The following is a 72,089-nucleotide window of genomic DNA, read 5'->3' as shown; positions in this document are numbered from 1 at the left end:
ACACAGAAGTATATTTTGGTTAAGTTCAGCATTTTCTTAGCAGCACAATAGGCAAAGTAAAAATACTACACCTAGAGGGAGTGATTGGTTGGAGGAAAGCCAGCTTGTACTCTGCTACTGGATTGAAATATGGCCCTGCGGTGTAACTGGGTGATGGGGAGAGAAGGCTCATATTAACATGTGTATTATCAGCTCTTCATGCCAGGCCATGTGGTTTTTAGATGGAAATGCTGGGCTCACCCCATGGAAATCAGGAGGCAAGGGCTGGGGCAGGAGGGACACTGGAGCAGGAAAACCTCATGGCTTCTCCTCAAAGTGCTTCATCGAACCCCACCGAGAGCAGAGGCACTTAAATGTCAATTATGGCTCCTTGGCCTTTTTGACAATACATTTGGCCGCTTTGACAGAGGCGTTCGAAAGAAAACAAAAGCCGTTAGCAAGTACATATTAAAAAAGCAGCGTGCTCTCCTAAACCAGGGCTGGGGGGGGAGAACAAGAGCTGGATAACCCAACTTTAGCAGCCAGCACCTTGGCTGTTGGCTTCGGGCACGGCTCCCCAGCCCGTTGGTGGAACAGGCTCCTTCTGCGATCGCTCCTACCTAGTGAACGATTTTCGGTAGCAACCATCACCATGGTATCACAGTGATGCTTCTGTTCAGCGATTTTGCCAATCCCCGTGGGTTTACTGAAACACCGGTGACATTTTAGGTGCAGTGAAGGGGCAGGTGGGTGGGAGAGATGCCTCTTAAAGCACGAGCTCCCGGAATCAAGGGAGGGCAAATGCAGCACTTCACCTTTATCCATACAAGAAGCATATAGCCCTCCTTGTTGCAGAGCAAAGCTCGAAAGCTCAGGAAACCCAGAACATCCTCATCTGAGGGGAGGCAGGAGGTTCTCACACTGTCCCCCTGATTTTGGGAAGGAAAAGGGCTGAGTCACAAGATATGTGCTCCTGGAATTGGCTGTAGTGAGATGGTTTCACTTCTTGCCTCCAGCTGTCGCAATGTCTGGGTTGCAAATAGCGAAAGCAAACATTTTTAACACCATTTCCCTGTTGATTTTTCAGCTGTGGCTTTCTTAACACCCGCCGCTCCTGGGCCTGTGTTCTGCTCCCTATGCCATTCCTGCTGCCCATTCCCGGGTGATGACAAACCACGAAGCATTTCCCAAGAGTGAGAAATCCTCACAAGAATCATCTGTTGTAAGTCCTGTCTGACAAAACCATGTCAGAGCTTTGGAGATTTTCTGTTTTTAATGAGTGTATCTTTCCCTGGCAATTCCCCTGCTGGCTCCCGCTTCCCCGCTATTCCGGCAGATATTGGAGGGGAAGCAGCGCTCATGCCGGGATGCAAAAAGGCTGCTGTTCCCACCTGAGCTGGGAGGATTGCTGGATAAAAGGTACAGACGGGGCATCACTGCTGCTGGAGCGCAGGGCTCCCTTCCTCTCTTTATTCCTCCCATGCAATCAGCATTTGTAGTTTAGTCCCTTCTTATCATGGCCTTGCAGTATCACATCTTGGCTTGGTATTTAGTCTTCCATAGGCTTGAAAGGGCAGCTTCTCCTTGAGTTTATCAGCTCTGATGGGGGACACTGCTTGATGGTGTGCCAGCGAGCTTCTGTACGATGCCTTTTATGTCTCGATCAAGTCAGCGTGTCTATTTAATTGAGGAGATGGGAATACAAAAGGTTCTTGGATAAAATCTGGGGGAGGAAAAGTGCTGCCTGACTTGAAGGGGAAGGGGGATGGATTCGCAAACCCAATGGAGCCCGATGAGAGCTGAGGGCATGGTAGCATGGGGCGGTTTAACAGAAGGGAAGGCAGCCGCTCTGCCAGCAGAAGCCCGTGAGCAGAGAACCATGGAGCACAAAATTAACACACTGGCTCATCAGGAAATGTTAATGTGGGCAAGATGGGGAATTGCTTCATATGGGCAAACAATCTGTGCAGAGCGGATAAGCGTGATCAAAACCTGGTACAAATCTGGGCACGTTTCTCCAAAATCTGCCCTCTACCCTCAGTTTGAGGTTTGAGACGGAAAACGCAAAAGCCCCGATTAAGGTGTTAAATCCTTATGGCAGAAAAACAACACGACATTTTGCTGAAATGAAACAAAGCAGAAGCATCCAATGGGGCTTTTCTAGAAACAACTAAGCCACGGCCACACAGATCCCAGGAGAGGAACCTTGCAGCTTGGAGTAAATGGCTTTGGGTTGGAGCTCCATGTCGATGCCCAGTCAAGGAGCTGCAAGAGCACAGAAGCTACAGCATTTCCCATTGGGTTTTTTGGTCATTAAATCCCCCAGCAACACTTTTCAAAGCAGGAACACTTGGCTGCCTGGACTTTGCCTAATCCTCACTTCGCCTTTCCCCCTGCTTAGTCTGATGCTGTCAAACCATTCCCTCCTCCAAAGGAAGCTGAGCTGTCTCCTTCAGCCATGTCACCATGCTGAGGACCGGAGAGCCTTGGGAAGGGACTGGTAGAGGGAGCCTTGGCTGGGGACAGAAGGGACGCAGCTCCACAGTGGCCCATCCAGGGCCAGGGCTGAAGCAGCAGATACTGTCTAATGGTAGGGCTGATATACTCACCATACTGCAGGGGCGAAGGCAACACTTGCCTTTTTCATGAAACGACAAACATCAGGGTTACATAATTTCCTAAAAACTGTGGGAAATTCCTCGTTTTCATGAGCTGAATATCCACCTCAAAATATTAAACATTTTAAAACTAAATAATTCAGTGTTTAAAGAACAACAGGCTCATTCTAACTTCATTCCCTTCAGTCCTCCTAAAACCAAACATTAACTGCTAATGAACTCATTTCCACTACAAATGCTGGCTCCACTTTCACCTGCCACCCTCTCCCAAAAAATCAACCAGGCGCTTGCTCCTCCACCGTTCCCCACAGCTCCCCAATGTTGTTGCTAACGGAGAACTGGGACCAGCTTCACCCAGCCACCCCCTCACCTCTTTACCCATCACAGCGCTAAGCAGGGGACACTCCCCCGCTTTGCAATGACAGTAAGAGACACCGACACCTGCAGCACAACCAGATGCTGAATTTGGTCCCCTTGCACTTATAGTCCCACCCGGGAGCAGCAGGAGGTCTGGCCTTACTGACATCTTACAGTCGGAGAGACTCTGAGTTCAACACCCCAGATGAGCTACCGCTTTATATCCTGCTCAAAGCCTGTCCGGATAGGGCCACGGGCAAGGTAATGTGCACAGCACTTTTCAGGAAGAAGGCCAGAAGAACATTTAAAAATAATCGAAAGGCCTGGGGGTTCAGGCAAAGACGACGACAAGCTCAAAGAAACCAAGGAAAAACCTGAGGCATGGCAGCGTGTGAGTGCATTTATCTGAGAAGACCTGAAGAAAAAGGTCAGTTTGAAGAAAACGAGCAAACTGTCTCTGAAAGGATTCTTTGAAATGGTAGCGGTGGCAGGGAGACAGTAAGTGGCAAGTTGCAAACCCGGCGCTGTTAAAAGGAGGGAGTTCAGGTGGAGGATGCGGCTGCGGATCTACCACAGCGTTGCCTCCCAAGTCAAGGCTGCACAAACCACTATAAGAAAAGGTTGAATTGACTTGTCGACGGTGCAAAAGTAACCTAAAAATATTAAGAGCACATCGCTCCTTGTATAGCACTTAGTTTATTAAACAAATCACAGAATCGACTGGGTTGGAAAAGACCTCAGACATCATCAAGTCCAACCCTTGGTCCAACTCCAGTCCATTGACTAGATCATGCTTCCTTTTCATCCAGAAAGACTCTAGAATTACACAGATGGTTAAAACATATTTATAGTAGTGGTAGCAATTTAGAAACCTCTCTGGGGGACAACAAGGTTTTAGCCCTTTTTTTTTCTTTCAAATGGTAGTGAGCTGGATTTAAGGTGGAGTGACTTTGTTTCTGTTGTGGCTGCCACAGAGAAATCTCCATCACCCACAGATGATGCCAGATGGTGAGTTGTGCCCAAATCCATCAGGCTGAGGCCTTGAGAAGAGGTTCAAAGCATAACTGAGGGTTCCATCTCTTGCGCAAGGGGCAGCCGAGGGAAACAAAGCCAGAGCACGTCGGATATAAACGTGGTAGCACAAATCCATGGCTGCTGCTGTGCTCCAAACAGCTCTGGAAGGACAGAGAAGACTCCAACCAGCCTACGGGACAAAAGACACCACAGAGCAAGGAAAACACATGCGTTCAGTGGCACAGCTGATTTAGGGCTAGTTTTATCGAAAACCGTTAACTCACTGGTACATCATTAAGGTGGACGAATGGTTACATGATTCAACAGAGCTGATAATACTTTGCCCGTGGTGCAGTTGTAGAGGGTATACAATTTTCTGGAGATGGTGGAGGGGGCTCTGGATGCACCATATGGTCTCTTGCAGCCCTTGCGCTGCGGCTCGTGCTCTCATGTGACGAACCATTAGCGAGTCACATGCAGCAGAAAGCAATTTTATGGCCAGATCCTGCTCTTAGAAGCTATAATGACTAAACTAGCTAATCAAATCAGCATAAATTTGCAAACACCGTTTTAGCAGCTGTGACCGTAAATATCATCAGCAGAATGTGAATAATCCCGAGCACAAGATGAGTTGAGTAATGGGTTCCCAATGGGCGTTGAAGCCATCAGTCTGCTGCCTGGCAACTCGGAGATGGGGGCGAGGGGGGAGGTTTGATTGTGATGAGCCTGAAACGGCAGATGCAGTTATCACGACAAAGCAGCTAGAGCACACGCACCAGAGAAAGGAAGAAAGCTAAATCCATGTACCGAGACAAATAATTGTGGTGGATGCCCTGTTCTCACCCTGCTGCCTCCCAAACGCAGGCACGTGTGCATGTTCTACGTGGAGGGATGCGTTTTAGCATCCCCAAAGCGACTCATTTGGCGTTTTCCAGGGACCTGCAATAGACTCCCCGCACACACATACCATTTTGTCAACAAGCCATAAAAATAATCAGCCGAGGTGAAATTCACTGAGAACACAGACACCAAGGCTAAATTTGTTTTTAATTTGTGGCAGCTTCTGCTAATGGGAGCCAGGGTGCAGGGCTCTCAGCACTAACAAAGGGGAGAGGGGGAAAAGCTGCCAAAATTAGCAGTACGCAGCAGTCTTCACCTCCCCTCCGGTGAGGAGCAGCCCCGCACGTGGTCCCGGAGCAGATGGAGAAGGCTGGAGTGGGCATGGCCAGAAATGAAGGACTATCCTGTGAACAGGGGCCCCGGAGAGAAGGTGGCTGCAAATACAACCAGCTTGTCCCCCAGCAAAGCGCTTGGCGAGCGAAGAGGCTTTTGCAGCTCAGGAAGATGAATTTACCTCCCTGCACCTGCCAGCCTGAATCTGGCTCCGCCATATACGCTGTTTCCCTGAAAATAAGACAGGGTCTTATATTAATTTTTGCTCCAAAACTTATTACTGTTTTATATGTATAGCTGCCTGAACACTATTTAAATTGACTTTTTTAATGAACCATAACTAGGGCTTACTTTTGGAGTAGGGCTTATATTCTGAGCATCCTCAAAAGTCCTGAAAATCATGCTAGGGCTTATTTTCAGGGTAGGTCTTATTTTTTGGGAAACAGGGTATATATGTTTGCAAAAAAAAAAGGGGGGGGGGTGGGGAAAGATCAACCATGATGTCTCAGTCCTGATGGCTTTTGGAAGGCTGGTAAAAATCTTTGGCTATCATGGACCATATCCTGGTCTGATGATGATAACGCCACCCTACTTCGAGGCAAAATCCAGAGTCCAGAGGGCAGGAGAAATAGTGTGTTGCATCTTGCATTGCATTGTGTAAAGGTAACCTGCGTTTGCTGGAGTCATCAAAATCTGGTGACAAAAAGGCCCGATAGAGGGTATATCTACATGACAGTCATTACAGCTCATGCTGATAATGCAACTTTTAGCTGAGCTTTAAAGCTGATCTGCAGCAGCATAGAAACCAAAATGAACAAGGAATATGAGCGTTTCCAAGGAGCTGGCAGCTCAGCCTAGGCTCTGCCTTGCTGCAATCAGGCTTATTGCTTGGAGTACCAAGTGTGTAGGTACCCCAGGTTGCTAGTTTAAAGCTTACATATACACTAATGCATGGTCACTGTGAATTTTTGGTTCGCTGTCTTCCCTTAGTTATGGAGTCATGGTGATTATTTAGCTCTCAAGCATTTCCAAACACTAAACTGTGCCCAAGACCCAGGGGCAAGCTTTCTGAGCTCACAAACCATGGGACTTGAAGACACAGTCTTTCCTAAGTAACTGGAAGCCCTGATGATGCACACAAGTGAACACGTCGGGTTCAGCGCTTTGAAAATGGAAATGAAAGTTGAAAGAAGGAACATAAACCCCTATCCTGGCCAAGAAGGAAAAGGGCAAGTGACAGAGCATCTTGACACGCTGATGGAGAACATCAAAGCCGGGGCGGTGCCGGGTGCTCGTTGCTCAGATCACGGCAGTCTTGGTTTATGCCAGGAAAGCTTGTACAAGCACTGGCACTGTGCAGAGGGAGCGTCTCGGGAAATATGTGGAAACACCCGTAACAAGAGCAGGAAAAAATGAGAAGCCAACGCAGGGGATCTAGCTGCCTCCCATACCAGCGCTTAAGGTGTGTCCCTCAGCAGCTTTCCCTAGAGAAGGTCTGTGGGTTTTGCATTTGTGTTTGTTTTTTTCGGTTTGTTTTCGCTTGTGTAGCATTTTAAATAACCTTCTTCCTAAAGGGAAGGTTCTTACAGCGATCTCGATCCGCTGAAGCTGCCCCAGCTGTTCGCTACCCACTGACCTGCAACACTTCTGCAAGACAACCACACGCTGCTGACACCAGATGTGGACAAGAGGACGGAGGGACAAGAGCTGCATCTCTGGGTGTGGAAAAGAACCGGAGGAGGTAAAAACTGGGAGAAAGCTGGGCTCAAGTGGCAAAACTGGCAACCGTATTTTTCCAGAGCATGGAGATAATTTGAAACAAAGGGGTGAGTTTAACACATTACACTCTGATGAGCCCAATCTGAAAATAGACACCAAGATCTCGGTCCAAGACAGCGTGCCCATCCTGAGCCAGACTTATCACTAGTAACCAGTTGCTCCTTAAAAAACACAGCCCAGCTGGAACTCCAGGTTACTAAAGCCAGGATGGAGAATTAATGGCAGAAGCAGTACAAAGTCTGGCACGCAGTTTACAGCCCTTTTTCCAAGGTCCAGAAAATTCCAGTTCGCTCTCTTCAGTGTTTTTCACTGCAGCATCAGCCTCCGCATGTCTGCATTGTGTCTGGGGCCAGGGCCAGGAGATGCCAGCTACTACAAAAAATTGTTCTTGCTCTATTCCTGGTTCGATCCAAAACAAAACGTACTAGAAATTTTGGAAGAACATCTGTTCCAGCCAAGCGTCCAGCGCAAGCCTCCCGGACCCACAAGTCTGGGTAATTCAATGAAAAAGCGAGGGAATGTGTCAATCTGTAGATGCAGAACTCTTGGCAGCGTTTGCTGCTTTCTGCTGCGCACACAGAAACTCTGTCCTTTGTGACCCTCTGCACACAACAAGCTCAGTCCGTGGGCTTTCAGGGGGAGTAGAAAAGAGCTGCCTTTCCCATACACATTTTTTTCCCTAAGAGATATAAAGACGAAGGACGCGTTCCCTGATTCTGAGAATAATTTTACTCTAATTTTAATTGATTAATCTGCTTGCTCAAGGGGGGACAATATGTTTTTTATTAACTTATGGTGCAACAGGACATCCCAACCATCTTCCACCCCAAGAGCTGCCACAGGGCCAACGTGATAGGATCCTACCCAGCCTCCAGCCATCGGATTCATGAGATAACAGAACTTTTCTTCGGGCATGACCTGGAGCAAGCCCACCCACAACCAGCAGCATGTCCATGAGGAATAATGTGGCTGTGGTGCCATGTGGTGCTTTCCCCCTCCAGGGGATTTCAGAAGAGCATCCTCGAGCCTCCACCGCAATGGGGAGGGTGGGTTCCCCGATGGCCAGAGAGCATGTGCCCAAGCAGCTCCCCCCGAGCCCTCCCCAGCCCAAGGCTGACATCCAGCTGAACTGTGCGGGGACAATTTTTCCTGGGATTACAGCAGCCCCAGACTGCACAGAATCAGGATATTGCCATGTTGCTGCAGGGACACGGCGTATAAAACAGTAATTTGTGGTAAGAGTTTAGAGCTGAAATAGATACGACAAACAAAGCAAGAGAAAAAGCTATTGCTGTTTCTACTGCAGCATGGAAGCACTGGAAAATATAGACAGTACCTCGGTTATAGTTACAGTTATACTGTTTGCCACACTCTAGTGCCTGTAAAGCCAGTGTCACAGCCAGTCCCATCTGGGTAGATGGGGAATGAGCAGAGTGAACCTGCATCCATCTACCCTCCCCTTGGGAGCTGCATCTGACGAGCAGTTTACAACCAGTGTCCAAAGATAAAGCTAAATTAGGTGACAGTTGACCTCAAAATGCCACAGACCCTGGCAGTTTGGGAAGTGGCGGCACAGACCTCGCGGTGGGATGGGGATCCCCAAGAGGGGACGGGAGCAGGAGCATCCTTGCCCAGGTCACGCTGGGACCAAGGGAAGGGGTTGGTGGGTCAGAGCCTCCCATTTCCCACATGGAACCTGCAGCTGGTGGAGCAGGACGGTTTCCTCTGCCTGTTGCTATCACTGGGGAGCACACAGCGAGGGGGGTTAATTCTGGATAAACCCCATTGCCAGAAAGAGGATGTGAAGTGTTCCTGCAACACCTCAATTAGAGAGAGGTGCACGCAGCAAAGTTATCTGCTTCACACCCCATATTTTTTTCTCCACAGCAGGAAAAAGGATTTCCTGCAGCCCACTAAATCATCCGTGTTTCTTGCCTGCCTGTTTCAAGTGCAGCTTTATTATCTTTACACTAACTTTTGGGGACACTGTTATTTTTTTGTAAGAGAAGACCAGAGTTTGAAGTTCCATGATTGTTTTTTTGTCATCCACTCTGGTTTTGTTTCATTTTATCTTCCTGAGAGGGGAATCAGTGACATTTCAAAGCAGCACATTTGCTGTATGCTTGCTCAGAAAAAATTAAGGTCCTGTCTATGCACTTTCCCTCAGAAAACGCCTCCCAAGCTTGCGGCATTAAAAATAAAAAATCTGATTTCACAGAAGCACAAAGACACAAATTATTTCAAAGCGAGGCCATGCAAAATAAAACCTACCATTAAACTCAAAAGGCTGGAATCAGAGATCTAATCTCTGATTATATTCATTCCCCAACAGAAGTTTTGCCCAAGTTAGAGCTGCCAGGTCACGTCCACTATTTTCTCACACATACCATTAAACCAAGCGGGCTCACCAAGGTGACATCTTGAGGACACATGCAAAAGGCTTTGACATCACATATGCTTAACCCTCATACACAGGGCCATCTCATAACAGGTATAACCGCACAAGGGGTGCGCTGGGGTCAGCTCTAACCATCTCAGAGCAGCGGTACAGAGACACTGCTGGTACCTGTCTGCCCCAGACACGTCTGAGGCTGAACACAGCCCACGCTCCCGTCTCACAGGCGCTGGGGTTTGGGTTTGGAGCCCAGCGTGCAGCCCCGCAGGGCTGGCAGCGTGTCACCAATACCAGCACCAGCGCTGCTGCGGTAGGGTCGGGACGCAGCCTGGGGAGCGGGACAGTTACGCTTCACTCAGGTTAGAAACAATACGAGTCAAACCAAGCTCCAGCACAAGCCGTCTCCACCCAAAGCGAAGCCATATGCAAACTCAGCTCAGGAATGAGAACTATGCAGCCAGAGGTTTCCTCTAGTTATTGTTTGGGGTTTGCGCTGCAGTGTGCGGGGAGGGGAGGGACAAAACACACAGAGGGTGCAGGAAAGGAGCTGTGAGGCACAGCCTCAGCCCAACCTCAGGCCCTGGCTTCAGGACGCAATGCAATGGGCCGTGATGCTCCCTGCAGCTCTTTCCTGTGCCCTCCGCTGCTCCTCCCTGTGCCTCAGCTGCACCAGTACAACAGTTTGGGAGACACCGATGTTTGCGTGCCAGGCACACGCAACATCAATTTGATTTGCACAGGCACCTATCAGTTTTGCACGTTCACTAGGCAGCAGAGCAGGCGTGGCAATGTCTAAACAGCAACTGTATTAAAAAGAACACACTTCAATATAACTATTTGGTTTTTTTTCCAGGGAAGATATGCCCAAGAAGACCCCAAATCTTCAGCTGGCCATTGCAATTTAAAAGACGCAACCTGAAGCATGTCGTGTGCTGGGTGAGAGATGCTACAGTTCTTCTTTCCCTCTTGTCCAGATTAAGCTTTACATTTTTTCAGCCCGATATACAGACATTCACCGCCACACTGGCTCCTTCCCAGACCTGCTGGGAATGCCAGGGCTGTGGAGCAATCAGTGGAGATTCATGGACATTGGCCTCTTAACTAATAAACTTCACACGAACTGTGCCTGAAATCAGACGTTGCACTGTCACTGGTCGCTTTCCTTTCCAGCATCACCATGGAGCTCCCAGCAAACACACCAATATTTCCCCAGGTGGAAAGTCAGCTCACTATGCTCCTCATCCCAGCTCCCGGCTTTTTTGATGCAAGCAGCAGAGACAGTAGTTTTGTAATTAAGCTGATTTCAGTTCAAAGTGCCAAGAAAGGAGGTATTTTCACTTTCACCCCACTCCTGTCCCTACCTTTGTCCTTCTGTTGGCATGAGCATCAGCCAAGCCAGTGAACCGATCCATCTGGAAACTCTCTGTTTGTCTTTTCCCTTTCTGCTGGGTTAGTTTTCAGAGGGATCGGATTCCTAATCTGGCAGATCACTCGAGAGCTGATTTTGGCACCAGGGAGAGCACATGCCCCAGCAGAACAGACTTAGATCAGCTGAAAACAAGCACAACCCGCAGAGAACACTCATGTCCCACCCTATAGCCACCCATGGAAAGACCCTCTGTCTGCAGAAGGAAAGAGGCTTTTTCCATGATACTATTCTGCTCCCAGAGGGAAACAGGCACATCTTGGGTAGCAGTGAGACACCACCTCCTGTCTCTACCTGCTCCACTTGCATTGCCCTTGGCACTGCTCTGCTGAACCCTCTCCAGGACTCCACTCCAGCCTTCCTCTCACATCACTTTAAACAGTACCATGCCATTTACCTGAGTACTTGCTGTCCTCATGGGCACTCGTGTATTTACCAGCAGCCACAGACACGTGTAACACATGCATGTGCGTGCCCAGAGCAGATGTGTGCAAGCACAGACCTCAAATATCACCAAAATATTCTGGTTCTCCCAGGCTGAAGAAGTGGGCTTGCATTGCTTTGAACCATCACTACCAAGCACAGTGTTTCTATGGCTACACCTTCCATGGCTTTCACTCCCGCATTCATCAACATGTTCACTTTGTCTGTCTGTCTGTCTGTCTGCCTCTCCTGCGCGCACACACGAAGTATTCGTCCCTTCTTTCCTCGCTCAGCCACCCCCTCTCTGCTCCACAAAACACCTCCGCTCTCCTCCCGCACACAGCCGAGAAACTCAGAGCAGCTGCTCCTTGAGACCCAGAGGGGGCAAAGACTTCTGATCCAAATGGATTTCAAATGCCAGCAATCCCACAGCCAAGTCTCCTCAGCCTCCAAGCCCACTTAGAGCAAAGGTGGGGCTGGTGGTGTTTACTGGGGATCTTTATTGTTATTTATGGTGGTGTAAAACCAAAGCAGCATGCAAAGAGCGGGCAGACCCCTCCATCCCTGAGCCGCTCACAAGAGGCTGGAGAGCTGGTGTGCTGAGTGATAATAAAGATGAAAATCTCTCCCAGGGCTGCTCTAACAAGAAGCCTCGTGCATAGGGGGTCAGCGGTACCTTGGCCTCAAGGTGACTTGCTTAGCAGTGTGAAATGAAGACATCAGTGGGATGTTGAGAAAATGCTAATGGCTGGGAGCAGCTCATGTCAAGCTGAATAAATCCCTTGCTCTCCATTCTGAAACACAATGGCACATGAATGACTAAGCAATTCTGATAACAATTCAATAGACAAATGCCAGCTTGCTTTGATTAAACATTACTTCTGGAGCTTTTTCAGGGCAGCTAAAGACACATCAGCCTGCCTCTCTCACCCCAGCCCTCCCAGCAACCCAGCCGTGGCAGAGAGACATTTATTACACAACAACTATAACTTATTATTTTCCAAAGCAATTGGAACTCCTGTAACGCCTGAACTAAGTCTAGATTTATGCAAGCACAGCTGGAGGGAAAAAAAACAGGCAAAATAGCCCCTCTCTATTTTAAGATCTCAGTTCCACTGTCACTTCTCCCTTGCTACATCACAGTTATCCCTTAGCACAGTAATAACACAGTCCAGTTTGGAGATATAGGTGGAACCGAGCCATATAATTACCACATTTCCACATATATTCTTGTGTATTCGCAGTACTGAAATAACACTCCTCTGGCACAGGGGTAGTCCAGGCAAACAGTTCAATTTAGGAATGTGGCTAAAACATGCAGCTAGGCATTTTTTTATTATGTCCATATCTGTGCTGTAGGTTGGGCCTTTAAAAATGACAATTAGTCCTTTTATTTTTGCAGCTTTTCCCAATTTGAACCTTCTACCTTGCCAAGCCCCGGATCAGTTTTGAACGATGAAAGGAATAACCTCGTACGCACACACGGGCTTTTACCCTTGTCTTCAGTCAGTTGTGAAATAAGCTGCTCAGCGCTGCATCCGTAATGGGGACTGCAGTGCAGATGGCAACGGCAGAGCCACAACTCGTGCTGTGCCTCGCCAATGGAGGTGGGTAACGCAAGCAGAGCTGTTCAAAGAAGCGTAACACGCCGGCGGTGAGGAGGGGAAGAGTGACTACTACTCCCGAAGCATTCTCACCTTTCTATCTATAGGAGATGCAGTAACAATAACATGGAATGATGTCCAGACGATCCTGAGTGAAATGCTGCCTGCACTGCAGTCTGTGGGAATGAGAATTTCACCCCACGATCAATTCTAGGCAGTGTTTTGGTGATGCTTATTGCTTTGTAGTTTAGAGAACAGAAGGAGGAAAAAAAGAAAGAGCAAGAATCTCCTACACTTCCACCCTATTTAGTTGATCACTAAGGAAAATCATCCCTTGCAAATATCTACCCGCACCACCAGTCCCAAGGGGCCTCATTGCTGCATTTTACCACAGTCTAGCACAGCAAGTAATAGTGTTATTTCTCTAATACCACTCTCAAGAAAGTCCCTTGGCTGCTTTCCTTTCTCCTGGGCAGAGAACGGGGATGTGGGAGCAATCTGCCCTTGTGTACACACAACCCATGTCTCCAAGAGTGAATCTGTGGTACCTGGGCTGTTTCCTTAGGCATGCCGATTGCCAGATGCTGTGTCCGACAGGCAGAGGTCTCAGAGGTAACATCTACCCTGAGTACACACACGAAAATTCATAGGGACAATGACTGCACGTTTGTGTATAGGTGTATATAGACATCCATGCACAGCGAGTAACTACAAGGTAGAAGAGCCCTGCTTGCCCTTAGCTGCAAAGGGGAAGTCTCAACTGGCCTTTGCAGCTCCCATTTGATAGCACAAAGCTGCTTTGCAAAATCAGCAGGTCGGCCCTTATAGCTTTGTTGTTTTCAATATTCTTTGAGAGTTTCCTCTGATGCCTGATTTGCTTTATTGGAGAAACCTACTCAAAGGGACTTGTGTGCATGCTCAGCTTGATTTGTGAACTCCAACAGGAGGGGCAGCCAGCAAAATTAATGAGGTTCTGGGCAAATGATTGCACATGCAGACCCACAGACATGAAGCATTAACTGACTGTCTAATTAACAAAGGCCACGTGCCCGATTAAGCATGCAAATGCTGCTGCTTATACATGCACATTGACAGACATTAATGTTTCGGTGAGGACACATTTGCAAGTGTCTGTTTGGAACGATGATAAAGCACGCAACCCGCTTCCATAAACACTTTTCAGCATGCAGAAAATAGACACATGAAATAATCTGCTGCCCGTTTATGTAATGAGCACGAATTCTTTCTGGAAAGCAACACAGCAGGTCTCTGGGCTCACGCAGGCACTGCTTGAAAACCACCTTCTAAAAGGGGGCAAACGAAGGACAAAGAGGCCTTGAAATAAAAGTTTTAAACTCTGTTTCAGTCATCTTGTCATTGCAAGCGAGGTGCTGCTTTCATGTTGCCACCTCGTTGTACTGGGTGGTGAGAGGCCAGCGGCACATGGTCCTGTTCCTAACTCTGCTCTGCTCTTACACATTAACACTCACCCCCTAGGTCGCAATCCCCTGCCTGATTAAAGTTCAGGTTTTTTAAATTCATGACCATAAAATTCAAAAGAAGAGAAAAAAAATAATATAAAACCTCCAACAAATGAGAGAGGAACAGTGAGTGTGGTGGTTACAGTACAGGATACCTGTTCTGTATCAGTACCCTTAACTCAATTAACCGCGCTGCCAGATCACATCGTTTTGGGATATGATCACTCAGCTGGGTCAGGCAAAATCCTGGAAAGCCAGAAGCAATCTTAGGGTGCCAGAGAAGCTTTTGGCACCCACGCTTGTCGCTCAGCAGGGTCAGCGCTGCCCAGGGCAGCAGCCAACCTGCAAAGGGTATTCCTGAGGGTGTATAAGACTCAGTAGGTAAAACAGAGCTACGAGGTATCCTGGTCTGCACGAAACACGGAGGCAATTTGAACTTCTCCTCCCCTCTGCGACTGGAATGACCAAATCCTGCCCCCTGCTCCTGGCTGTGCACCTCTGCGGTCCGCAGCGGGACCTGCACAGACGGTATCTCAGCCTTCACTTCGCATTTGCTCGTGGCTGGTGGGTTCACTGAACTGAAGCTCAGGGTTTCCCTCAAGCCCGTGACTCAGCCCTGCTCCCCCCTAAAATGCTCAGAAACTCAGTATCTCCAAGGAGACAAGGAGGCCAAGGGGGGTGTTAGAAAAACTAGTTATGTTTGTGGTATGATTCCTTGCTGCTGGAAGGTCTCCAAAGACATTTCGGGTGCTGATAAGACCTTCCAGCACATCCATTTAGAGTCTACAGTTTCCCTTCCTTCCTGCATTATTTACCACACAATCTTCAGGGGCTTAAAGGACTGTTGCAAGCTATTTTCTGAATCATCCTTTCCTCTCCGCCCTGTTTCATGTAATAATCTCCCCGAAATCTATTTTGGGAGTGATGTTTTGCAGCAGAGGGGTTTTTTTTGTTTGTTTTCTCCAGCTGTTTTGTTGCAGACAGAGAAAGTTGGTTCGTTAACATGAAGCTGCTGACAAGGACAGGGTTAGAGAGGCTGGACCGTCCTCTCAGGAGGAGGGATGCGGGATGCGGGATGCAGAGGATGCGGAGGCTCAGAACGACACAGGCCAGGCTGTGCCCATCAATTTGTGCTGCAGGATTGCTCCTGCTTATCAGAGCTGCAGGAAAGGCTTTGTTTTCAGAGTTGCTTGGGGATGGCAAGTCGTATTGATTTCTTAGAGCAAGGTCCCTGATAAAGGTTTGGATAGCTGAGTTATTTGTACACTCTGCAGAGCATCTTGGCAGGGTGACTATTAAAGGAAAAAGAGCGTGGAGTTTGCAAACAGCTGTGTTAGAGAACGGGAAACACAAAGACAACACCAAGGAGTATATTTTGAGCTGACCAAATTTGAAAATTCTTTTTTCAGAAACAACCAGAAATTCTGAGTCTTTATACCCCAGACTTTACCCTGGAACCGAAGACACATTTTGCATCAGAGAGCCTACGCTTAATTTGCTACCTGAACTCCAAAGTTTCTCAACCATCCAACATTCATATTAGCTTATTATTTCAAATTTAGCTGCCCTGCTTTTGCCCTGAGAACATCTGACTGGGAAGCAAATGCGCTTCCACGCCATGCGTTCAAAGCCAGAGCGCTTCGCTTGCTTCAGCTGTTTTTGGCAAAGCTCAGCGCAGTTCTCAGCTTTGAAGCATAATTGCCCAACTGCAGCAGTGACTCCGGTCTCCAAAGGCCAAAAGGAGAAAGAGAAAGAAGGGAGGTGGGAGGACAGCCGAGGATGGCGCATTTCAGATGTGGGATACAATTAATTCTTTTCTGGAGGCCTATTTCTGGATGCTGCCAGAGAACTAGACAGCTAAAACAAGAAAGCAAATATAAAACGCAAGATTGCATTAGAAAGCACACACACCCAGACACCATGGCAGGCAGGGGCTGGGGGACCTGTGTGATCAGAGCTATAATGATTCCATAATTTCACATCCAAACATAATTAGTTGAGGTACATTCTTTGACAGCTAGAGATTTGCAAAATTAGGGTCAAGTAGGTTCATTTTTTTAATTGCTCTCATTTCCCCCCTCTGTGTTGTTTCTTGTCGCTTTATAGCCTCCTCCCCGAGCCAAATTCACCCTTGGGGTAACCCCATTTAGAAAAAACTCCATGAATTTGATCCTTTGTACCTTGGAAGCTTGGAAACATGGCAGCAAATAACTTTCTGCCTGCGTGCCTGGCCTGTCACTTGTCTCAGCACATCCGAAGGACTGTGTGTCCAGCTTGCCAGCCACAAGAACCCCATTCCCTACAAAACAAATCAGACCATAGGCTGCTCACTGCTTCATGTATTATTACCATCAACTGCAGCAACAGTAGCTGGTAGGAAACCAGCCTTCCTAATTCCAGCGAGATCAGTGTCCACAGTTTCAGATGGCAGCAGAATGTGCAAGGGGCAATTTAAATATGCAGCCAGATTTCATTAACTAGTTTGATTCCACCAAACTGAATGCACCAGGATGAAAAGTCTTCCTTGTTTAGACATCCTGTGAAATGGTCCATGGCAAAGATGATGCTCTCTCAGTTTAGGCGCATCAGACATTTGAATTGTTTATATGTCTGCACACACTGTACTTTTTTGATGGCCCTCACTTATCTGAAACACAACTGTATCACGCACAGCCTATCAATAGATTTAAAGTTCCCGTGATTGCCCAGAATTGGCATCACTCAAACTTATTCTATCCCTGGGAAGCGGATAACACCAGCTCCACTAAATAAAGCCCATGTCTGTGCGAACAGCTCCCCAGTCAGAAGACACATCCCAGATTAGGGCTAGTGGAGCTAAATTAACTGGTGCAGTCCCAGCTTACATAGAAACAGCTGAGAAGAACAAAGCCAACAGCCAAAGATGTGCCCAGCCACAAGGTGCACGGCTGGCACTGTGTGTACCCACCTCTCTCAGCACGCTGCACCGCGAACAGAACGGCTGGAAGTTAATGTAAATGTGCACACACATATATAGGTGTGGATGTTCTGTGCCCTTTGCCATGACACAACCCCCTGCATCAGCTTCATAACTGGGTGACACGCAGAAGTACCAAGTGATGGAAACTTTACATAAAGACACCTGCACACAGCGAACATTTCTATGGGTGCTTCTTTGCCAGATTTTATGAGTCTGGGGAGGGTTTGGTTTAGGAAAAGCAGAACACAGGAGAAGTGATTTTCTCTGGTAGATGTTCTTTGTCCAAATCCTTTTAGTGATGGACTGGGACACCTGAGGCCACAGTAAAGCCTCAGGTAGTTTGTATATGGGTCACATGAGGTGTGATGGGGGCAGCAGAGATTATATTTGTGCAGCACACACTGCTTTGGTATAAATTATATTAATATTTACATAATCTATAAATACGATCATTTTATACATGAATTGTTTGCCCTCCAAAATAAGAGAGTCCTCCGCAACACACAAGAAACAGAGCTACTAAGAGGACACAGCAACACACACCGAACGGCAAACTGAAATTTGTGGCAAGGTCACCGCGACACAAGTTTTACTATTCAAAAACATGTAACGATCTGTAACGTCAACGCTGATTGCCATTTTATATCGTTATTCACAAAACACCCTTTATTCAAAGAAGAACCACGTGGAAGGAGGATAAGTGGCAATGAGCCTACAGAAATTTGAACGCTACTGTTAGATGTCTTGATTTTGAAACTGTCCTGTAAAACCAGAAAATACGTGGGCATCGCAGGGAAGGTTTGTCTTAGAGGACCTGAACAGGCGGTCAGTATCCAGGGCCAGGCTGTGAGTGGCCACGTACAATCTGTCCCTTCTCCAACCACAACCTTTCAGTAGTGCCGTGAACACTGAGCGTCACACGTCCCCTGGTCCCCGTGGTGGCAAACCCAGCAGCTGCAGAGCTCCCGAGTCCTGCCGCACGTGCAGTTTGAGGATGGTTATTCCCTGCCATTGCTCAAGGGCCACGTCTTCGAGCTGTTGCTTGAGTTAGATTAACAGCAGCAGCCTGTGCTTGTTCGTCTGTAGAAGCCCTTCCTCAAGCCCTATGGACTGAACATCCCTCGAATGTTCGTAGCTTCAATTCACCAAGAAATCTTGGTGCAGCCACTTTCCCTTGGGGTCGTTCCATGCTGAACTGCCCCCACACCCACTTCGTGTGCTTACGGGCACCCAGTACAGCTTTCAAAAGCTGACACAGAACATAACGACACGGATTTGAATCAAGACCAAAGTACATGTGTCTTCAAACCAGCAGGAACGGCTTTTAGAGGCTGAGTCTGATCTGTCACCCTAGGAACATACAGCCAGGGTTGCCAGGACATTTTGTAGGCTGGTGAGGGAGGTCACTATCTATTCCATTAACAGAAGCGAGGAGCCATCCACTGACATCCCGTTTTACAAGGCAACAACATAAACTCCATTAAAATGAAAACTAGGATGCCAGGGGACAAGCCGAAAAGACACACCGTCTGGCAGCAAAGGCAACAGAGTTCCGAAAAAAATAAATCACGTTAAAGCATATGCAGCCAAGGCGAGGACACCTGAAGTTTGCACATATGGCTGCTCCGCTGGGACAGCCCGTTCTGCTGCGGGCACGCAAATCAAAGCGTTTGCATCTCATTACCCAGGCTGGGAGACATCAGCCAGGGCCAGGATGAGTGGCTGAGGTTCCCCCCGTGCTCTAATGGGGTGACAGTTTGGCAGCATCAGCAGTTGGATTGGCCTTTATCCTTCACAGATGCTGCTGTGCTAAGGACGAGGAGGTGTTTATTTTACAGGATGGTGGTGTCTTGGCCTATGGCACACAGCCAAAGAGCCCAAGGTCAGCTCTCCATACCTTGTTGGGTTTCTTTGGCATCCCTGCAAGCAGCTACTGCATCCTTGGTGGCAGCACTGGTGAGACAGGAGGGGAGGTGGGAGAGTCCCTACTAAAGGAATCCTCCAATTCAGCAATGCCCAGGGTCTGCACAGCCCAAGGCAGCAACACTGGAGCTCCTCAGAGCATCCATGTCCACATGGCAGCTGTGGATTAGGTGATTTAGACACAATTAAAAAAAAGTCATGTTAATATTCTCGCTTCTCCTCTTCTTGTCATGACACAATTCATCTCCACTGATCCCACTTCAGGTGCAACTAGATGGGGGTATGTGCACTGGGGTCCACCTGGAGAAGCCTTGGAAAAGAATATTTCCAATTCACTAAAAATTCTTCTTTCTATGTGTGCTACAAAGCCATAATAATGTTTCCTTAAGGACCAAATCTTGTGTCACTTGTAGCTATGTCAATGTGGAGTAACTGCACTGAAGGAGTTGCTAATAGCATTGATTTCTAGAACAACTGCCAACTCGCTATTTGAAAGTAAGTATTCGGAATTAACAGCTCTCATGATTTCCAGTGGTGTGAATGAAATCAGAATCAGCCTTCATGTTAATATAGAGAACAGACGAGGGTCACAAAGAGCTTGACACATCTCCGCCTTCATGGAAAAGTTCTATGAGGCTTCCAATTTCTGATTTGGGGGAAAAAATGGAAGGATGCTGCTCCAAGTGAGGGTTTTCCATTTGCACTGCACTTTTGAACACACAGCCCACAGAATACAATATTCCCTAAACAGTACATGCGGAACACCAGAACATACATAGGTTCCTGTCTGCTTAATTTTGATACCGCATTAAGCAGCGTTCCCCAATATCTGCTACTGCCCATTTTGCACCAGTTCTTGAGAAAGTCAGCTCCCGGTCCTACACCTACTCTCAAATTCCAAGTTTCTGTCTCAGTCTGTGATAACGTGATACAGTGACCATTGAGGTCTTGCTAAGGAGACATACCTAGAAACCCTCACCTTGAAAGCCATGGATTTTAACAATGGAAACATAAATACTGCAAGAAGCACTGAAGCAAACAGCATCTTATTACTCTCCAGAGAGAAGCATTAGGCGAAAATAGTTTAAAATGCAAATTGGCTTTATGTACCTTTGAACTGGAGTATCCTCACCTTCAAATCCCTCCCCCTGCAAGCTGTAATGGTGACTGATAGTCCTGCATGCCAAGACAGATCACTGTTTTTAATCACATCTCACAACCGCGCTGTCCCAAATGCTTTGTGTGACAAAGCAGCCAAGGGAGCAGAATGGGAGAAAACCGTGATGCAGAGCCACAACGCAAGGAACAGATTTGTGCTTCGGATCCAAATCCCTCATAGGAAAGAGTGATCTCAAAAGGCAGAGGCAAGGAAGAAAGGAAAGGCTCTAGGAGACAGGGCTGGAGCAGAGCTGGACAGCTGACAAGGCGGAGAGGAAAAGGAAGGGAACGTTTTGTGAAATGGATTAAGCCGTAGGAGCTGAAAGCATGAGAGGCAAAGGCTTGGGGAGGAGGGAGGGCACTCAAGGACACTGCAGCAGGACTCGCAAGTGCTTCAAGCTTATGCTGAACTTTCTGTTCCTGGCTGCCTGTTTTGGAGCGTGTTCTGGGGATGCCGCCTCTTGGGAGCTCGCCCGCTGGAAGGAGGTTACGGAGCCACGGCTCGGCAGTGCTTATGTTGTAGCGTGACAGCGGCACATAGGCATGCTGTGACGCAGCATCTTTATATGGCGCTGAAAAGTTGCGCTGGGGTAAAGGGATGGGATTTGCAGGTTGGAAAACTCCAGGGACCCTTTGTGGTCTGCAACAGTAGCCACTCAGTGCATGTGAAATCCAACTGCTTCCTTCTGCAGAGGATTAGAGCCGTTTCCTCAGGTCTGCTCTGTGTGTTGCTCAATTTTACCCCGCTCTGCAAATTCCCCTGAGCTGGGATTTGAATCTGCTCTGTGCACAATAAATCTCAGCCAAAAAAGAAGCCTCATGTGGTTTGCCCAAATCTGTTCAGTGATCCCAGAGGTCATTACAGAAGTTAGTAAATATTAACAATCCCTCCTGCAGGAGAGAATGTGCAGTCAGCGTGTCAAACCTGGCAACTTTCTTCTTCTCCAAGATGTAAGGTGAGGGGCTATGCTTGGCAAGTCGGTGCTGGGATGTGGCAGGGGACCCCAGGGACAAGCCGGAGCTGCAGTGTATGCTCATTAACACAGCCCTGCGAGAGCAGCGGGCACCAAACGGCTCACCAGCTATTGGCACCAGCAAGTTTGACTCCCCATTTCTGCACACCCCCCGTGCCAGAGGCTGCTGGGCAGCATCTCCAGTGCAGGATCACGAAGAGGGAGGGAAGCGGTTGTGCTGAGCTGCAAGAGGCAGCGCTAGGGCAAGGGGAAGGAGTTGGACGTTTGGTCTGGGAATGCCAACAGATCCATCCTGTGCAGCGTGTGGATGTGTTGCTTTCTCATGGAGCAGGAGATCCCCATGTGTGCCTCTGTCTGCATATTCAACATACAAATATGGGATGTGTTTTCACTCTGAGGATGGGCTAGTGTAGGATATAGATAGGCTGGAGGAAAGAGGAGGTGGAGCAGATGTATCGCAGGAGCAGAACAAGCTCAAGCTACCCTGTGGTCCCACAGACCTCCAGAAGCCGTTGAATCAGGGCTGCAATCTGGGACAGACTTAAAAATGTGCACTGAAGGCCTATAAAGTCCAGCCACGTGTGGATAATAGAAACACAAGTGGTTTCCCTTCCATCAACCCCAGCAAGGAGGCATCAAATCCAGTTAATGAGATTTAGGAACATCTTAACCCAAGTAAACCCTAACGCCAAGCATCTGGCAGGGGAGCCACCCCCCCATGGGCATTTGCCACCTTTGCCATAGCAGCACAGGGAAAGCTCCTGTTTTGCAACCTCAGTGCTGGTTTCCAAGGGCTCTGCCTTTTCCCTGGTGCTCCCTAATGCCACATGAACCCTCGAGAGAGCTGGGCCAGGGGCAGTCCAGACTCAGCAATCCTTGCAGCTCTTTTCCTGTGTGCCAGGGGCCCATCCTCCGTCAAGGAGTTTCTTGCTGTTGCACACAGGGCTTTCCTTTTCCAGAAAGGAGCTAAAAGCCAATAGTTTATTTCTTGGGAAAGGGCAAGGGGTGTCTGTTCAGCCAGCCAGCAGTGACCTGAGCTCTGGAGACTGAAAGGAGCCTGACACTTCTGCACTGCTCCTCGCCTTCTTAGAAGCAAACTGGCAATAACCTCACACACATGTAGGATGGAGATGTCAGGGCAGAGGAAGCATGACGGCTGCGTACAGCATAAATGTCAGAGCATCTCAGTCCTGCGGGATACACAAGTGGCTGCTGCTCCCACCCAGATGCAAACTGTAAATCCCACAGAAGGGGTTCTGCCTCTTCTCCCCCATGCCGCATGCAATCCCTCATCAAACCCTGCTCCTTTGACTCACTAAACTGCCCTTTGCTAAAATGATACATCTGCCTCTAAGTAAATGCCATGGAGAACGTTTCAGCCCTAGGAGAAGGATTCTGAGACCACTGTGCTCAGATAAGCGATCTGTACTGTATCCTAACTAGAACATCTCATGGGCACACTCCTGGTAATTATTATATAAGAAGTAGTTTGATATGATATTAAGTTCCTGGATCTTTTGTACTCCACAAAGTAGGAGGCAAGGCAAGGAAACAGAGGAGCTTCATCATCATCTCACGTCCACATATGACTGTGACTGCTGCTCGGCTCTTAAACAGCGCAACGCAACCCATAAGTCAGAATTCCCTGCACACCCAGTTCTTCCATTAACTTCTCCATCCAAGGAATGCAGGGTTGGACACCATCACACGGGGCCAAGCCAGTATCCTTCCTGTGCTCTCTGCTTACTGGGAACCCCTTGAAAGGCTGAAACTGAAATCTGTTACTGTAATGAAGCAGCCACTGCTGCTCATGAAAACCAAGCTGCACAGGCTGCGTTGTGTTTGTGGAGTTGCTAGGGAGCACTGGTTACTATTATTGATTTCTTTTTTTAAGGCCTCTGAACTACTTATCAAAACAAGTTATTCCATGTGCACCAGCAGTGCTGCAGCCTGGTTCCCTACAGCTTTGTGGCCTTTGTCCCCGGACGTTTTTTCCCAGTGCAATGCCCCCTCACCCTCCCAAAAGCCAGGCTGTCCCTCCCACATCTCCCCGCGCTGGGCAGAGCCAGAGGCAGCAGAAGCCATAGCCGGGTCACAACTATAAACTTGTTTATTGGCTGCCTGGGAGCTACAAACAGTGGCTAATTGCTAAATTCTGCCTATTTTGCTCTCGCTAGGGGACTAATTTTGGACTTTCTCTGCTATCCAGTCATCAGTTTTCATAAAATTTGTAGGAACTTGGTTGTCTCTGTGATTTGATGAGTCCAGCTGAAATCTGGCCAAAAGCTTGTTCAGAGGGGAAAAGGAAGCAGGGGATAGGCAGACAGTCAAGCTGCACAGCCTGGAAATCAGGCTGAAAGCACATGCAGTAAGGAACTACCTAGATTTTGCAACCAGATACACAGGGCAGGGAAAAATAATCTAAGTCCCAGATACTCAGTATCATATTTGCAGCTGTATCTGATAATGTTTCTTCTGACACAGACTATTTAATGAACACACCTAGGACCTGGCAAGTGTGACTGTCAGAACACTGATGTGATGCATATTCAGACATCAGGATGTTGCAATTTAAACGACATAGATCCCATTGAAGTGCCAGAGCCCAGAGTGCAAAAGCAAATGGAAAAGGTCTGAGAAAACCCAGCCTTGAAGATGGACGTTTGTTAATGGCAGCTTTGCACCTTGTCTACATGGCAAGAGAATTAAAAGAGCCTTCGCTTTCTCAAGTTTTCCTTTTAAAAGGACCCTTTTGGGAAAAGTTCTCATGGTTGCTAACAATCATTCAGCTGCACTAGCAACACAAGGAGAGCGTAGGCGTGATGCACTTGTGAACGTACTGCATTCACGCGTGTGCTAGCAAGTATTTTTGAGCAAAGCACAGTGCATGTGGGTGCAAAGAGGAGAAGACAACAAGGCCAGTGCACCTGATTTGCTCACCTGGTCACCTTTGCTACAGAGCATGTGGTTAAACGTGGAAGCAAGCACACCCAGGAGAAAGCCGGCCCGTGCTAACACACAGCACAGAGTCACAGCCCGGTTGAGGTTGGCAGGGAACTCCAGAGCTCATCTGGTCCAAGCTCCTGCTCAAGCCAGGCCACCGACACCTGGGTGCTCAAGATCACGTCCAGACAGCTTTCCAGTATCTCCAAGGATGGACAGTCTACCAACCCTCCGGGCAACTTGCTCCAGTGCTTGGTCACCTCCACAGCAAGGAATTGTTTCCTGATGTTCTGATAGACCCTCTTGCATTTCAGTGCATGCCCATTGCCTCTTGTCCTACCACTGGGAAGAGCCTGGCTCTGTCTTCTTTACACCCCCGCTACAGGAATTCGTACACATTGAGAACATCCCCTCTGAGCCTCCTCTTCTCCACGCTGAACAGTCCCAGCTCGCAGCTTCTCCTTAGTGGCCCTTCGCTGGACTGTCCCCAGTAGCTCCACATCTCTCTTGTCCTGAGGAGCCCAGAACTGGACACAATACTCCAGACATGCTTGTGAGCACAAATCCAGAGTGCCTTAGGAACTGTAAAGGGAGGCAGCGCCAACAGCAGCGTGGCAGGCATTTGGTTTTGTGAATATCTTTTTCCTAAACCTGGAGACTTTCTTCTCATTGCCTTCCTGCTCTGATGTGGTGACTCTACGATCAACAGCCCTTGGGGAGGAGGAATTTTGTGACATGGAAAAAGGGAAAAAGATCCAGGACCTGGAAATGCACTGGCCCGCAGAGCACGGCCGTGCACCATTCCCAGGCTCTCAAAAAAGGACTGAGGCAAGCAAGGACAAAGCAGCAGCAAATAGATCAATATCTTGAATATGTCTTCAAACATTACTTATCAACAACTAGAACAGTTTCATCTCGTGTGAACAGCTCACTCCCCAGCGTCCCACCACATTCAACAAGATGATATTTATATTGAAAAAGGCTCTTTATTGACTCTTTTCTCTCCAATAATTGGCCCCAGTTGTGCCCAAGGTCTGGTCTGGTTCCAGCCCGTCTCATTATCTAAAGCACCAGAAGCAGGTGGTGTTTACAGGACTTGATAGAAGGAACTGGATTCCTGCACAAAGAATACAAATCTGAACGCCACACTGAGAAACCAAACTTATTCAGAACAAACACTATTTGGCCATATTTGATTATGTATCTCTTTATTTTTTTCCTTCTTCTTTCTCATTGCTTCTCTCCTTCCTCATTGTCTTTTCCTCTCTGAAGGGCAGAGTCAGTATCCATCAAAGTCAGGGAGGAAACTTCCCACAGACTTGGGTCTTTGAAACGTTTCAAAACCTTCTGACCTCTCCTCCCCGGTCAGCAAATCACCTCAGTTAGTTTCACCATGTTCAAGTATGGGGAGAGCATTAAATTAGTGAACAAAATGAAAGGCATGAGAGATTAAACTGAGGACTGTGCTACACCAGGATGGATTCAGGGAGGTGTCAAGAAACCACAGATGAGGCAGCTTTGAAGGCTGAGCTTATTCTTTCCAATCCACTTGATGGAGAGGGTGGACTATTCCAACTGCCATTTTTTTTAATGTCAGCTTAACACAAAAAAATAGAAGGACAGCAAAAGGAACAGGCACACCAGTGTCACTTGAAACCCTGAGCGCCACCACAACACCTCCAGTTCTTCATCAAACACTACCCGAAATACACAATTTGAACCAGAAGCTTTGTCACTCATCCAGCTTTAGGCTGTTTCAACAGACACTTGGAATGTAAAGTTCAGATTCAACATCTGTTTTGGATGGTTTTTCATTCTCCGTGCTATTTTCTTCTAATCCCTTTCGCTCACCTGTACAACTTCTACAACTCTCCCCCTCCGCATCCCCTCCCGTTCCTCGCGGGAGCGGCCAGGCTGCATCCCACCAAACTACATGGACCTTGAAGAGTTTGCACACGCCTGAGGACAGCAGAGGTTACACACATGTAGATACGCACGTTGAGGCACCACATCTCCACAATGGCACTTCCCTCCCTGCTGCTGTGAAGCTGGTGGGCCAACACAGGGACCTTCATCCTCAACAGAGGATGCTCTGCTTCAGAAGAAGCTCCTAATGTGAGAGTTCAGCTCCGCTGGAGCCCTCCCCACGTCACAGATACTCATCTGAGCACACCCCGTCCTCTCCGAGCACAGCTAAGCCCCAAACCCTGAACTTAACCCCAGTTTGCAGTTGCCGCTGGGTTTCGCCAAGCTTTCCATTCAGTCACGCGAAGCTCGAAACTCAGCTCCGTGCTGAGCACTGTGGGAAGCCCCAATGGAACGAAATGGACTACAAGGTTGTCGGACTTATTTTTCACTCCTTACATTAACTAATTAGCTTCCTTCCTCATTAAAGTCCCTTCAAGCATATCAATTACCCAGCTCTGATGGCAGGGACGGTACAATAGCCCTCAGTGCCATCAGAGGAGTCAGAATTCAGCACAGCAGACCAACAGGGTGCAGGATTGGGTTACCCGTGTGTCAGCAAAAGGGCATTATTCTCCTGACCTCCCTTTTGCAACAGGAGCTGAATGGTGGTCAGGAGAGGGGAGAGGAAATGCCAGGAAAACAGCACAATAAGCATCTTCCTCAGAGCTGCAAGGGGAAACCAGTGCTGTGACAGAAGAGAAATGTTTAAATGTCGGGCTAGAATTAGGACAGCCTAAAACTTGGCCTCCATCCTCTTTTGTTTCTATCAAATGGGAGCAGTCCCGCAATTTCTGTCTTGGTTTAAACAGTTCTCGCGTTTCCCTCTAGGAAAACAGAGGGAATGATGAGGGCAGGGTCTGTCTTGGTGATACCTCAGCTCTGAGAAGCCGGGTTTAGCTGAGCCCTGCTCGTGGTCCAACACTCGCCCACCACAAACGCCCTGAGCCCAGCAGCTCAAGCACAGCAGATTTCCAGAGGTGAATTTTGGGTCAGTCCCAGCCCATTGTTTGCCGCAGCAATATCATATTTGTGAATTGCTGCTATTGCATCTATTAACTGGGTTCTCTGCATTGTCTCGTACCTGAGCTGCACGTTCCCCATCTGCCAGAGACTATTACAGCTACACTTACCTCAAATGCAAATGATTTCTTGAGCATCAACAAAAAAAGGTAACGACGCTGACATTGTATCCGTTAATCTTAAACCACCACATTCAGCTGGTTACAGGGATGAAGATGCATTGCTCAGTGCAGCTGAATACTTAAAAGCACGGAGACAATAAGAATGCATTAAACTTTTATCTCCAGTGCTACAGCTACAATAAGCAATCAAAGAAATTGCCACTCTCCCAGGGCTCCGGATTGCCTAAAGGAAACTAACTTTTGTCTCTGTGTGTGTGTGTGTGTATGAAGAAAGATGGATAAAAGGATCCCAAATAGCAGCTGCAGCGTGTTTGGCTAGTTTGCGTTAGTCAAATGATGAGCGTTGAGCATAAAGCTCAGAAGGAAATGGTTTGATGCAGTTTTACATAGGCAGGAAGAAACGAGGAATCTTTCCCTCCAAGGATTTAATGATCTATAGGAGACAATTACCAATCTGATATCCCTTTCAGAGCCACCTTGTGAAGAAACCCTTTGCACAAGTCTGTCCTTCCCTCCATACAACATTTGGGGGCCTGTATGTCACCACGCAACAGGTGTAACTCACCTTTCCACAGGTGACAGCAACAGCAGGATTATCAAATTGCATTATAGTTTCTAAAACGGCAGCAAATTCATTTAAAAGCTCTCATAAAAATAGCACATGTTCGTTTTCAATTTGTTCTCTGGCCTTTTAATGACACAGAAATTCCACTTCTCATGAAATATCCACAAACTGGCCACTTCCCTCATGAAATATGAATGAATTATAAAATTCCTTATGCACTTGAGCAAATAAGGCACTTTAATCTGAGAAAACACTCAGTTTTATAATGTCAGAACGCTTTCTTTTCCCTTTTTTGACTTAGAACCAGGGCAATTTCTGAAAAGAAGGTGCCCGACACATCCCAACCTTTTAACACAAAGGGAAAAACTGTTTAAAAAACAACAAAAAAAGCTGATAGAGATAATTCTAAAGCAAATCTTTGCTTTTCTGGTGTTGTCTCCTTGTTTATTTTCCCACATTCCTTCAATGGGCAAAATTCTGTGGTAAGAAATCACAGTATTGAGATAACCTTGTGTTTTCAGTCCATGTTGTTTTTCTTGGGTTCATATTTCTCTGTGTGTTTTTTCCGTAGTGCAGATAAAACGTGTGAATCTCAATGAGGTATTTGCTACAAGGACTAGAACACCATTTTCTCAATATGATTAATATAGCTCTAGGAAACAAAAAATTCCCTCATCACCCTGCGTGCACAATTGTCTCGCTCACAATAGCGCCTTTCATCAAAGAATCTGCGAGAGCTTTACCAAGAAGCAGCATTATGTGTACTTTAGAGTGTATTAAAAATCACCTTTTCTAGAAGCTCTGGATGTAGGGGAAAGGGACCTGGGGGTCCTGGGGACAGCAGGATGACCATGAGCCAGCACTGGGCCCTTGTGGCCAGGAAGCCAATGGGACCTGGGGTGGGTTAGAAGGGGGTGGTCAGTAGGTCAGAGAGGTTCTCCTGCCCCTCTGCTCTGCCCTGGGGAGACCACACCTGGAATCTTGTGTCCAGTTGTGGCCCCTCAGTTCCAGCAGGACAGGGAACTGCTGGAGAGAGTCCAGCGCAGCCACCAAGATGCTGCAGGGAGTGGAGCATCTCCCGTGTGAGGAAAGGCTGAGGGAGCTGGGGCTCTGGAGCTGGACAAGAGGACACTGAGGGGGGACTCATTCATGAGGATCAATATGGAAAGGGGGAGTGTCAGGAGGATGGAGCCAGGCTCTTCTGGTGACAACCAGGGACAGGACAAGGGGCAATGGGTGCAAACTGGAACACAAAAGGTTCCACTTAAATTTGAGAAGAAACTTCTTTGCAGTGATGGTGATGGACACTGGCCCAGGCTGCCCAGGGGGTTGTGGAGTCTCCTTCTGTGCAGACATTCCAACCCGCCTGGACACCTTCCTGTGTAACCTCATCTGGGTGTTCCTGCTCCATGGGGGGATTGCACTGGATGAGCTTTCCAGGGCCCTCCCAACCTCTGACATTCTGAGATTCTGTGAAATAACTTTTTGGGATTTCTGTAGCAACTTGGGCTGTTACACACACCTTTGGGGCTTTTTTCTTTTGCATTCTTTCATTGTTTTCTAGTTCCAGAAAGATCTCAAACTAACATCTTCTCACCCCATCCCCAAATATCGAGGGGATATTTGAAAATTAGAGGCAGAAAAGCATTGCCCTTTGCCAATGAAAGAGGCGTGTGAAAAAGGAGCGTCTCCCCTTCTCATAACAGGAGGGCAGGACACACCAGCCTAAAATGAAAGCCCCAGGAAGGAGATTTCATGAAGAAATGTGGGTTTGTTCCTTGACAATAAGCAGCATCTTCCTGAGACCCATCATTTTGATTCACTGCTTCATGTGTAAATAATTTACCAGACTAAAAGGTCAAGAGCTGCAGGTCCTTAGAGGAGGGAAGAAAACTGCAAGCTGTAAATAAGGGACAAGTAACTTATACGGAGCATAAAACACGTTACGAGGCTACGCACAGATACACATATGTACATATCCACAATGAAATAAGCTACAGCAGAGCTCCAGAACCACCATTCAGAGGCAGAAATAACCTCCACTCTGGGTTTGCTCCCCCTTGAACTTGACTTGAGAGCAGGAAGAACAGCAAATACGATCTTTTGGGATAGAAATTACACTTTTAAATTAGATGCATGATGCCCAGATGCGCTGCTGATGGATGCACGAAACAGGGGGGGCAGAAGAAATTCATTTTCAGCCTACTTGTGTTCATCTTTTCATCCTCTAATGTCAGGGTAATTGCTCCTCTACTCCTGGATGGGACAGACCAGCCCTTGCCTCCCTGCAGAAGGTGAGTGAACAGCTGGTGTTCTTTCTGACACCAGCGTATTTCCAATCGCCCATCAGACAGCATCAGGTCCCGAAATGCTTACAGCATGTCACGCTCTCCTCCCGCTCAGAAACCTCTAAATATGGGGGTTCATTCCCCAGTTTGAGGTAGAATTGGGCAAGGAGAAGAAAAAGTGTCAAACTCTGCTCAGGTTAAAACTATAGAAAATGCCAGGGAAGAATTTCTGGACAGATGATGCAGTAGAAACAAGCAAGGGACCACTGAGTATCATCCTATGTTACCCTGACACAGATATCAAAATGGAAGGATCAGAAATGAGCTGCATTTTATGCCACGCACATCACTCCTCACAATGTTTTTATAGCAGTACTGCCCTCAATAGTAAAATCTGCAGTACGGGAAGTGAGATACTGCTCAGGTTCAAGCAAGGACGGTAAATACTGCACCTTGAGAAATACGATTTTGTCCAGCGGTTTGCACACACGGTCCAGGTTTCTCGCTTTTATTCCCATCTCTGGCACTGCATTCCAGAACAATCACGAGGAATTCATTTTATCACCAAAAAGCCTGGATTTTCCTGCATAGTAGAGCAGTTACTGAACTCATCAGCTTAATTGGCAATGTTTTAATAAACATCTATAAAACATGTGAAAACCTCCAATGAAAGCCAATTATTCCAACATATTATATTACACAGATACACTACAAGGTTTCATTTGATGACCTAGTATGGAAAATTACACCCTTCTGCATATATGGCAATAATATTTATATTATTTTTCCCACATGCTTTTAGTCTTTCATAATAATGGAAACAATGATACAAGAATGAACAACTGACATTTCTGTTTGAGGACACAGCATGCATCTCCTCTGAAAAATTCTGCAGCAGCTCTATTTCACAAATATATTTTCCTTAGGTACTTAAAGACACAGTACGTTGAGCTACCTAAGTCTCTCTATACCTGCTGTTATAACACCTAGATACTTCTAAAGGTATATCATGCATACACACACATAGATATTTACATCTAAAACAAACCAATATCTAAATTGCGACATAGTGTTTTGTGCGAGCGATATTTATAATGCTAAAGGGCCCAATTGTAAGCAATACAGAAGAACTGAACCTCACGAATAAATCTGCTGCACTGGAATCGTTACCATTAGGACATTTACAGGATCGGGGCCTTAGTCTGAGTTGAGGCCAATTCGGAAAGTGTCATATACACAGCGTTTGTTCCACAGACAATACATTGTCCAGCATGAATGGCAAACACGCAGGGAATACGTGTTTTCTTCCTCGCTCTGGATCCTCTGAAAGGCTGGATGCATGGTGCACATTCTTCAGGAGAGAACTATGGGCTGGGGAACATTCCTCTGACTTCTCAACTCTTCCAACAATTTGCCACCTGTGTAGCCAAGCTGTTCGTTCTGTAAATCGACAGCATCTAAAAACTCCGGCACTTCCTCTGGCTGCCAAAGAAAGCTCAGTGCAGCGCTGACCCCGATCCACCCAACACGCGGCCAAAGCCGCCTTAACCAGCTCGGGGTTTGATGCAAAGATTAAACAGCCAGTTTGGAACTGGTGACAACAAATGGAGCCAGCTCTCACACACACATTTTCTCTGCTTCAGAGAGTAGAGGACTAGGGTTATATTCCTGAACACAGCTTCATCTTACCATGTGAAAGGAACAGAATCTGAGCTCCTGCAAAATTCTACAACCCTACAAAAAGCAGGCAAACTTGACCCACACTGTATGCTTGTATGCTCCTAATGGAGAAGAGCAAATTTAGTCTCATCGACACTGCTGCTGAATTCACCTTGGTTTCTAACCAGCTCATACTAAATTGCACGTTATAGTTCTCATGCACAGATGTATCAGGGCAATATCTAGGTTGCAAACACACCAGGGAAAACGCTCACCTGCTAAGAACAGCAAACCAGAAGTGGGTCTGTACTGCTGGAGGTCCCAGCGCAGGGAGCAAGGCTGGCAGCAGCCCCAGCCCCTGCCCGTGAGGAGCTGGGCTTTGTGCTGCACAACCTACAGCTGTCTTGATATCAACTCCACCTTCAGCAGCATTTTACGGGGACCCAGAATTGCTGGAGCAGAAATGTGCCCCATTCATGGTCTCCTCCACCTCCCGTCACCCCATTTCCATCCCAGAACGCCTTTCCTGCAGAGGAAATGGAGGGAGGTGGTGAAGAAACCTCACGCTGATGTTACTTTCCCTGGCAAAAGAGACACATCTGTCAAACGCCCATTGTGAGTGTGCCAAGCTGGGTAACAAAACTCAAAACGCAACTTCAGTAAGACCCTGAAATTATGTCTCTTTATTTTTTGATAGCATGGCAAGATTCCCAGGGGGTTTCTCCTCCATGAATATTAGAAGAGCAATCTTTAACCTTTTTTGTTCATAAATAGGTTGGATTTACAGAGGAAAAGTTCCATTCAGAGAAGGGAATGCCAGCCTACCTACAGAGCTTTATTTAATCTCCCCTTTGGGTTAACCTGGACTTTCTCTCACACTGTCCCGATTCCTCGTTTCGGAAGAGGAGGTTTGTCTGTCTGTCTTTGGCCCAAATCCTTCCCCAGCACTGAGCTCTGCAGAACTAGTAATGAGGGACATCTTGGAGCACCGAGAGTTCAAGTCTCCATTCATTGTCTTTAAGATGGACATCTGAGCCCCTCTCTATGCCGAGGGCATTAGCTGCAATTTCAGAACCTCACCAGGCAGCCTCTGCTCCCAGACATCACCCCCAAATTACTGATACAGCTTGTAATTTACTATTACAGTTTTGACATCTGACTTTTCCCAAACACATTGAACTCCTTACCTTATTCCCAAACCCAAACCACACAGAAAATGCAAAAACCTAATCCCCATTCAATGCTCTGTGGCCGAGCCTATCCGGACCCAGCACTGTTGCTCGAACACTACAGTTTTTCAGTTACAATGCCCAGAGTTCAGTCACTTCATCGGTAGCAATCTGTGTGTGCGGGAGAGGGGCAGTGGGAGGGTGTGAATACGTTGGTTCACCCTCCGCCTCCGCAACAGTCCCCACAACAATTCCGTCTGCGTTTCAGCACATCCAGCGCCTGCCACAGCCACCTCGTCCAGGTTTCTCTGTCTGATCATCGGCAAGGGCAAAGCTGTTAGAAACTAGACTCGGTAACTGCCTTTTTTAATTTTGTGGCCAGAGGTTGTCAGGACGAGGAAGAGAAAACTGCCAACTATGTCTCCTTCATACAGTCTGTGTCTTAACAACAATGCAGGAGCTGGAAAGCGTTGCGGGAGGAAAGCGAACCTTCCCCTCTCTCCAGTCACGGCGATTGCCCCAGCCCCAAATCCTCATGGTCTCAAACCCTTCTGTAAGGAAAAGCTACACACACTGTCTAAGGAAGAAATCTTGTCAAACACGCACAAGCCAACAATGCTGTATGAAACAGGGTTTACGATATACTCTGTTTTTTTCTGCCTCTCCAAGAGCTGAGCTGTTCCCAAGCTCTGCAGATGGGCAGATTATACCAGGCCTGGCATCAGGCAAGAGCACAAAGGCAGAAAGCTGGACACCGCTGCTGAGGAAGGGAAAGAGAACAACGCATCTCCGCAGAGCAATAAAACAGAATACAGGATACGCCCCTCCACGGTAATTGCATTTCTGCAGACTTAATGAAAATCAGAAGCTGGGTGGACAGGGACCCAATTGAGTGTTATCACTGAGGGAAACGCAGGCAGGACTCAAGCACCGCGTGTTCTGCAGAGCGAGCAGTAGATCGCCCGCTACGCCACCTCCTGCAGGACAGAACGACCATACGGGACCTGCAGAAATGACTTGAGCACCCGTGAAACCACTTTTATGGAACAATGTGGTTTTGTCAGCCAATTGCAACATCCATGAGCTCTTTGTGGGCAGCTGTGGCACAGGGTAAGTTTTTCCCCGCGATATCAGAATTTCCATGGAAAGAGGTGTTGGTTTACAGCTCTTCTGATAGAGGCGACAGGAGGGAGAGTGGAGAACAGGGGCTGGGAAAGAAGGAAACCTGAAAGGCAGTGGTACCAAATACTGAAGAAAATGACTGAGCGCTGGCATCTGTGGTAGAAAGTGTGACTCTGGAAGGATGCTCCTTTACAAATTGAAATTAAAATTAAGTATCCTCATGTCCCCGGTCAAAGAAAGAGTTTCTGGGCATTGTAATATAGGAAAACAAGACAAAAAAATCATTGCTTCTTGTCATTTTGATCTAAATAACTTTCTAAGCATTTTTTTTTCCTATTTATTTCTCCTGAAATAAGCTTTCTCCCTAGGTTTACAAGTTCACTTCCCTCCACAGCCTAAGCATTTATTCCATCACAAGAACTGCATCTTCAAAAGCAGCAGCAAACAGGTGAGATTTCTCCCTTCCTGAGTCTCCTACTGACCTGAACTGTGCGAACTGCCCAAAGTTTTCCTTGAGGGCATGGATACAGAGAGAGTTCACAGAGCTCATCAATTTTGTACTAGAGATCTGATGCAAGGAGAGGTCCACAGCTCTCCTCCCTGGGGGATAGGCTGCTTTATCTAAGACACCACAGTTTATTATGCTTGCCTGTGTGCTTATGATGTTGGGCAAAAATACCCAGATAGATTAGATTAAACGCTATGTTTTTCTTGTGCCACAGCTACAGATCTCAAAACTATGAAACGCTGCTTGACCGAGGCCACACAGCCAGCCAACTTGTACAAGGAACCCATGAATCCTCCTTATCTCTGCTAGTGAGCGGGTTTACTCCTTCCCCACCACCTGAAACACCAGTTGCATGTCCCTTTGTGCCACGCTGAGAAATAGATCACTGCATCCACCTGCAGATGAAAGAAAAGGTGCAATGCAGGGATGTGAGCAGTGCTTCTCTAGAAACAGCAGCATCAGTGCTGCTCTCCCACCTCAGCACCATCAAAGCAGCTCCAAACAAGCTGCCATAGCTGGAGGTGGTGACAGCACTTTGGAACCGGAGGGAATGGCAGGAAGATGTGCCAGGTTGGACATTAGGAAAAGGTTCTTCATGCAGAGGGTGCTGGACTCTGAACAGGCTCCCCAGGGAGGTGTCACAGCCCCAACCTGACAGCGTTCAAAAAGAGACTGGACAACATCCTCAGACACACGGTGTGAACTGTGGGGTGTCCTGTGCAGGGACAGGAGTTGGACTCGATGACCCTTGTGGATCCCTTCTAAGCTGGGACATTCTATCATTCTATTTAACTGCAGCAAGAAGCAGCTCTGGGTGCTGCGGCCAGGAGGTGTGCGTTGAGGCTTTACCCCTCCTGCACCACCAGTACTGAAGCCTCTTTAACTCACTTGTTAATTGGGAGGAATTTAAACCTGTAGCAGTTCTCAGTAAACCCTGGGCCGAATCCTCCCCAGTGCTGTGTCCTGCTGAGCGGCTGCATTTGCCTTGGAGCTTCCTGGCTCCCAGCGCTTCAGCCCCACAGACGGCAGGAGCCCTTCCCCGACACCCAAAAAACCCCAAAACTAAAAACCCCACAACAACCACCTTCTCCTCCGCAATTTACACAGGGGACGTGGGGACATACACCCCTTTCTCCCGTCCCCGTTGCTGCGTGCTCCCCAAGCGCCGAATTCCCCCCCCGGGCCCCGCAGGCATCGCCTACCCGCTGCTGCCCCCTGCTGGAGCCGCTCCGCCCCGCCCGGACCCCCCCCAGCACATCCCGCCCCCCCGTGGGGAGCCAGGGCCGTGTCCCCTAAAATGTCCAGAAGGAGGAGGTGCAGGCTGCTGGGGGATTTTTTTTCTAGTAAAAATGTTTATGTGCTGGTCGAGAAGCCTCCGCAGCCTCCTGCCGATGCTGTGGTGTGTGCGGCACCAGCGCCGGTGTAAAACGAATAACGCGTGACGATGAATCGCGGCGGGGCAGGGTATTGGGACAGCCAGATTAGCGCATTCCTGTCCGGGGTTATCTCCCTATGATGCCAGCGAACGGCGGCACAAGTGGTGAGGAGAAAGGGCTGCTGGCAGCTGTCAGGGGAAATGTGATTCCATGGATGCTTCTGAGTGACCGGATGAGTTGTGGAGGTTTTATACCCGACTTCGAGATAGCCCAGACGGACTAGTGACAGTGACAAGGCAGCTGGCCACAGAGACAGCCTTCCTGCCCCAGCTGGACAGCCTCACGTGTCTCTGCAGAACATGACACTTGCACAAGATCACAGTCATAGAATCACAGGATGGTTTGTGTTGAAGGGACCTTCCCAGCTCCCCAGTGCCACCCCTGCCATGCGCAGGGGGGACATCTTCACCAGCTCAGGGTGCTCAGAGCCCCGTCCAGCCTGGCCTGGGTTGTCTCATCCAGCACCTCGCTGGGCAACCTGGGCACCCTCAGTGTCAAAAAATTCTTCCTCCTGTCCAGCCTGAACCTCCCCTTCTTTAGCTTCAAACTGTTCCCCCTTGTCACGTTGTAACAGATGCTTTTGTCGGTGTAAAGCTCAGCTCTGTACACACTGCCATTTTCTCCTCTTTTCTCCTCAAAGCTGCCAGATGGGAAGGGACGGCTTATGCCTCTCCTCAGAGCTGCTGAATTTTATTCAGGTAGGGAAGGACAATGCATTGCACACAAAACGTTGCCATTTTTTTACTCATTCGGCAGTACACAAGAAGGTGAGGATGCAGCCACACAGTGCACCTTTGCACAGGGCTCATCACATCCGCATGCAGCTTGTCCTTCTGCAGGTAAGATGGAAATACCCTATTGTGTTCAAGTCTTCTTTAAAATGTGGCTACGAAGGAAATAAAACTACTATATAGAATTTGTACCTTGTGGCTTGCAGACATAATCGGAGCAATAAATGACAGCAATGGTCACACACAACAGAGAAAGCACCTTGAACGGAGTTCCCTGGCTCATTCGTGCCGCAGGGGTGGGTGTCAGGACAGGCCTTTGGTGCTGCCCTTCCTTTTGGGAGCGGTGTGGAAAATGAAGCCGAGTTCCTAGTGGAAACCCAGGATGATCACACACAAATTGATTTTCTCCCCATTTTACACGACTGCTGCCCTCACTACACCACTGAAAAACGCACTCAAGTCACAACCTGGCAGAAATCGTCAGAGGAATCCGAGATTCCCCCACGGGGACAGGGATCCCAGGCCCTCAAGCCGCCCGTCTGGAGGGGCCTGCGGGGCGCTGGTGTGAACGCGGGGCCTCTGCCCCCAACGCGGCACTCGTGGGGCCGAGGCCTGACTGGCTCTGCTCGGGGTGAGCACACGGAGCCGCACGCTGCGTGCTCAGCGTCCTGTGACCGACCCGGCTGGGTCAGAGACGCACCAGCATCAACCTGCCCGCCGGGGCACCCCCTTCCGCAGCCGCCGCCGCTGGCGGGGACAGCGGGGCCCGCATGTCCCCCGGGGCGAACTACAATTCCCAACATACATTGCGAAAGGGCTGCGCACACGCTGCCTGCCGGGCAGGCTGCCGCGGTGCACGCTGGGACTTGTAGTTCCCCGAGCCAGCCCGCTGCCCGTGGCCCATAACGGCTCGTCCTGCGGAGAACTCGCCTCCCCGTGATGCAGCGCGCCAGGGTGACGCGGAACGCCGCGCGCCGCCGGTCGCGGTGCCGGGGGCCGCGGGCGAGCGGGGCGCAGCCGCTGGCGGGCCCCGTGCGCGGGCCGTGGGCCATGGCCGAGAGCGGCGGCTCCGGCGGGGCCGCCCCGGGCGGGGGAGGCGGCGCAGCGGGCGGGGGAGGGGGCGCGGGTGGCGCGGCGTCCAGCTCGGGGCCCGGCGTCACCGACCCGGCCTCGCTGCCGCCCGGCGACCCGCAGCTCATCGCCATCATCGTGGAGCAGCTCAAGAGCCGCGGCCTGTTCGACGGTTTCCGCCGGGACTGCCTGGCTGACGTGGACACCAAGGTAGCGCCGCCGAACCGGGCCGGAGCTGCGGGTCCCTGGAGCCCGCTCCCGAAGGGGCCCCCGCGTCCCGTCCCGTCCCGTCCCCGCACTGTCGGGCCGGGGGGTTTCCTGCCCCCGGTGCCACCGGCATTGCCACCCCGGCTGCTCTGGGGTGGCCCTGGCTTGTAGCGACACCCCAGGGGACAAACAGGCCAGAGAACAGGCTCAGACGTTCATTTTCCATCCCAGGCACTATTAGGAAAACTGTTTTCCATAACAACGTTGCTCTTCTTGAGCATAATTCCCACATTTCCAAAGCAAGCATTTCACCTTCCTTTCTTGGGTAGATATTGTCAGACTGTTGTTCAAAACTATTTTCTTCCTCAGCCACAACACGAAATCCTGAGCGTTTGTTGGCGATGTTGAAGCTGAGTTGTTCATAATTGCCCTGTCAAAATCAAACACAGGTGCTTTGCTTTCCCAAGCTTTTCTGCTTTCTGCAAGAGTCCCGTTCGGGCACCTACAATTGCCGGTCTAGGCCACCCCAGCAGGTATCGCGAAACCATTCCTGAAGCTGTAAGGTTACCTGCACCCAGCAGCCATAGGGCAGAGCAGCCTTGTCAGGACAGACAGATGCTGCCTGGACAGACACCGCATCTCTGTGACCGACCCTTTCATTCAGCCATCCATGTGTATATCAAATTCTGAAATAGAAATGTTGCCCGCCTCTTGTCCTTTCCTTGCACGACACCAGGATCTGGATGGTCTTCTGTATTTATATGGGGTTTTTAGTTTAATTCCTGTTCATTGGAGTTAAGTTTCCACTGATAAAACCCACATAATTCTCATCTTCCGTGTTAGTATCACAGAAGCAAATAATTCTTTGTTACTGACAATATTACTCAGGCAGTTTCCTAGAAATTCTGTGGTGGAGAGTTTACAGACAATAAGAACCCAGCCTAAACAACTCCTGTCTGCACGGGCAGTTTGCATCTCACTAAGTAATATCATGAGCAAACAATTTTGAAGCCAATCTATGCAGCAATTTAAATTATTATAATAGCACAGTGACCAGCTGCTCTTTGCAACTACCAGTTGTGTTCTTAGGTAAAACAAGCTTACCTTTATTCTCTATCCTTCCACTTTCTGAACACAGACAACAGGACACTAGCGTACATGACAAAAGATGTACTATGAAGGACTCTGGCAGAGAGTTGTTTTGGGATGTTTTAGCTGTTCAAATGGATTTTTTTGTTTCTTTTGTTTTTAGCCAGCCTATCAAAACTTGAGGCAGAAAGTAGACAACTTTGTATCGACCCACCTGGACAAACAGGAATGGAATCCAACAATGAACAAAAACCAGTTGCGAAATGGGCTAAGGCAGAGCGTGATTCAGTAAGTAAGCAACAGCCTGTAAAATAATAGTAAGGCTATTTGATAAGTAATATATAACTGTCTTACCACCTAAGTCAAATAAGAATTTGCAGAATTAAGTTTTTCACCAAACTTTCTGTTCTGGTCTCCTGAGTTTCATTATAACAGTGGATGCAGCCTTAGCTCCTATTAAAATGCATACATTACTGTTTTACCTGAAATTTGTACTTTCGGGAGTTGAGCAGCATGCTGAAGTACTCGCATTTGTTATCTAGCCAAGTTAGTGTTGCAATTAGCCAATACTGTGCCTGCCAGCAAAACTGTACCTGATGTACTGAGCTGAATGACCTTGATCTTTATTTTCAGAAAAACACCTACATAACTTAAAGAAAAAATCCCAAAGATGCCAAACCTTGTTCAAGTAGACTCTGACCACTAGCAGGCAGTAATCATACAGGGCTAGGCTGATTTCATACAGCTTTTGTACAGCTACCTAAGATATTACATTTCCAGCATGACAGGAGAGCCAGCTTAAACTATGCTGCCTAGAGATTTAGGTTTAGTATCTCTTGCTGCTGACTCACTGAAGTCTGCAGTATGAGCCTTAGCTTGTTTGACTAAAAGTCACATATAAAAGCTTGAAGATTGTGGGGAAGAGGGGCAGTAGCGAACTTGATAATAGCTTTCCTTATAAGCATAAATGCCATTAGAATGCCTCACACAGAGAAGAAACTGTATTTCAGAGCACTTCATAGAACCTGTAAATCACTAGTATGTTACATTCGTTTGTTAAATTTGTAATTAAAGGGAGTGTCCACTGGAAGTACAGAATTTCCTGTCCTTACGTGGAGTCCTTGAGACACATTTGGCACTCAATGCTTCCTCTTATTTCATGTTACTCTACCACTAGAACGGAGCAGACAATTGAGAAATGTTGCATCAGAGAGCCTGTAATAAGAATTCAAAGTGCTCCCTTTCCGTAGGCTGTTAGTATAAAGAATGGACACACCGTACAAGGGAGTTTGAAGAGTCCCTGTAGTTGCAAGACCGAGCGCCGAAGGTGTCCAGACACGTATGTCCCTTGCTGCAGACACACAGATGGGTGCTGTCACCTGAAGGTGCCATGATGTGCCGTGACCCTGCACCCACCAGCATCCACGACTGTATTGTGGCCGCTTTTCCGAGCGCCGGGCAACGTCTCCATTTCCTGTCCCTGCTCCTTTGCAGACATGACTTAAGCCTGCCAGACAGCCCGTGCCCCACCATCCAAGAGTCTGACACAGCCCCTGAAGTAATAAGTCTCTTCAGTTGCTAGTGTTCAGTTCCAGAAACTTTGCTGTGCGCTACATGTGCTTGTTTTTATAATTAATACCCATCTGTCTAGACTAACAGTTATAAGGAGCGAGTGACAGCGATGTTATGAGGAGGCAGACCTCTTCTCCCTCCAGTCAGCCAAAAAAAAGACTGTGCTCTCACCTGCCCTCCTCCTCAGAATAGCTTGTTTCCCTTGTTTGTGCCAAAACGTGGTTGTTTGCTTTCATATTGGCCTCATTTCCACATAAGCCCTATTAAAGTGGCTCTTGTCCAACATGCCATTTAAGTACCTGGGAGACCAGATGTCAGTTGTTAATTTTGTAGGGCAAAGTGGGAGGGGGTGGGGGAAAATAGGTGAGTGAAACAACTCCCTGTTAAGGATCTACTGAGTGGGCTGCAGCTCTCACCATGTTAATGCTAATTGCAGTTGACAGGAGGGCTCTGGAGAATCACTGGAGGAGATTGGGGAGAAGTTTTTCAGAGGAGCTGAATGACTCCTTTGTCTTTGTTCAAGGTCAGGAATGCTGGAAGCTGGAGTGGACAGAATTATTTCTCAGGTGGTGGATCCAAAACTAAACCACATCTTCAGGCCCCAGATAGAGAGGGCGATTCATGAGTTTTTGGCTGCACAAAAGAAAGAAGAAAGTGTGCCAGCTCCTCCTCCAGAGCCTGAGAATAAGGATCCTCCTGCTCCATCTCAGGATGCCTCCTAAAGGTCTTGTATCTCTGCACTTACTACCTAACATTTTTTCATGTACCTCATCTCTGTAGTTTGTATAATGCAAGATAGAGAAGACATCATATTTTCTTCCTGACTTGACAGGGAGACCACTTTGATCATCAGCATGTTGTCAATGTCAGACAATCATCTGAGCTGCTTCCACTTAAGCATCTCCTAAAAATACATTAGAACTGAAGACGTAGGTATGATGTAAACCAGCTATCAAGGAACACTGGACTCTGCCAGTGCTGGTTTGAATCAGGCCAAAAGGCCTTTTATTCCAGTAAAAGCATATCCGGCAGTGATTGATGTGGAAATGGCTGGATAGCTTTCAGAACAATATCAAATGGATTAAAAATATATATCCTTTACTGAAATATAGCTGAAAGTAGAGTGCTGACAAGTTATTATGCTTTAGCATTGTAAGTTTTAGCTATCTCTGGGAGTAAGTAACTGTTGATTCCAAATAGCCTGGTTTAAATAAAGCAACCTATATCTTTCCAGCTGAAAGGACTGAGGGTGCCTTTGTCAGAAACAAGTTTATTCTGGTTTTTGTGATTAAAATACCTCCAGGGATCTCGGGGGATGTAATTGCTACTCTGTCTTAACAGCAATGACTATGCACCCATCTCTGCTAAGGCCCCATATCTTAATGCCAGTTTGAATATCGAGGCCTGTGTGCACGTTGCTGAGGAACCACTATCTTGATGGAAAACTTCAATCTGCAGCTTTCCTGGGGAACTCACAACCACACTGCATGAAAGGAAGTTAATTGTGAATTGTTCTATCTGCTGGGGCTTTCTGAAAGCAACATTTTTTCTTATAATCCACCGGTGATTTATTAAAAAGGAAAAAGTAACCTACAATAGCCATTGCTGGGCTTGGAATGACTAGAGCAACTAGCATGACTTTTAACTTAATAGCAGAAGTTAAAGCGCCTGTAGTATCATGCTGAGTTACGTAGTTATCTGTGACTTGCAGCCTTAATGCCTTGATAAATCTTTCCATTTGTCTGCTTCAAGTAAAGTCCATTATAACCTGCAGCTAAATGCAGCTGTTAATTAATATATTCCAATCTATTCTCTATTCAAATGTATTTACTCCTCAGGAAGGTACCATTCTCTAAACTCTCTTTTTTCTTGCAGTGGGTTCCTGATATGAAGTGGCTGCAGTTGCAAAATACATGTCCTGGGAGACTGACAGTGGATTCCTTGTTCCATTTGGGGCAGGATTACTCTCTGCCAAAGATGATGAACCTTTTTCAGACCTGTGGGAAGGCACTGAAATCAATGAAATTCAGGTGCACCCGCGTGTGGAGGGGCAGCCAAAGCGTGAAGATATGTTTCTATTAACTGCAGTACAGAGCGCAGCATGTGTTATGTATTGTCGTTAGTCACACCTTCAGGCAAGGGGGTGGGAAGAAAAAAGGGAGTTGGCTCTTGTCTGGAGGGAGCGGGGAAATGGGTTGAGATGATCCCAAGCTGGGCAGTGGGGAGAAAAGGAAGATGTTTTGGGGGGTGGGGTAGTCTCTTGGAGACCAAGTAAGAGCTGTCAGATTGTCTTGGAAGCGTCACACACCTCTGCTGCGTAACGCAGCACTGAGCCGTCGCTGCCAAGTCAGGCGTAACTCACGGCACCGCCTGCTTTAGGAACAATGTTTCCTGTTTAAAACTGGAAAGAACACTTCAGGATCAGTTGTCTAGATAATTTCTGTTGCATTGCAGGAAAATGTTTACAGTTGGCTATGACTATAGCTGATTTAACTCTTATTTCCCAGGTGGCTCTGGGAAGCAAAGGGCACCAGCATAGGTGATCAGTTTGAAACTCTTTTGACTTGAAAGACTTTTCTTTCCTGTGAAATTTCTCAGGTGCCTGGTGGAAACTGTCCTATGCTTTCAGCTTGAATGCATGCAGTGTCCTCTGGATGACAGTCAAGTAGAGAACGTGATCAAATATTCTGCCAGCAAACGTCCATACCTTTTGCAATAAAAGACTTCGAAAAGCATCTCTGACTCTTAGCTTTTTCAGAATCTTTTTCTTAAGGAAAAACTACTGTAGAGAAATCCAGGAGTCCTGATTGCAGGAACCCTAATGGAAGTGTGGCCTGACAGAGTTCAGAGATTCATCCAGGTCTCACAACAGGGGGTTGTTGGTAGAAGTTATCATAAAATAAAATGGATATTAGTATTCCTCGCCATATAAAAATCTGAAGTATCAAAGAACTGGACTGACCTTACCTCACATCATTTACGAGCTATAAATCCTGAGTTCAGTCTGGTGCTAGTGATGGTGAAGAAATGTTCAGTCTTGGGAAAACAATGCACTGCTGGCGGTAGGCTAGAGCTATTCCATCTTTTTCCTCTCACACAGCAGTCTTTGAAGCAGCTAATAACTGCTTATGTCACTGAACAACGCTTGATGTTTGAATCTTTGCTGTTCATGGGCTACACACCTCAGCTACAGCCTTACCCAGGGACTTGATGTGTGAACAGGTGCAACTCCAGGTATCCTCAGCTCCCTTTTCAAACCAGGGAATTTGTAGGGAAGATGGATGCTGCGGTTTAATCTTGCAGCTCACTTACTTTGCTTAGTACCTCTTCTCCACAGAATTATCTGCAGAAGTGGAGATGACAGAACACTGGGTATTTTAAACCCTTCCCAAGAGACCTCTGTGAACTTGCCCACTGCGGTAAGTTTGCACTCTGCACAGCGCTGGGTAGTGCTGCTGATAGATGATTCTTCCATCATTGTTTTTATCCCATTTAACGCTGTTCCTCTCAAAATGGACCCAATACAATGAAAACGCAGAACAAACGGAATGCATATATCTGTATACGCACACACCAGTAAGTTGCGATACGCTGAGCAAGTTTTAAGGATTAAACGTTATAGCTAAAGTCCCACAGAATCACCTTGAAACTCATCTTGCTGAGCAGACTAAAGGTTTTAATTACGCCATTTAGTGTCAGATTGTGACTCCAGAATCAGAAGCAGACAGATTAAACTATGAACCAATGAACCCACTTTCACAAGCCCTTTGAAGGAGGAAAAAACCCCACAAAACTTACCTAGTAGGATTGCATTGCCGTGCGTCAGTCAATCACCCTGGCACTTGTGGCACTTCTATGCCAAGTGGCATATGAGGCAGTGCCTGAAATTCTATCTGTTGCTTGGCTATTAAAGGAATTATCACATATCCCATATGATTAAAACACAGTAAAGCAAAAGACCTCCCTGATCTTCTGGGTGAGGGGTAAGAAGGAAGAGCAGGGTGCCCACCCAAAAAGTCAGCCCGTTCTCCCCCGGCACTGCCTCAGCTGCTCTGATCACTTAAGCCAGAGCACAACGAAGGGGGTTGTATTAATTAACTTTCTCCAGCTGACCCTTCTGGCAAAAGCAGCTTGAGAAATGAGGCTGGACACTAAGCACATGGCCCAGGTTTTGGTCACTGTCCTGCACACCCTAGTCTATCAGCAAGTCAGGCACTGACTCAAGTAGACTCCACCAAAAGAAGCAGAACCAAAATTGCCATTATATGTTTAGCCTCTGCCTAAATCAGCCAGTATTTTCCAGCGACAGTTCTTCCGTTTGTAACCGTATCCCATCCTAGAGTTAGCACAATGACTCTGTCTGGTAGAGCTGAACCCAAACCAGGTCTCCAGATAATCCCGGAGTAACTGCAAGCACGTTTGTTAGATCAGACCCTTGAAACTGAACACCTAAATCCAAGCGTATCTGGTAAAGGGAGGACAGCCAAATGGGAAGGAGGAATATGTTAAAAGATCTCTCATCTCTGGTTCCTTCACTTGTTCGTACTCAGGCCTCACTCATCCATCAAGTACTCCCACATCGTGGTAATGCAGTTCCAAGTTTAAGATTTATTACAGAATTCAGAACCAGCCCAGTTTTGAATCCTGACACCAGATGAGCGAGACACACGTATTCACAGCCTCCAGATCAGGCAACAAAACCCCTCTCTGGGAAAGGGGAATAATCGTGGCTGGCTGGAGGCAAGTCCAGACCACAACCCCGAGTCCTTGGCACAGAGAAGGATCAAACTTAGGGCCTTGTCAGGAAGTGGGTCAAACCAACCCCTGCCCCAAACACTGAGCTCGTCATTGCCACACTGGAACCACCAACACAGGGCTCTTGAACACAAACCACATCCAGCTCTACTTCTCCCATTTCTAGGACAAGCGTGACCAGTTTTAAAAAGACACAGGCAAAAGTGCATGGAAGAGAGGGTGTTCAATATATCATCTTGATCTTGACCAGAAAAGGGGCACCAGGAGGATTAGAAATCACACCTGGGACGTTTAATGGAGTGTTTTATTCTCTTTTCACCACATCAATAGAAGGAGCAAGTGCAGCACCCACTGTCACAATGCGGCTCGGATGCCACCTGCTTCAAGGACACCACTACTCTGGGACCGTAGGCATCACTGGGTACCACCGCATTTCTAACAGCGCTTTCTTTTCCAGTGTACAGGGTATAGCTGCAATTGCCACTGAGCAGGATCCTGTCCTCCAGCTTTTTGCCCAACTGTAGACCAGTTTATCCAGTTCCCAGTTCAAACCCACAAGGAACTGGAGCAGTTTAAGTCTTTCACAGATATTTTCCTGTTTATACTGTAGTAAAAATATTACTTTATCAACTTCCATAAAGGCAAGTCAGCTTAATTCCTTGTGAGCAGTCAGGGCCCCCCCATCTCCACAGCCACCAACGCTTCCAAGTGCAGGGACTCGCTTCTCCCTTTCCTCCCTACCAACCAACTTGTGCAGCCCAGCCATTCCCAGTCTGGCCATAAGAGGGAGATAAACCATTGCTTCATTTCTCAGTCCGGATGCCTTCTTCTAAAACCTGAGCAGATCCAGGACTCCAAAGCCTTTGGTGACTACTGAGGTGTGTAACAGCTCTCACCAGGCGTTTCCATCAGCTCTGACTGTGTCTAATGCAAATCGCACAGCAGATATTGTCATTTCTCAAGAGGTTAAATAGTAGGGAACAAATACCAATTAGGATTAGGGAGAGTTTGGGAGAAAAGCGAGCAGCCAAAGTGATCAGGGATGGAAACATAAGATTTAGGATGTGAAACAGTAAATTCTGACCTTCCTTAATCTGTAATTCACCGATCTGGTCCGGTGCAACAAGGTTGAGGCTAAAACGCAAGCACTAGCGCTTGCGGCCCTAAATGGTGGTGCCACGAGATTGCATCAAAACCATAGCTTCAGTTCTTGCGTTTTTTGTGATTCAAGTGCTGAGCCCACATCAGTGCCAAGTCAGCCTGGGGAACATGACCGGGCAGTAACCAGCCCGGCAATAACTGCCCTCGTCTAGATACCATCAGCAACCAGTGCAGAGAACCAGCGACCTCACCCCTCAGACTGGGAGCCGGCTCCACCGAAAACTCCCTCCAGCACTGGGACAAGCCCAGGGAAAGGTGCTGTAGCAAATCCCAAGTCCAACCCACCTGTCCAGGTTAAAGAGCGTGAGGACCTCGCACTTGACTGATTTCATCTTGCTGACTCTCATTATGAGGAAATTAGTGCCTTTTGTGTTCTTGTCTTTGTAGCAGATCCATGTCCACTTGTTAAAATAGCAAACCCCCAAACCACTTCAGGTCTCGGCCATACAAAGAATTCACTTAAGAACAGAAGGCCACAGTTTGCCTTGCAGAGTTGGGGCCTTCGGAAGTCCCAGCAGCTTCACATAGTAAAATGCAGCCATTTTGGAAGGGATTTGTAACAGAAATAGAAAACCATGACATCCCTGAGTTTCACGTTGCACTGCAACTCTGCAAAAGCGAGATAAAATAATCCTGCCTCAGAGAACACTCACAAAGTTTCACATTTGCTACATGGGGGCAGCACAACTGTCAATGAAGCAAAAAAAACCAAAGAAAGAAAACACACAAACCTGCAAACCAGCCATAAAACTGCCCCCACAGCACTCCCTGTGAGACACCAACACATGAATCACCCCCTTCCATCTCCTCATGTAACAGCATTCACCTCCACCAGCTCCTCCTGCCAAGACTTAGTCCTCCAGGTAAGTTATCTCCAACTTCTACCATCAAATCACAGCAAAACAAGGATTGCCTTGACCGAAATAACCAGGCTCTTGAGCTGGTCTCCAACACCAGCCTGAGCTCCACACCCTCCACCCACTGACTTCCACAAGCAATAATGACCACGCTACAAACGCAAGACCTCACAAAAAGCATCCTACCAACACAACAGAAAGCAAGGAAACCCAAATAAAATCCAGTTCAACCTTACCTTGCTCTGCAGAGCCATCCACCCGCTCAGCTCTGGCACTCACTGTGTTCCCCACCAGCTCAGCCACAGCTGCAAGGGCTCTGCCAAGCAATTGAACTCACCTGCGCCCAGCACACACCTGAGCTCCCAGCACAAAAGCCACACAGCTCCACCTGCTAAAGGATAAACAGCCATCTCCAACACTGCCCAGTTTCCACTTTGTAGAATTATAGAATCATTTCAGTTGGAAGAGACCCTCAGGATCATCGAGTCCAATCATAACCTCACTCCTGCACTAAACCATAGCCCTAAGAACCTAATCTAAACGCCTTTTAAACCCCTCCAGGAATGGTGACTCCAACACTGCCCTGGGCAGCCTGTTCCAATGCCCCACAGCCCTTTCCAGGAAGAATTTTTTCCTAATATCCAATCTAAACCTCCCCTGGCACAACATGAGGCCATTTCCCATTGTCCTATCACTTGCTACTTGAGAGAAGAGACCAACCCCCTCCATGCTCCAAGCTCCTTTCAGGCAGTTGCAGACAGTGATAAGGTCTCCCCTCAGCTCCTGTTCTCCAGGCTGAACCCCCCCAGTTCCCTCAGCTGCCTCTCATAAGACTTCCTACAGGGGAGCCTGGATGTAGCCATAATCCAATGCAAAAGCCTGTCTTTCCCAAAATGGCACCGAAAAGTGGGATTTGGCAGCTGCTGGCCCCACAGGTGATACCTGGCAGTTCCAGTTCACTACTGGCTTGAGCACAGAGTCAGCAGGTCCCCAGGTCTGACACTGTTCCCCAAAACATCCCACATGCTTCATCCAGGGATGTCATGAAGGTGCAAGGGCTGGGGGGTGTCCAGCAGCCACCCTCAATGGCTTGTTATGAGAACAGATTTATTTCTCCTTTTTAAACAGTGTCCCAGTGTCATCTCTCTGGGTACCAGGAGGGCACCAGGGCAGCCAGGACATCGCTCCATCTTGAACAGATTTACATCAGCCTCCTGGACCCCCATGGCTGTGGGAGCCGCTGGGGTCCGGCAGACACCCGCTCCAGCCCCAGCACGCATGGGGAGGGGTTGCTGAGGCAACAGCAACGCCTTATTCAACCGCCAGTGAACCCAGCCCACCCTCCCCCTCGCCCGCCACTGCTGACGTGCGCGACCGAGGGTGCAGCTTTTATTAGGGTGGGAGTTTGCAGCCGCTGCATTTATGGGACATCCCCCAACGCCTGCCCTTGCCAGCGGCCCCGGGAACGCAGGTTTGCGAGGTGGCCAGCGGGTTCCCCACCCCACAGGCTGCCCTCTGCAAAGGGCAGAGTGAATAGGGGAAGAAGAGTTTTATGAGAAACGCAATGCTGGCATCATTCAAGACATGAGATTTTTGGTTTGTGGTGGGGTTTTTGGTTGGTTTTTGTTTTGTGGTGGTGGGTTGTTGGTTGGGTTGCTTTTTGTTTTGTTGGTGGTGGTGGTGGTTGGGTGGGGTTTTTTTGACACACAAAAATCACAGTTTTTCAGACTGAAACCAAGCTCCATTCTCAAGATTCTGCTATTTTGCCCTTTGGTATCACCATCGCTGCGGGGCTGCTTAAAGCAAAGAGGGGCTGAGCTGGGCTCGGTCACCCCAGAGCACAGCTCTCCCAAAAGCTGCAGTTCTTTTTGGGTGGAAAGTAAAACTTTTACCTGCTTAGGAGACTCACTGATTCTCAAATCCAATTTTCTCACAAATCACGTGTTTTGGGAAGCTGATCTCTGCAGAGAACAGGAAAAGAAAACAAGTGGAGGCTCGGTGAATAAACCTCTGATTGAGCCAGGTTTTTATAGGTTTTGTATCTGCTCAGGTTTTGCTGTCAGGGTTTCATGGGCAGCACAGGGGTGTCACAGTCTCTATCAAAGTCATGCAGAGGGCCGGAAGGAAATTATAGTGGGAATTTGTGTGCGAAAACCAAGAAAGCACATGAATGATGTTCTGCCACGTGTGGAAGAACCATCTTCATGCCGTGGCATCCTTAGGGATAAGGGCCAGCAAGTCTGCACCACCGCACTGAGCACAGTGGAGCCCACGTGGAACCCCTGAGAGCTCCCTGATAAAGAGACAAATGATTTCTTGTCCAGTACTGCAGACACAAGAAATTCAGGGAAGCATCCATGTGGGCATGTTTTCAATTAAATATTAGGTCCCTCTGCAGCTTGTCGATCCCCAGCAAACAGCTATTTGAAAGAAGTGCTCACTAGCCCAAAGTCAGGGAAATCTTCCAAGATTGTAGTAAAGAAACGTGGCCCTGTAGGATTTCCTGAATGAGTTAATTCCAAGTCTAAGGACAAATCTGGGGTTTGCTTTGGTTATCTGTCATCTTATTAGCTGCCTTGAAATCTGGTCTTACCATCACAGACACAAAACCCTCCAGTCTGTCCGTCCCAGCCCGTGCCCAGATGAGAAACCTCTGCCAGGCAGAAGAACAGCTTCACTGTGGAGGTTTCAGATTCTGGAAGGCGGCAGCTCTGAGAGGCAGCACAAGGACAGACGACAAAACCGCCTTTATGGGTTTGCTTCTAGCTGCGATGAATAATTCGTAATTTTTGTAGATGTAATATATATGTCATCCCTTACCTCTATGAGAGCTTTCTACTTGACTGCAAACAGTGACATCAAAGGGATATTAATGAAACTGGACTGAAGCGAAGGCAGAGCTCAGATACCAGCCTGCAGGACATCGAGTCACTGGGAGTTGATCAATGGAGAAGACTCCCAGCCAAACCAGCAGTTCAGACTTGTGCAAGCGTTAACCCAGGGCAATGTGAGACACCATCCAAGAGAAATAAAGGCATGGAAATAACGTTCTTTGCAACTGGAAAAGGGTTCCAAAAGAAACAACTTCACAAGATACTGGCTCGTGATAGTAATTAGATCTCTTCTGCTGAAAAGCAGTTAAGTGATATATAGTAAAGAATTGGGCAGAAACCCAAGACTTCAATCAGAAATAACTGGAGAGCCTTCTACCAGTTTCAGTGAAGGGGAAAGAACCTGAAAGGGCACAGATACCTTTAAATGGGGTCCTTCAGATAGAGGTCTGAGGAATATGAGGAAGAGGAGACTGAGAAGAAGGTTGAAACTGCCCGTGCTGCAGCAGCACCTCACCTGGGACCCATCTGTTCACACCCAGTGCTCGTCTCACTCTGCAAAATAGCACGTTAATATTAATACTGCTGGCACCACATCGTCCTGAAGACCTGGATTTTATTCGTACAAAAATCAGAGGCAAGCATAAGTGACAATAAAGTTTCAGAAGGTCTTAAAAAGTTCTAGGAATTCTGAGCATTTTATTAGGTGAACTAGCAACTCTGCAGTAAAAATAGCTTTAGGTTGCGCTGTTCAATCTTACTTTTCCACAGTGCTTTGAGCTTTCAAGATGTTAAAGAGTTCAGCCTGCAATGCGCTTTGGGCTGCAGGCAGGGAACAAGTTTGTAAAACATTATGTGCCACCTCTGCAGAATATGGGAGCCCTTCCCATCAGCCACACTCTGTCATTTCTAGCAGAAGATGGTAATAAGCATAAAATAAGAATAAAATCTAACTAATGGGCCTTTAAACAATCAGAAAGCAAATTATGACAGCAATTATGACAGCTCAGTGCTTGGCAACACCTTCACCTTTCCCAGATGTCAGAGGATAAGCTATTTTTACTGAAAAAAGATGATAGAACCCAGGGCTTATTTGGACATCTGCAGCAGAAATTGATTTAAAGTGACTTGAGCTTTGCGAATACAGCTTGGAGGCAACTCACTGGGCTTTGTTTTTCGGGAGGAGGGGACAGGCCACTTCACATTCTGCGTTCAGGATCAGTCTCTTCACTGGAATGCCTGTCAGTCACATTTAAATATGTGTAATATTTACTTTCTTCACTCTCTTGACCAAGACATTTAATAGGTTTTAAGTTTAGACTCTGGCATTGCACAAGATGAAAGCGGCACTTCCTCCTTTTGGGCACATCAGGGCTCCTTTTTTTAATTTTCATGCTTTTTTTTCTTGCTGCATATAGAGCAAACTATTCCCCAAACGTCCACATTATATTTCCCTCTCCCCCTTTCACCCCAGCCAAGCCATAGTTCCATCTACCACCACCACTGTCCTTCCACTTGCAGCTGGTGACTGCACCAGGGCTGGTCTAAGTCCAGCTCAGGTTTATTCATCCGTCAGCTCCATCATTCCCGCCCAGCCCCGTGTTTGTCCGTGGCCGAAACCTCCGTTCTCCCTGAGCATCTGTCGGTCGCGCCGAGTCCGTCAGGGCAGGAGCACTTGAGCCATTGTAAGATTGAGTTTCATCACGCAGCCTTGGGTTATGTGACCCGGAATATTTGACCTGATGTCAGAGGGGGCCTTGGGCTATTGAGATATCTCCCCGGGACACCCTGCCCTCATTCTACTAAAGGAATCTGATCCAGCAACAGGAAGGAGTGAGAATTTTCAGCTGTCTCCATCCCCTGTGAAACAGTCCATGCTACATATGCCTAATGTAAGGGGTCCCTTACTCACTTTCTTTCTCCACTTTTCCTCTCTAGGTACTAATCCTGTACTAATTTCTACTAACAACCACACAAGATACTGTGATAAATGAAGTTCTTGCAAAAACAATGTATTTTTGCTTTTCCGTAGCATCTTTTGTAGCCAACACCCCATGTGGACTCCAGACTTGCAAGATGCTCAACAACCGAAGATCCAGCTCTCCACAGAAATCAAGCCTGGCCAAAGGCGTGCGGCATTTTGCAGGATCAGACCGCACTTGTGGGGTTTGCTTCATCCTTCAGGGAAACTTGGACACCTCTGGAAAGAGAGGAGGGCAGATGTTCAGCAAAAATAAACCATAACGCATGTAAAACTGTTCCATCAGGTTGGTACCTCAGCTGTACATCCCACCAGAAAAGCGGGTTCTCCCACAGGTAGGGTCAGCCTATAGACACCCCTAACCAGCCCTGAGACCTGCTCACTTCAGCAACTGAAGGCTCCCTCTCCCTTATCTTTGTGTTTTCTAGTTCTGCTTATTACAAAAGGCAAAGTCCAGAACTCCACTGGCTTTAGGAGAAGCAATGAACCTTTTGTGTATGAAAAAGCCTTTCGAGTTTATTTTCTCACCATCTGCTGTTTTCAAGCAGGGGGTTATTTTTAAGGACCAAAGGGTCTTGAAAATAAAGGTATCTGGGTATGGAATTATTACTGCTATTATTTAAACATCAGCACAGAAAAGAAAAAAAGGCTACTCTTTTCAGGCTTTAGTGACTCAGAGGGGAAAAGCCTTCTCAAAGTTTTTGCAAGGGCCAAAATAAGCCTGGCTTCTGCAAGCAGCCACCTTGAATGGGCTTTTGCCCCTAAGTGATATGCATTGCACGGACACCTGGTCTGTGTCCATTGTGCAGGCCCACGTCTTGGTCGAAGTAGCAGCAGCCGAGGTGATGTGGACGATCCAAACGTTCTCATGTTGCTGATGGAAAAGTAGTTTTTTGGCCTTCACAATATTGTGGGTGAGAGTATCTGCTGGCAACTGTTTGATCTGGCGCATTTGTCCACATGGCATCTAGAAATTGTGCTTCCTTAGGCTAGAAGCACAAGAAAGCAAAGCACAGCCTCAACGCTGAGGATGGAGTCGGGATCTCCTCTGTTCTGACTCCAGCCAGGATGCCACGCTTGACTTGGGCTAAAACTTTTAACCTCTCTGCATCCAATACCCCAACTTATAAAAGCAGCGACAACCTTCTCCCAGAATCAGTTTTGTGAGAATTAAGTTTGGAGGAACGTTCTGAACATTAAATCCAGCCCTAACACATACCCCAAAACGTCACAGTTGCTTCAAATTGAATGCCATAATGTAGATAAGTACAGCCACAGAGTCATTTGGAAAGTCCAGACAATGAGGACATCAATCAAGGTTGCTTCCTGAGGCAGACATCTAAATAAATGCTAATGAAGTCATTTCTACAACACCCCCAGCCAATGGGGGCTGCAGTCCTTAAAAGTAATAACAGCAGCGAGAACAGACTGTCCGTTAAAAGACAAAGTAGAACACTGAAACGCCAAAAAGGAAAGCAACAGTTTGTGCATTTCAGAGCTCTGAGAAACATTGTACCTTTGAGCTAGGCTTTTGTTTAAGTCAGGGCTTTCTTTTCTTTCAGCTCTCCCTTATTTCACTGCCTGCTTTATCATTTGTGCTTTCCGCTCACCGCATGCCCAGATGCCACCAGAACAAGCCTAAACGAAGTCCACTGGCATCAAAAGGCTCCTGTTGACTTTAACGGACATTTAATTAACCCTCTATAAATCACAGGAAGTCAGTGATTAAAAAGACAGCCCCTCCTCAATAGTGGAGAGACTAACACAGCGCCCCTGATATTTAGTTCCTATATTAACGCCAGCGCTGCATGCTTGGGGGCAAACCTGCGTCTGCTTTATCTCATGACCTCCATGCTGAGCGTATTTCAAAGAGAAGGATAAATAGTTTCTCTTCAAGACAGTGGAGAACTTCCATAATAACGCCCCTATTTGGGGAATTATGTCAGTTTTGCTGTATTTTCTGAAAGTCGAGAGCCTCACATGCCAACCAGCTGATCCTCAGATCCTGACGTGGACCATGTTCTGTGCAAGAGGGGGTGTCTGGAAGCTGGTGGATGACTTCAGGCAACTGATGGTAGAGGTTCCTCTGAGGTCCATGACACACGCTCTGAATCCTGGACCTACTTCATTAACACAAATAACTAATTGACCAGGTATGTCTTTGCTCACAGCCTTTCCCACATCTTCCTCAGCCGGTTACGTGGAAATCTTTTGCAGTTGCCTAAAGACCAGCACTGACACACACCTCACCTCCATGGAGCTGGAATGTGACTAAAGGCACATCTTGCAGTGCTCATGGTGTGCATATTTGACCATATCATCTGCCTGAGAAGTCACTGCCCTCCTGACATCCCCTCTCTGAGCAGGCTGGGACAACCACCTTTTACTCTTCTGTTAACACCTCCCAACCAGCCACCAGCTCCTTCTGCACAAAGCAGCACTGGGCTGACAGGTTTGATGATCTGCAGATGATGTTCAGCCTTGACTCATAAGCCAGCTATCTCCAGGAAATTTTATATCACTGAAACGGCAAAATGCTGAGCTCACTAATGGGCCACATAACCACTTCTGATCCCAGGCCGCTCCAGAATTCTCTCTTTTTCTTTTTTAAATACTTACAGCTAAAGCTTTTTTAAACCAAGTAAAACAAAAAAGTGAATGCTGAAGAATACCTAATATCTCAAATATCTTTTTTGAAGGAAAAAATCACCCAGATGACTTGATTAAAAACAGGGAAACAAAGGTGCTGACCCACGTTCGAGTGTTTGGGGAGGTGTGCTCAGGGTACCTGCCCCTCGGCACTTCTCCGCTGCCAGATCACTCCGTCGAGTCCCCTGGCAACTGGAAGGACCAGCAGCAGCCCCAGTGTGCTCTGGGGGCCACCAGTGCCGGGACAGTTCTGGGACTGAGGTGGCCCCAATCTCCAAGTTTTTGCAAGCTCTGCAACATGTGGTGGGTACTAGAAGCCCCCAAGTCTGACTGAAATTTTCAGCGTTAATTTGGTCCTTAAAACAGATGACAATAATTCCTAGGGTTTTCACTAGCCTTTTATGCTTCCCAGACGTCTTTGGTTGCAAAGAGCAAAGGGGGAAAGCCAGGTTCTGGCACCAGGGTCAGACGCTGGGATGAATCAGTGAAGTTCCCATCAGGGAAGGAGAGACAAAGCCTGGTGGAAACAGACAAGGACCCACCGTCCAAAGTTTTCTCTTCTAGAAAGTATTTCTGCTAGCTATAAAATTTGCAAGATGCCCCACATATATTTGTCTACCTTCTTCCAAAACATTACATTTTGACCTTAGCTGAGTGTGCCTTTTTAAAGATATTATTAACCCAGTCATATTCTCCTATGAGATCCAGCAGATACAGCACACTTGACATTTGCCCAAGCAAAAGACACATCCTAAAAGCAGCACCAGCTCTCCCCAGTAACCACTTTAATACCTTGCTCATGCTAGTTCTTGGCCCTATAACTCTGAAGAGCCTCAGTTTATGCCTCAGGCCAGTTTTGGCCTTCTCTGTGCTGTCACTTTTGCCAAGTTTCACCACTGGCATGTTCCTGTGCTACGAGCAGGTCCTCTGCTCAGCGAGGTCTCCTGATGCTCCCAAGGTCCCTCCCTGCCCTCGCTCTGTCCTGCACCATGTCTGAGCATCCCGAAGCGCCTCCCTGTTCCCAGCACAGCCGTACCTCTAGATGGCCGTCCAGCACGGCAGCGGGAGCCGGCCCAGACACCAACGGGGATGTAAGAGATTAGGCCAGTATTAGATTTCAGTCTTCCAGACATACATATGAAGTGTCTTCTTCCGCTTAAATTACTCTCCTCTTGTTTTTTTCTCCAAGGGCTGTGTCCAGACTGTGACCAACACACTGCTGCACATATTGAATGCAGCGGCTTAGAAAGAAGCTGCATTCACAGCTGAGGTCCGTGGGCAGAGCTGCGCAGCTGCCTCTTTCGTGGCGTCCACGAGTGGAGCCCACAGCTAGTTTTCGTTGGTACCAGATTTCATGCCTGCATCTTCAGCCAAAAAGCTGCAGAGCAAGTTCACACTGTCATTCCTAGGAGTCCTCATGCTTTCTAAGTAGTGCTGACCACCAGAACTGTGACTTTTCATGCTAGGATGATTTTCTATTTATTTTTTTTTACAGTATTTCCTGCTCACTCAGTTTGATTATATCTTATCCTACCACGCCTCCTTCCTCAGCACCCTTCACAGTGCCTCCCCCACTTCGGTATTGGGTGGAAATTTAGTTATTGTGCTGCTCACCCATCTCTTCTGCATCACTCATAGAGATGGCAAACAAAATTAGGTCTAATGTTTTAGAACTAAAACATGAAGAAAACCAACCTCCCGATACCTTTCCCCTGGCTGGGGGGAAGCACACGTTCATCAGCCACGGCTATCAATTTAACCTCTGTTTTTTCTGCCAGCCTTTCTGCGCTGCAGAAAGGAAGCGACCACATCAGGAAAGGCTTTCGTACATTGAGGCTGAATTCCTCCCTCAGCTGTACAAAAGCAGCTTTATTGCCTAAGGATTCAGGTGATAAACCTAAGAGGGAGAATTTGTTTCAGGTGCTGCCTACGTGATAGCCTCCAAACCCTCGCTTACCCAACCAACGCTATTTGTTCTGCTGTGTAATCAAGGCAAACAATATGGAAATGTGCAGCGGCGAGCCCTCCCCAGAGGGGATCTCTAAAAGCTCAGCTATCTTTAACATCATTATGACTAGGATTTGGGAACAGCAAATATTCTGACAACTTTCTGCACCAGCTCCTGTGCTCCACACAGACGCTGCTGCTTCCGTCCGGCGCTCAGCTCTTCTGGGTGAGCGCCTGCAGAGCACAGCTGGCTTCACCCCTTTCCTTCCAAGGCTGCAGTGCTCAAGAAACACAATACAAGCGACTTCTCTTGCAACTTTTCTTGGTATTTTTCACAGCAGGTGTAAAATGGGCCCACCTTCTCTGGAAGTCCATGCAAGCTCAGCCCAGCTCTGGATAATACAGCCTAGCTCTGCAAAAGGATGGCACATCCCTCATTTCAGGAGCACTGCGGAGCCTCAGATGAAGAATACGTGCTGTACTTTCCCAGTGCCAAGGGAAAGTGGTTTCATCGAGATCATCGGATAAAGAGAAATGCTTGGAAACACCTCTGAGCAGAGTCTTTCTGTCTCAGCCTCGCCATCCTGATGTCTGTTTTGCACAAACACAGCTCGAGCGAGCGGCAGCGCAAGGTGCTGTGCAATGGGCTCCGATGTTTGTGTACCTTTGGCAAATTTTAAATTGGGAGCAGCTGCTAGCAAACTAGCAGGGATGTTTTATAGCTTGCTGACAATGCCAGATTCTGCAGATATTACAGTCTGTACTCAGTGGCATCTCTGGAGTATTCGGTTTTTACAAGCGTTTCCCAACTCACCGCCAGGAATGCATAAGAACCGCTCACACATTTACGCCATCGGGAACCAGGGATGGTTTGTCCCCTCGCACAGTTGGCCCGGACACGCTCCCTGCGCTGCAACCAGCCCATCAGCAAGAGCTCGGTGGGGAAGAGCCGGTGCCTGTCCTCACCGGGGCTTTTATGGTTGGTTCAGGACACCAGCCATGCATCTGTTATCAGACCTGCTACTCCCTCACTTGAGAAGCTATTTGTCTCATCAAGGCACAGTTTGCTTGTTTAGAGGAGGAGATTATAATATTTATTTCCCAGCAGAGATGGGAAGCCTCATCAATCATTATTTAAGCAACTGCAGGTTTTTATTTGGATGAGGCTAAATAAGTGTAAAATTATAGAGGGGATTAAGACAGATTAAGGGGTGCCTGTTAGTCAGAAATGACTCCTGGTGGGCTGGGAATTCTTCCAAGAGGGTAAACTTGACTTGCAACACCACAACGTATCTTCTGCTACCGTATCACCCCCTGTGCTTGGAGTCAGCAGCTCCAGCAATGGTTTAGAAACCTGCTGCCCAACCTGCTGTCCGCGGGTCCGCACGGGCTGGCAGCTTCAGCAACACTCTGGGCTGTCTCTGGGAGTGAGAGCTGCCCGGTCCCTGCTCCTGGCTCAAGCGTTTCACCCAGAACAAAGCAGAGATGTGCCTCAAGCCCTGCTTGCTATCCAGTCTGGCACTGCCACGAGCTATCGCTTTCAGCAGCTTCACTGCCCACAGGTCCTTATTGTGGATCCACCACCTCCAGGACAGCATGCAATTTCTTTAGCAAAAGTTATTACCATCCCAAAAAAACCCACATCACATCCCTTCCCTGGGTGCTGTCACAACAGCATCGCTACATCCCCTCAAAGGGATAGTGTGCAAGTGCCTAAGTATACTTTATCAACACACGTTTTCATTCTCTGTCACTTGAACTCATCTTGAGGGGTTTGGACAGGGGTCTCAGGACTGTTCCTTCCATTAGGAATTGGATAATGTCACCTTTTACCCATCACAAAGCCCCAATACCTTATTTCTTGCACCTCACATGTCTCAAGAGTGGCAGCAAATCAGAAAGTGCAAAGACTACGCACACCGCCAAGAAATAATATTGCTTAAAAAAATAATCCCAGCATTTATTTCCTTTCCATCAGTTTGCTTGAAAATTGTGCAACAGATGACTATTTAAAACCAGATAACATATAAGCTACAGTTTCAAATTGCAAGACAGCCTGGATTATCTCTGGATTTGATGTTAGAAAGGAGACTTTGCTTGTTTTTTGAAAGAACAGGAAAAAATATTATGCTATGGAATATTTTAGAAGTCCTGGGCCTTCTGGTTATGTAACAACCAAAATTTCTCTTGAGTCATTATACCCTTCTCTTGTGAAGTTCTCATTTGTTTTCACACATATGACATATTAGCTTCCTACACCAGTGGGTAGGAAGATCGTACCTGCTTTATAATCCTTTATAATGCTGCTTCTCCTTCCCTCAAATAATTTCTTCCAAAAAAAAAAACCTTTCAGGTAATCAGAGTCTGCCCACGGAACTAAAGAGAATTGCTGTCTCCTGACAATGATGTATTGCCTGTATTTTAGGAATGCTAAAAAAGTCACGGAGTATATTTACTGAACTGATCTCTACCTGGAATTCTCCCTTTGGTGCTGCAAAGGCACATAGTGCCTGTGGTGAAGAAAAACCCAACGATGTGAAGTGAGATTCAGAATAAAGGGCAATTTTTTTTTCCAGTTTTTAGGAAGCACTGATTTATGACACTCAAAGACCACTCCTCCCATCCAAAACCTTTGCCCATGGAAAAGCTGTTTGCCCTCAGGATGGGATTCAGAACCTGGGGTGGGTACAGCACGCTCCATGTGAAAGAAGAACCGCAGGGCGTGGGAACTGCCGGTGAGAGAAGCAAAGAGCAGGAGAAGATCCCAGGATCAGCAGCAGTCATGGATATCTGCCCTCTCCCTCTCCTTGTCTCTGCTGTTCTTGAATAAAAACATAAGGCTTTATTTGTAGCGTTGTTTTGTGATTCGTTTGGGGTTTTTTTTTTCAGTCAGTCTTAGAAAGAAACAGGTTAGCGCTTGGTTCTCGGGAGGCAGAGATGACTCCAGCTCAGCTGCTCTGAATGGCCACAAGCTCACACAAAGGCTCGTGATGCCTTCAGATCTCCTCCTCCTCCCCTCAACCGCTCAACCCTGCACAGTCACTGTCCTTGGTGTACCACACGCTGGCGCTCAGGATATAATTAGTTGTGCCTTTTTCAATCTTAACACTTAAAATGTAATCCTTGAATGCCCTCGATGCAATCACCGTATTTCTGTCCAGAATTAGGGAATTGGGACAGGAGTGGTGGGATGGGCATGAGGATGGGGCACAGTTGTCCATGCTCCCTCGTGGTCCCCGAGAGAAGCTCTTCTCCACAGGCCACCTCTCAGAAGCACACTGGTCTAAAACAGTCGGAGCAACCCAGGAGCTGGATGCTGCCCTGTGGTTCTCCCTTTCTGAGCTAAACAGCAGCCATAGTGTGATCGACTCCATCCAAAAGCAGGGTAAAACAAAGCGCCTCCTTGCTCCGTTACAAGACAATCTGCTGGCAGGGAAGCAAAACCTCATCTTGCAGGTGGGCATTCAGCAGTGTCTGGAGCCGTTTCAGCTCCCTACAACAATGTCCTGAGGCTCTGCTCAGTGCCGGCACAATTCATGACAAGGGTTTATCTGGGACAACCAAGAACTTGTGCCAACAGAAATCAGACCCAGCTCAGAAAGGAGGGGGGTCCCCCGTGTCCGTAACACAACCCCCGGCACAGCCAGGGGTGTTTGGTCTGTAACGAGATCCTCTGACTGCAGCAAGAGCTGTAACCAGACTCGCCTCCCTCCACCTTCCCCTTCTCCCTTTCCAATACAAGAGATCCCCTCTCACCCCAATGGATCTCGGCCATGCACAGTCCTGCTCTCAGCACCGCAGCCCCGGCTATTCCCACACAGAAAGGGCTACAGAATTTCAGCTCCTTCCCTTACAGCTCTGTAGATCACTTCCAGCTCCTTAAGGACTATCTTGAATTTATCCAGAAGAGAACATGAGTTCAAGTGAGAGCTCACAGCTAAAACCCATATTTTTTGACATTGAGGAACAAGTACTAAATGAAAACTCTCCTAGCTGTTATACAGCTCAATACTCAGGAAAACAGATAAACAGACCATGTTCCTCATTAAATAAGCCACAGTACAAGCATCCATAGATTCTGTTAGCTTGATGCTGCTAGAGGATGCTCCCCGTCCCTTTTCTTGACCTGGAAATAACCTATGACTGCAATTGCAAATTTAAAGGTAAGGGTTAGACGTCATGATTTAGTCATTGACTTATGGGCTGATAGGCCAGTGCAGAAATTGATGGGAAAAGAAGAACTTAAAACTACTGCTGTATCTCTCCCACAAGTGGAAGTCTGCATACCTGCAAGATGGAGTTCAGGTCAGAAACAGCCATTTGATGAGTTTCATTTGATCCTTTTTTCTACCTGTTTGGATGTCTTCCCAGAATTTCTCTGTCTCATAGTCACTTCCTTTTTCCTCTGATAATCCCTTCAGGCTAGTCCAGAAGCTTCCATTTAGATGTCTCTTGAAATAAGCACAATCGAGTCACCCTCACCCACTGCCTGCCAAAGGGTCATGCACAAAGAGATGTTTACATTAAACCTTTTGCCAAGCACAGCACTCCTGTTGGGATAGGACAGCACATTTGCAGATGTTGCCTTTCCTTCAGCTGGGTTAAAACCTGAAGTTTGTGCTTCCCAAGCAAACCAGAATATTCTGTGCTGGAGCCCTGAGCTCGCAGTTGCCAATCCTTTTAGAGTCACCATATTATATCAGTAAGAATTGATGCTGATGGCCCAAACCTTTGCAAGTCTTGGAGCGGACTCAACTTCCCCCGTGTCCTTCTTCCCTCCAAGATCAAAAAGCAGTTAGATGAAAGAGAAGTGCAAGCATCACGCCTAAGCTTCAATAAATCAGCTGTCCAAAAACTGAAGAGCGAGATCCCAGCATCCTCAGAGGTCTCATCCTGACACCGAAAGCATTTAAGTGGCAGGAGAGGGAGCCCACAGAGCACTGGGGGTATGTCTGGAGCACCGCAGTCAGCTGCCGCTCCCTGTCTGCCCAGCGCATCCCATTGTCTGCTGGGACCACAGAAATACTCATCCTGCCACACAGCACATCCCAACTGGATTCCCAAGCCGCTTCGCGCACTCCATGCTGGCTTTGGAAGTTGCCAGTAAAGCAGAGGAAACCCATGCTAAAAACCAAACTGATGCCACCCAGCAAGAGAAAATGACCAGTTTCCCCAAGGAGGTGGCTCAGAGGAGACCCGGCATTGTATAGATAATAGGGAGGAACAAACAACAAACCACAGTTTAGCCCGTAACATCCATTCCAAGATGGGCCAAGCATTTATAATGGCTCACATCAACACCCCTTTGGCACTTGGCAGTAAATAAGAAGCAACTGCAATAGCCCTGTGCCCTTTTGAATGTAGGGTTAGATCACTATGTACTAAGGGAACTGTACCACCCATTACCAGTTAATCCTGCTTTAAGGGCCCTACAAGGAAGAACTCCTATGAAGTAATGAGAAACTTATACTAAGCAGGAGGCTCTTTTCTGAAGGGTCAGCTGTCCCCTGAGAGGGAGCAGGAAAACACACATGGGATTGCTAGAAGCTTCGTGCTGCCTGCTTGGTACTTCGAGTCCTATTTTCATATTTTTATAATTATCACATAATGCATAATGTCGCACAAGTCAGGAGACGTCAGCTCTGTGCAGAGCCAGATCGAACATGGGCAGGCACCGCACATTCCCCGCGGGGTCAGCCCAGTCCCAGGCTGCCCGTCCTGGCCCCATCGCACAAACACCAGCCATGTCCCCCACACCCCAAACCACCTCCCTGAGAGCAGGGGATAAACCACTTGGCACTGCACCTAGTGGGTTTAAATGAGATGTTGGAGCCTTAGGTGGGTCGCAGCCTCTCACCAGCCCACATGTGGGTTTCCAAGCCAGGCACGTGCGCTCTGAGCTTTCCAAATTGAGGGGTTCCAACCCCAGGCGGCCCCACGGGGTCTGGCCAGCACCCAGTCCTCAAGACATGTGCGCATCCTGGCAGGACACCCACATCCCGCTTTTATGCCTGTCTCCAGGGCCAGTGTGCCCCTTCCCAGGACACCAGCCTTGTGAAATCCCCAGGATGACAATTCTTCTTCTCAGGGATCTGGGATAACTGAAGTTTGTCACACAAAAACTTTGCAAAAGGTTAACTGAAAAAGATATTCTCTCTTCCCACCCCCACTAGCTCTCATAAGAATGCATTGCCATGCAGATTGGCCAGATGCTGCCTGTCATCCCTGCCTTGCTTTCCTCCCTACTCCCAACAGCTGTGTCCTTCCTGGGGCTCCAAGCACCCTCTCCCGAGGGTCTCTCCCCAGGGCACCCCTCTGGCCCTGTGTTCCCCCACTCAGTTCAGACACCTTTCTCGGCATCTCCTTTGCCCTGCCGCAGCACAGGCCAGCAGCTCCCCCAGAGATCAGTGGCTTCTTTGGGATAGGGAAGATAACAAGGGACTGGGACTTCTTAAATCCAGCGAGATTTGCTCTGGGCTAACAACACAGGATGGAGACTCCAACTCCATGGAGTACCTGTGGTCTGGTCCTCCCCAATCTGGTGATGAGGCATCCCACACACACCAGTGTGGCTCCAGCATCCAAAAACCAGCGTGTTCCTATCATCAGGTTCACTCACACAAGAGTCACGGCTATGTTTTTCCATATTAAAAGGGCATACATATGCTTTTCATCATCACACTTGATCCCAACAAGTCAGCCTTTCCTCTGCTATCAGAACTAGCTGGCTGAAAGTCACTCTGTAAAAGCAAAGCCTGCAGCAGTACGCAATTGAGGTTAGCCACGACTGGCAAAAAGCAACAATGCTGAGAGATTTTGCAGAGCCTGTTGAGAAGAACAGAAATTATCTGGAAGAGAGAGCTTTCTCCACAACCGCAAGAAAATACCTTTGTTTCTTCAGAAGCAAAAGGTTTTGTTCTCCCCCCGCAACCTGTGAGATAACTTTGCCAAGCCAGACAAAATTAGAGATCCCTAGTACTGTGAGGCAAGGATGAACAAGAGGGAGGAATAAAGTATCTCTTTTCCCTGCTGTAGGAAAGTATTATACAAGTAACCAGCTGTGCTTGCAAGGCAACTCTTCCAGAAGCACTGGCATGCTCTGCCGTTACTAGACTAAATAGATTGTTGGACTTCTCCATCCGAAGCTTCTTTACAGAAAAGCTCCTCAAATTAAATATAATTCCTTCCAAGGCCAAAACCCTTCTCGTGGCCAAAACCAGCTCTCGGCTCGCAGCAGATGTCCACGGTTGGGCTGTGAAGCCCCCGAGGAGCAGGGGGTGTGCAGGGGCCAGGTGTCCCCGTCTGCGCGGCGGCAGCGCGGGCTGGGGGCAGCTGGTGCCAGACAGCAGCGCTAACGGACGGAGAAGCACCAGAGGAAATTCCTCGCTGCCGCGGAGATGGGAATGCAATCACCACGCCATCGATCGGGGGGCGTTTCGGCCGCTTAGCGTGAAGCCGAAGAGTTTGCTGCGTAGCCTTGGGTGAGCCGCTTAAATTTTATAGAGAAAGGGTTGAGCAGCACAGCGGGTCTCTGAAGCAACCTGCTGTGGGAGGGAGTGCTCTTTGTCAGAGAAAGAAAAAGGGGATTCGTTATTAGAGAGAAAGAATCACAGAATCATTTCAGTTGGAAGAGACCCTCAGGATCATCGAGTTCAACCATAACCTCACTCTGGCACTAAACCGTGTCCCTAAGAACCTCATCTGAACACCTTTTAAACCCCTCCAGGGATGGTGACTCCAGCACTGCCCTGGGCAGCCTGTTCCAATGCCCCACAGCCCTTTCCAGGAAGAATTTTTTTCCTGATATCCAATCTAAACCTCCCCTGGTGCAACTTGAGGCCATTTGCTCTTGTTCTGTCACTTATTACTTGGGAGAAGAGACCAACCCCCTCCATGCTCCAAGCTCCTTTCAGGCAGTTCAGAGATCAGAAGGTCTCCCCTCAGCTCCTGTTCTCCAGCTGAACCCCCCAGGTGCCTCAGCCGCTCCCATCACACTTGTGCTCAGCCCCTCACCAGCTCCATCACCTCCTCTGTGCTCTCTCTAGTATTTCATTGTCCTTCTTATGATGAGGGGCCCAAACCTGAACACAGTATTCAAGGTGGGGCCTCACCAGTACCGGGATTCAGCACTGCTAAGGGTGCTTCTAAATCTGAAGCAGGAAAGAGCCTGAGGCTGGGTTAGTGCTTGTCCTCCTGTGCCATGTGTGAATGGGTGAAGATTGACTCAGGAACTTCCCCCGGTTCCTCTGGCACCGCGATCATCGCTGCTCACAAACCTCTCTGTGCTAACAAGAGATGCGACATGGACACCAAAGCATCAGCCTCTCACTGCAGGAGACCCAAGATTTCACGTGATCTCAAGCGGGGAGTGAACTGTAAGGAAATCCACCCTGATGCAGACAAAACAAGAGGCCAGTTCATTCACAGGACACATACAAAGGGAAAAAGCCAGCAGTCTGTACACCAATCTCTTTTTCGCTGCTTTTAAGAAACTTGCAGCGTCAGGCAAAATTGGAGCTTTAACCCAGCAGCAATGAAATCGCCTTTCACAAAAAACTCTGCGTGCATCTGGTGGCTGAAGACATTGCCAAGGCTTTAACCCTCTGATATTAACAGAAAGAGATATTGATGAGTGTCCCTCCGGCGAAGGGAACCAAATGGTGTTTTTAACTTCAGCAGATTCTTTACAGATTTTCAATTCCTTAGCAAGGCTGTTGCTCCAGACTGGGGTGTAATTGAGATGCATTAGCCACTCACTCAAAAACTTTCCCAGGAACACACGTGCACCCACACAGACTATGCATTCAGATATAAATACATAACGTACCTGCATATGCATTAAGCTGCTGTTCATGGGTTGTCTGGACATTTCTGCTGCCAGCTCGGCTGCTCAGTCAGTTATGTCACTCAACACTACCAGCTCAACATGAGAAATAAAGTCAACTTAGAAAAATGGCTCATCACTGCTGAATATCCGACCACAGCCACAAAAATCAGAAGAGGATGTTTTAAGGACCAGTCCTCATGACAGACAAGGGGGTTTCACCCCAAGAGAGATGGTGAACTTCTTAAAACTGGGCCACACTCTTCTACAAATGAGTGCAGCAAATTGTGATGAACCACCCAGCCCACCTATTTGTTCTGTACTGTCTCCTCACTGGGACCAGCTGCCACCTGCACCCAGCACAGTGCAAAATCTCCCTCCAAAATATTCCAGCTTCCTTTATTATACTGATGTTGTCAAAAGGCCAAATTCCACCAGTATAGACTGATCCTATTCATAGCGCAGCATCTGTTGGGACAAAGAAAGTGTATCCTTGAAGGTTTTCCAGTTGTAGAAGGACCTGAAGCCACACCATTGGTTTGAGCACACCTTGGCTCCAAAAGGCTGGGATGCTGCCCAGAGGCAGCTTCTGGAACTCTAATTAATTGTGGGTTTCGAAGCATGTATATATCTCACCCAAAAAATGGCTGTTGCTGTGAGCAGTGGTTTTTTACAGACCAGAGGAGGCTAAGGTCAGCTGCACTGGAAACCTTTTAATGTCATATTCAAGATCAACTCTAGTCTTGAAGCCTTGCCTAGGTAGTATAAATGGGTTACATTATAGGTCTTTAGTAAGAGGCAGAACAGGGTGCAAACCCACCTTTCCAGAGCCCTATATCAAGATAAGAAAATGTATCTCATAAAGCACTTAATGAGCGCTAAGCATCTACACCACAACCATCCCTCTGTCCATCTGCAGCAGGGACAACTAATACACAGAAAGGCAAACGGAGGCACACCTTACGATTAGTGTCTGAAAACATGATCATGTAACCAAACCAGTGCGACAACCTAATCACTTGTGTGCAAAGAAGATCTCTTCAGCAGGAGAAATTATACTATTTCCAGCAGAAAAGGGGAAAAACTTATTCTTACGGGAACCAAAGATTTTTGGGCATGGAAATAAAGAGTTTACAACTTACCATTGGCAAAACCTCACAAATCTAAAGAGTAAAGATTAAAAGATTGTAGAAACAGTAAAACTGATAAACAGATATGATTTTCTTGGCTTTGTACAGTAGTCAGCAGTCAAAATGTTAATCCAAACCTTTAAATGTTTAGTTGAAACATCCTCTAGAGGTCCTCAAAATTTTCCCATCTGTCAGTTTGAGTACCATCATTTTATTTCATTTACATTGTCTTCCTCACACACACACACACCCCTTTAATGAATTGCTGAAGCTGCTCTAGCACATAATGAAACCTGACATGGCCAAATGTTTTTAGAAGTCTACGCCCAGCTTAATTTGAAGGTGTTTTATCTGGACATTCAGCCACCAACCCACATGCTCTTCAAAGATGAGAGAAACTGGAGGTCAGACTGGCTTATTCAGGGAGGAAATAGCTTATTCTGAACCAGCCAGTAAAGTGACCACTTTGATTAGCTCCATGTAAAATAACAGGATTTGGCCCAGTCATTGTTTTTCCACCTAGCATTTCACAGAAGCCAAGGAAAACAGTAGTTATATCAACTTGAGACAGCTATCAGGTCACCAGGCATCTTTCCCTTCCAGGTCTCCAAAGCACCGCAGGCTTGGAAGAGCCCCGGTGCAGGCACCTGATGTGTGAGCGCTGTGCAAGCCCAGGTTCAGATACCTGCACAAGGGACAGGAGGAATTTGGCTTTGATAGGAAACATCAGGGGAACCAAGGAAGAGGCTGGAAAACTGCTCAAGTCATCTCTCAATGTTCAGGGACGTTACTTCAGCTGCTAACTACTATTTCCCTATACAGTGTGCCTCCTCCCTGCATGTTTCAAGTGATAGATAGAGAATTTTCCAACAAAAAACAAACCTATAGTTTGTTATTCCCTCTGCAGCCAGTGTAACTTCAGAGAGGTCAGGATGCTGTTTTTCTTTCTGCATTTCCAACAGGATCACGGCTGATTTCCCTCGTCCTCAAGCACAACGGAGCCCGCAGGACACAGCTGAGTGATTGGGACCATATCCCACAGAAAGTAATAATACTTCTCTGCATTAATGAGGTGCATTTGTTACTAGAGATGATGGTAATTGATTAAAGATGATGAAATAATAAAAGAAAAGCTCTGAAATCAAGAGTTGCAGGCCCAGCTCTCACACATGCAGTTTGAGCTCCACAGATGCCATGCCAGGAGGTCTGGCAAAGGTCAGGTCTGCGGTGAAATGCCCCCTTCCCATACAAAAGCCGATTCGCATCATTACAGTCTGAAGGGAGGAGGGGTATGGACAGTCTGACTTGAACTAAGCTTTGGAAACCTGAGAAGATTGCACAGGATTAGTCAGTGGGTAACACAAAACCCAAAAGCCACAATTACCAGCCAAGCAGCAGCCGCTCTGCCCAAATTGCTCTCAGCCATCCCAGATGTTGTATTTGTGGGAAACAACGAGCAGAGAGCACCTGATCCCACCATCTACCCCAGAAAGCAGCTCCTGGCTGGCCCTGACCAGGGAAATGAACAGATAGGTTTTCAGCACCGGCATCTCTTGAAATACGTGTCAGGAAACCCACGGGGTGGGCAGTGGAGCAAGGTGGGAGAGGGGTCTGATATAACCAAGTTAAAAACCCTCAGTGAAGGGAAACCAGCCCACATTTGTGTCTATTCTTGGATACTGAAGAGCCTTTTAGACATCTGAGACATTAGGGATCACACTTGCTTGATGCACAAGAGATGCTTTGAAACAGCTACAGCCTTTTTATTCACATAAATTCCCTCTGAGTTGCCGTTTCTTCTCTCTGGGCAGACGTTTGCACCAAGGTTTTATTTGGCTTCAGGGCAAACACGAGGCTTAGCAGGAAAGCACTGTCAAACAGACCCCTCTCCTAGACAAGTAATTTTGAGAACAAATAGCTCCTTCTTAACCCACACGGGAGTCTGCCAACCCCTCTCCCTGCTATTCTCGGCTTTCCGGCTTATAAAGGGTTATGTGCTACCTAAATGACTGGCTTGTCCTTCTCAGGCCGGTTGGGAAGCTGAACAGGTTTCAGCTGGCAGAGCTGTGCTGCGGATCCTCACTGCAGGTTACCCTGTGACGGTAGTGGGAAATGTCCTGTGACCTCCCAAACAGGACTCAGGCTGGTGCTGCGGCATTGCAGGGCAGGTTTAAATACCTCGGGTCCTCCATAAAAAAACCCAAACATGGCAGTCTCTGCCCTGAAGACCCCACAGACTAAATGCAAGATGATGCTCCAGGCAAAAATAAAGGTGCAGACATATTTTTTAGGTAGTAGGATGAACATCTGGGTAGGATGCTGTGAGCTAGGAGGCTGTTAGGTTGCCAGACCTGGGGCAGTGGTTGGAGCATGGGGACATCCCAGCAATAGGAGCTCCCCGGTCATCTGTCTCTGAGTGCAGTTCAAGAAAGTAGTTTCCAGCTGAGATTCCTATAAGCCCTACCCTCAACTTTAGTTTCAACTAAGCAATGCAATGTTTTAGATTTGCTGTGAAATCTCTGTATTTTCCGCTTGCTTTCATAAATCCACATGGAACTTCCCTGATACTTCAACTTGAGCTACAGTTCTACTGTTATCTTTGTGAAACAGGCCTGACCTTTATCTCACTTACCTGAAAATAGCCAGTGTACATCAAAATCCACAGGACTGGTTAGGGCTCAGTGCTAAAACATGAAGTGTTGTGAGCTCCATAGATCCATAAGATAGCCAAAGCCAGCAAACAAGATGTCATATCCTTACATTTAAAATTGAACAGAACTTCACAAAGCAAGAGAATTTTTTTTTAAAGTATCTATAACAGGCAGTGAAATTAGATTAGATTAGAAATTAGATCAGATTCACTTCAGTGAAACGAGCAGGACAAGGAGAACTGGTCCATCACATTACAAGTTGCACTCAGTGTTGTGTGAGCTACCTTCTATCAGGTATGAATTTGGGATGTACTTTAAAGATGGGTAGCACCCAGACACTGAAATCCCTGACTGCACTGAGCACTAGTTATGAACAGTGTCAATGAAGCGAAGTTCTTAAGAAATAATGTACAATCTGATATCAGTAAAACTATCAAAGTCTGGCCCTTCACTTGTATTGGCCAACAACTGTGAAAAAAGAGGTGCTGATGTTCTAAGAGAGCATCTTGGATTCGGTAAGGAGAAGAATAAATCACGCAGCAGTCACTCATTAAAGGAGTTAAAAGTCTTCCCGAGAGCTGTACGACTCTTTAGAGAGCAAATGGGAATGATCACATATTTCCAGAGGCATCTGATGAATTCTCTATTTTTGTGCGCTTTGCTTCCTCCCTCTGCTACCCGGAATGCCCTTTTTCCCCTAGAAGCAAAACTGTAGCCTTAAGGCTGGACACTGAGAGAGAGTGGAAAAAATAAAAGAGAGGTCATTTCAGGGAAGCATCCCACAGCTCAGCTGCTCCTCATAATGCACCTCGACTATCAGGACATCATCTAACCAGAGCTCTGTGCACACCCGGAGCATTCCTCACAGGAGCACCAGGATCTGTGCTCCTGTTCCAGCAATGAGTCACAGGCGTTCATCCTCAAATGACCATCAGCTTCATATGCTTTAAACCTGATGCACATGCAGAAGACTGCTCCGACATTTCCAGACAGTGTTGCTTGCAAAACATCTTAAGACTCTCTTCCCATGACATTTGAGACTCCTCACAGAGCATCCTTGTCTGTAGCCTTCTGGCAAAGAACAGCACACATAGAAAAGACGTGACAGGACCTTCTTCAAATGGAAGGTATAACTGAGAGACAACAGGATGAATGGAAGCAAGGGAGAGTCTTATGTTATACTTGATGACTTGCCAAGCAACATGAACACTTAGCAAGACATGCCTTATCCTTCCACTCTTGATCAGAATAAAACATATGCAGCCTTGGAAATGCAACAGTATGCAAAAACTATGAAAGTATGCTCTTGCCATTCACATTTGCTTCCTGAACTTTACCCAGCAATATACAGGCCCTGTTCCTAGAAAAAAGGGAGATTGTCTCCTCTTTCTTTGCATGCAGATTACATGAGAATAGGGGGAAAAAATCCTTTGACCTTTCAAGATGTGGTTTGCAAATCACCTCTCCATCTGAGAAACTCTGGATGGGTAAATATTAGTAATAACCTCTCTGCCTTGGCCAGAAGAAAATGAAGAGGTAGGAGAATAAAATGAACCCTTATGTTGGAATCATGGAACTCTTTTGCCTCTGCCCTGCCTGTCCAACACAGATGCCTTGGCATGCACACAGCACCCAGACAAGCACTCCTGCTTCCCATCTTCTTCCTGATGAGACCACCCATGGGCAGTGGAGTACCATGGATTCAAGAGGAGTTTGGAGGGGTACACTGGGCATACACCCCGTCTCCATCACTGGAAGGAGCTCATGGCGTGCAAAAAACAAGAACACATTCCACCGGTGCAATCAAAAGAACATTGACCTCATTGGGACCTAACATTGGTGCTATTATGATGTTGGGGTGAGAAGTGTCTATTTATTCTCCTTTCACTTCTTGTTAAAAAGCACAGCCCATGTCAGAGCTGAGGAGAGCTGCAACACAGAGGAGACATTATTCTCAGCTTTGGATTAAGATCAGTATTTTAATGAAAGCACTTATTAGCCCCAGCTGGGGCTCAATTTTCCAGTGAGTTGGGAAAAAAAAAAAATATTGCCCTGGCCATTCTTCTCTGGGGATTGTGCAGAGACATCTGAGAGTATCAATTACTGATCATAATACTCTATTGGAAACCAACAGCTGGGGAAAAGCCGCTGGCTGGAAGCGGCTGGATTGCTTTACATTTTAAAGTATAGTTCTTGACTATCCGATGCCCATTTTTTTCCCGCTCTGGGACCTTGACCACTCTCCACGAGCTGCAGTGACTGTGCCCTTGCCACCCTCTCCCGCCAGTGCCACCGTACCAGCCACCAGAGGCGGCTCAGCTCTCTGCAGAGACCACAGTTGGCCTTGGGCTACCTGATGCAGAACCAAACACAGCCTCAGGGTCCTCCTATGGGCTGCGCACATAGATCAGAGCCACCCAAATCCTTCACCATAGGGAGAAAGATGCTCGGAGTACTCTGTCTCCTAAAAGCCACAGAAACCCAAATGGCCTCTTAGCTATTTGTGTGTCAACACATGTCACTGACTGAGTGGGAGATGTGCCAGGGTAATTTCTGATGTTAGAGCCCTC

General features: G+C 47.6%; 1 protein-coding gene across 4 annotated transcripts; it reads left to right on the top strand.

The window, feature by feature from the left end:
- Positions 1–37,844: 37,844 nt before the first annotated feature.
- On the top strand, positions 37,845–52,456 carry BOD1 (biorientation of chromosomes in cell division 1; the record flags this gene model as incomplete). Of its 4 annotated transcripts, none has more annotated exons than XR_013922815.1 (5): positions 37,845–38,075; positions 39,325–39,449; positions 41,257–41,457; positions 42,609–42,763; positions 52,370–52,456. XR_013922815.1 is itself a non-coding variant. In XM_080353115.1 (4 exons), the coding sequence occupies 3 exons, from the start codon at positions 37,845–37,847 to the stop codon at positions 41,453–41,455; spliced, it is 555 nt and encodes a 184-aa protein (XP_080209241.1). In that variant the 3' UTR covers positions 41,456–41,457; positions 42,609–43,461. The 4 variants fall into 4 exon arrangements, 1 of the variants encoding a protein (XP_080209241.1); XR_013922816.1 differs by lacking the exon at positions 52,370–52,456 and adding an exon at positions 43,332–43,468; XR_013922817.1 differs by lacking the exon at positions 52,370–52,456 and adding an exon at positions 43,332–43,455 and having other exon boundaries at positions 42,609–42,843.
- Positions 52,457–72,089: the final 19,633 nt, after the last annotated feature.

This window comes from Nesoenas mayeri (genome assembly GCF_963082525.1).
Source record: "Nesoenas mayeri genome assembly, chromosome: 14".
Taxonomy (NCBI): domain Eukaryota; kingdom Metazoa; phylum Chordata; class Aves; order Columbiformes; family Columbidae; genus Nesoenas; species Nesoenas mayeri.
The sequence above is the reverse complement of the archived record's forward strand: the minus strand, read 5'-3'. Positions and strand labels throughout refer to the sequence as shown.